The sequence below is a fragment of the Leucopleurus acutus genome (genome assembly GCF_964270905.1).
Source record: "Leucopleurus acutus genome assembly, chromosome: 2".
NCBI lineage: Eukaryota > Metazoa > Chordata > Mammalia > Artiodactyla > Delphinidae > Leucopleurus > Leucopleurus acutus.
Window position 1 is genome coordinate 143,893,418 of NC_139143.1, and position 72,089 is coordinate 143,965,506.

Genomic DNA, 72,089 nt, shown 5'->3' on the forward strand with positions numbered 1-72,089 from the left:
GTATATCAATTATAGCTCAATAAAGCTGGAAAAAATAAAAGAATTCCTATTAGATCTTAAAGCTAAATATAAATAAATAAATAAATAAAATTAGATAGTGGTGATGGTTACATACTCTGTGACTTTGATAAAACACCTTAAAGTGTGAATTTTATGGTATATGAATTATGTCTCAATAAGATTATCATTAAAAAATAGTAAAAATTGGGGAAACAACAACAAAAAATAATAGGGAGAATGTTAATGGTCTAATAGTATTAAGAGAAAGAGCAAGTGTTGTGGACTGAATGCTAGTGTCCCCGCCCCTGCAAATCCTTATGTTGAAACCCTAGCTCCCAGTGTGATGGTATTTGAGTGGAGCATTTGAGAGGTGATTAAGTTTATATTAGATCATGTGGGTGGGGCCCTCATTATGGGATTAGTGCCTGAATCAGAAGAAGAAGAAGATCCATCTCCCTCTCCAGGAGCATGCACTAAGGAAAGGCCATGTGAGGACCCAGAGAGAAGGTGGCTGTCTGCAAGCCAGGAAGTGACTTTGGTCAGGCACCAAATCTACCACATCTTGATCGTAGATTTCCCAGCATCCAGAACTGTGAGAAATAAATGTCTGTTTTTTAAACCACCCAGTTTATGGTGTTTCGTTATAGCATACCAAGCAGACTAATATAGCAGAATACAAAATTCAATACAATCATAACTATATAATACAAATGTACAGAACAAAAAACACATGGAAAAAAGGTTTAAAATGTTTATCTTAAGTGACACTTTTTTCAAGCTTTTCTATAGTTTCTAGGATGTTTGTAAAACAGGTCATTTGAGCACCAAGTGCTCATAGGCTAATGTTTTATGAGCATTTACTCCATGCCAGAATCCATTTCAGTTGGTCCTTACAACAATCCTATGGGGCAAGTACTATAAATTCCTCCACAGTTGACCCTCTGTATCCACGTGTTACACATCTGCAGATTCAGTCAACCTGAAATCAAAAATAATTGAAAAATATTTCAGAAAATTCCAAAAAGTAAAACTTGAATTTGTTGCACTGGCAACAATATACATAGCATTTACATTGTATTTACAACTCTTTATGTAGCATTACATTATATTTGGTATTATAAGTTATCTAGAGGTGATTTAAAGTACACTGGAGGGTGTGTGTAAATTATATGCAATACTGTGCCATTTTATATAAGGAACTGGAGCATCTGCAGATTTTGGTATCCAAGGGGGTCCTGGAAATGATACCCCTGGATACTAAGGAATGACTGTACTTTACATAAGGAAAAAGTGAGGCCCAGAGAGGTTAAGTAATTTATTAATGATCATAGAGCTGGTACATGACAGAGTAGGTTCAAACTTCAGTCTGTCTGGCAATAAACTTTACGTTCTTCCCTGCCCTCACCCTAAATTTAGACTCCAAAAAATGTTATACTATTTCAAAATTGTAACCTCCACTTGTGTATTCCTATTTTGATACTGGGAAGATGGTAAGTCTACAGAGGTGGCTCAAAAGCCCAGGCTGCCCTAAGGGAGTAAATGCCTTACTTTTAAGACATGAATGAGTTCTTAGAAAACACTTATTAACTTGTTTCATCCCAGGGGCCTCCTTCATCCCTTCCAGATTTTGCTATCTGTTACCCTTCTCATTGGCTATCGCACTGAATCACAGAACCCCAAAGTTGGAAGGACCACAAAGACCATCTACTCCAATTTCCCATGCGATGCTAGAGACCTTCTTTAACCTCCCCAGCAGGGGGTGCTCTAACTATTCCTTGAATACACCTCTAAGAACAATCACTGCCCTCAGCACCGCGATCCCCGCATGACACACCTCTTGGCTGGGATCATGTTCTTACTCTGAGGAAATTTACCTCAGCCACATTATTTACAGAGAAAAATAGAGCAAATGTAGTGCTGTCCTTACTTTTCTCTCATGGAAAAGGAATTTTAATGTGCCGCGTTAAATTGATTGTCCAACAAATATATTCAAGATATATCAGTGCCTAACTATGGTAGAAAACATCATCAATACTTGGCCAAGAAGCATTTTGCATCAGGCCCCGTGGACTCTGACTGAGGGCTTCTCCCTCAACCTGCTCCAGCTCCAGTCGTCACATCTCAGCAAACAGCACCTACATCCCTTGCATTGCTCAAGCCAAAAACCTAGGAGTTATTCTTGTTGCCTCCTTCTTCCTCACACCCATAGCCAATCTGTCACCAAATCCTGTTGATTATACGTCCAAAATGTATTTCAATTTCATCTGCTTCTCTCTATTGCCACTACTCACATCCAAACAACTATCATACCTCATCTGGATACCTGATCTCCCCCACTTTCACAATACTCTCTCCAAAATACACACACACACACACACACACACACACACACAAATACATTAACCCCCCAATACCCAAGGTAATCTTTTAGAAAAATATGCTAGATCATGTCACTTTCCTGCTTAAAACCCGTAATGTGTTTTCCGTTGCCCTCAGAATATCATTAAAAATCTTCTCTCGTGCTTCCATGGCCCTCCTACGATCTGGCCTCAGTTCACCTCTTGGTTCCATCTCACACCCTTCTCCAACTCATTCATCATATTTCAGTCTCAACAGACAGCTTTCAATGCCTGCCTGCCTTGGGGCTTCCGTCACCTACCAGCCTGGAATACTCTCCCTGCACTGCTCATCCTCTTCCCTGATCCTGGTTTGATCAGTTGCTGTTCATCCTTCAAGCGTCAGCTTAACTGTTACTTCCTCAGAGAGGTCTTCCATTATTTCCCAGTCTATATCAGCTCTCTCTGGAGGCCAGGGATCTTTTCTTGCAAATAACAAAATCCCAACTCTAATTGATTTAGTTAAATAAACAGTTTTTCATAAATACAATTTTTAAATGAATTTGTTGACCTGCGGAACTTAAAAATCTAGAATTGGTCTTATTTCAGACAAAGTGGATCCAGCACTCAAATTTCAGAACTGGGTTTGACTCCATCTTTTCATTCAATCTTATATTAAACAAATATTTGTTAAGTATCTATTAGGTACCAGGCACTGTACCAGGTGCTGGAATGCATCAGTTTAAAAGAAAGATAAAAATCCTTGTGTTCATGGAGATGTCTTTCTAGCAAAGGAAGATACACAAGAACAGTAAAGATAATAAATAAAGTATACCGAATAATAGAAAATGTACCTAACATGAAAAATATACATAAGGTAGATAGGCAAAGGAAGGAAACGGGGCTTGCCATTTTAAACAGGGTAGTAATGGTAAACCTCTAAGAGAAAGTGACTTTTGAGCATAGTTTTGAAGGAGGTGAGGGAATAAGCCATGTAAATATCTGAGTTGGAGGGTGTTCCAGGCTGAAGCAATGGCCAGTAAAAAGCATCCAACAAGAGTGTGTCTGCCATCCTGAGGACCAGTGAGGAAGCAAGTGTGGCTGGAGTGGGTGAGAGAGGAGGGGAGAAGGTCACAGTAATAGGAATCTCATTCTGAGAGTCTCACCTGCCATTGGAGAGTTTTGAGTAAAGAAGTTAAAAATCGGACTTCTAAAAGATTCATTCTGTGCTGAGTGAAGATTTCAGGTGAGAACACGAGTAGAAGCAGGGAAGCCAGTTAGGCGGCTACTGCCGTCATTCAAAGGAGAAGGATGATGACTTGGACCATAGTCAAAACAGGGTAATGGTGAGAAGGGGTTGGATTCTGGACACATTTGACAGTTTGGATGTGGAGTGGGACAGATGGCCCAGGATAAAGATTTCATCTCCCAGCCTCCCCTGAAAGTAGGTGAGGTCACCTAATTCTAAATTTTGGCTCATGGGACATAAGCAGAAGGAGGTAGGCAACTTCCCAAAGGGAAGGGGTGCTCTCCGTTCTGCCTCTTACCTCTGCCTTGCTGGCTGACATTCAGCTGTAATGCTGGTAGCCACCTTGGATTCTGCCGGATTGGATCATCCCAAGAAGGGCGATACCTTAGGGAGCCACTGAATGACCCAAGGAGGAGCTGCTACCTCAGCCCTGGTCTGCCAATGCATGGCTTGTTACATGAGAAAGAAAGACACTTCTGCAGTATTTAAGCCCTTTTCCTTTAGGTCTCTGCAGGAGACGTCAAATGTCCATCACACCTAACATAATGGCCATGTGTTCTTTATTCCACGAGTTCCAAAAGGACTTGCAATCTGAAAGTCTAGGTCAACCCAAGGAGATATTTTGATGGCAGAAATTAAGCCTTTTAGAAGTTGCTAAAAGGAAGTCAGAAGTGTTAATATTTTACTTTTCATAATGAAGTATTCAGTTCACAAAATACTTTAAACTGCATTATTTTATTTAATTCTTGAGACAGCACTGTGAGTTGAGTATCATTCTCCACTCTAGTGTGATCACCCATCGGGTAGGGACTGTATTTTAATCACCTTTGTATCCACATTCCCCGTATCTTCAGTCCAGGGCCTGGCATCCAAAGGTGTTTAGTAGATATGTGATTAATAAGTTAATTTACAAATGCTTGGATACATGAAAAATATGGTTCCCCTATTTTTCAAGATATTTTTTTAAAAAGATTCCAAGCTGTTAAGTGACTTGCTCCAGGTCACACAGTTCATAAGAGTTGAACACAGAGAGCTTTGCCTTCTGAGTTGACACTTTGCTCTAGATTTTACTCAAAGAGGGAAGGCAGGAGAAGGATGGAGAAAGGGGGAAAGGAAGCAGAGAGAAAATAGAGAAAGAGAGAAGACAAGAGGTATTAAGCAGAGACCCTACCCCTTTGCTGGGATATGTCATCTGAAGGGAAGGAGACAAATGCACAAAGGGATTTCTTCATTTCCAGATCCTTGGGTGGAGCATCGAGATCCAGTAAAGGCCCATTAAAGCCCGCTTCCCTCTGAGGCCAGCACACACCAGGGCAGGCCTTTGAGCCCCCAACCATCTGAACTGCAGAGCATCTGCCACTCACTTTCCCACTGGCAGATTCCCGACCCAGATACCCTCTTTGGGCAATGGATCCTTCTCTAAGTAAAGATCATTTAAGAAAACCAGACTAGCAAAGCATTAGCTGTTTGTGTTTGCCAAGAACAGAAATGAGTGTTTTTTCCCTTAAATCGTTCTCGTGTGAATTTTTTTTTTTTTTTTTTTTTTTTTTTTTTTGCCGTCTGCGGGCTTATCACTGTTGTGGCCTCTCCCGTTGCGGAGCACAGGCTCCGGACGCGCAGGCTCAGCGGCCATGGCTCACTGGCCCAGCAGCTCCGCGGCATGTGGGATGCCCCCGGACCGGGACACAAACCCGCGTCGCCTGCATTGGCAGGTGGACTCTCAACCACTGCGCCACCAGGGAAGCTCCTCGTGTGCTTTTAAAATTTCTGGCTTGCACAACCTGAAGGGGAATTATTAGACCTCAGATTTCGTGTTTAAATCATTCTACAGCTTTAGAGTCTATCTATCCCATTCACTGAACGGGGAGGATGTGGGCAAGGCCGTAGGATCTCAGATTTAATATAGACCATACCAGTCTCAGGCGGCAACTGACAGCAAAGGGCCATGATAACCAGAAATGCAGATCTCTCCTCCCGGGGCAGGCAGCAAATGCCTGGTCCCCAGTGACATTCTCAGCTGCACCTCACAGGCAAGCTAGTGCCCATTTGAAGGAGCGACAGTTTTGAACACAGACCTACAGCAGACATTATGGTCAAAGCCAGACGCATTGTGTTCAGAGCACAGCCACGGCCAAGAACAACTGTCGCCTGAGGCAGTATAACATTTGTTAAGTACCTACCTTGTGTCATACCCTGGGCTAAGCCTTTCCACTTGCATTGTCTTTATTTCATTTTGTTTCATGTCATTTCATCCTCCCAACAGCCCTCCGAGGTAGGGATCCTTCCCCACCATTACAGATGATGAAACAGAGACCCAGTAAGGATGAGTACTTTTCAAATGCATCATGGCAGTAAAGGCAAAGCCAGAATTCCCTCCTGTTCACTTTCCACTCCTCCATTCACTGTTCATTCTGGCAAACAGCATCTTTTCCATTCAGAGAATCCACCTAAGCTCTTAAGTTAGGACAAGCCGCGAGCAGACAAAATAAAAATAAAGATGAAATCCCTGCAGCGGGAGTATGAGGGTGGGCGTGTGTCTGTCTGTACTCTCCCGGGAAGCACGTCAGATGACAGTGCTGTCTTCCGGAGGCGTGGGCAGTCCAGGCCATGGGCCAGGATAGGAAGGTGTAGACCACGAGGGCAAGGGGGAAAAGGAGCCACTGCTCTGGGGCTAATGAGGTGTAACCACTGCACCCCAGGCATCAGAGCCTTCCAAGGTCCCCAGCTCCTTTTATGCCAGATCCAGACTAAGGCTGAAAAATCCTCGTGGTCACAGTATATTTTCAAAGGCTTAGTTGGATCAGTAAGAAGAATGCTCTGGAATCTTCACTAATGCAGGGAGGTCTGTTTCCAAGACATGAAGCTTAGATGCCAAGAATCTTACCAAATATCATCTGGGCTGCTTAGCAGAGGAAAATCACAGGTGTGATTTTCAAGGTGTCAGTGGCTGTGACGGAAATGGGCCTCAGTGAGCATGAAATTAAATCAAATAAAAGCATGGAAAACCGTGAAAAATCCCTTCCTGCCTTAAATGAAAACCACAGAACAATGTATATGAATAACTCCTTGATGTCCAATGTTTTCTTTGTACGTAAATCCTTTCAAAGGCTTAGAAGAGCTACAAACAGTATATGGCCTCCCAAACACACCCTCCCGTGTAAACAATTAACACAATATCTGTACTTTTAAAATTAGTTTTACTACCACTTATAAACAATGATTTTTTAAAAGAGGGCCTTGGTTTTCTTATAAATGTGATAGAATATGATCTGTGGCATGGAGACAAACATACATAAAACACATTATGGAAAATCTTCACACACGTTGACTTCTCAACTGAGTATAAACAAAAAGATGGTAATATGATATTTTTGTTGATGCTGACTAGTAGTAGGTCTATGTGATTACGTTATGCAGGGTTCTGAGATGGGTGATGAAATTCTCATCGCAAGGAATGTCCTAGTCTGTGGTAGGATACCAACCATGGGTAAAGATAGATAGAGATCTGCTTAGTTTAATTCAGCAAACATTTGGTGAACACATATCAACTATACATGTACCAGGAACTGTACCAGTGTAGAAAAATTCAAAGCTGAACAAGTCAAATTCCCATCTCCCCCAGAGCTCACAATCAGACAAGGGAAATGAAATTGCAGACATCTAATTTACGTTGCCTATTTTCTCAAATCTCTGAAATCAGGATGCATCTTACAGTTGACAGCATGTCATCAAAATGTAATTGGCAGTGTTTTTTCATTTTTTAAAATTAATTAATTATTATAATTTTTTTTTTGGTTGCATCAAGTCTTAGGTGCGGCACACAGGATCTTCATTAATGCACACAGAATTTTCATGGTGACACGTGGGCTCTTCACTGTGGCGCAGGCTGCTCTCTAGTTGTGGCATGAGGGTGCTTTTTCATTCTTAATGGCATATAAAATAAGGGAATAACTTACTATCCATTATAATAAAGTTAAGATTTGATGAAATATGGTCATTACTGTATAAATCAGAACATAGTACTAAAATAAAGAGGTCCAAAATTCCTTTTCAAATGTAAATGTACCACCCCTCCCTAAGAGTATTTGTAGTTAAAGAATTTAAGACCTAATGGGTAAATAAAAGTAAATAAGGTGGGAATTATTACACAAAAGCACTTGTAAAACATTTTTGTTCACCATAATAAAACAATGAAATTCACTGTTATTTTACTAATTAATAACAATGTATATTACACAATTCATTTCCATTTACTTTACTTCCTTGAAATTTTTTGGGGTCCCCCTCTTTTGGTCACAGTAAGACAGTTGAGAATTGTTTTATATACCTGTAGATAATATGCACACTAAGAGCAGTTTTATTTTCCAGAAATTGGTCTTTCACCCAAATATTCAACTTTGTCTAAAGTTATTATCCAGTCCATGGGCCATTGCTTTCTCAGAAATGAAGAGCAATGCAGGTGTTTATGATGAAAAACAAACAACAAACAAAACTTTTGAGGGAACCTTTTTTCAATATTCTCAGCTTAGTATATCTGATAAGTATTTCTCAATCAACAAACCTTCCCACTAGGAATTTTCTCCTCACATCTTCCATACATCCCATGCTTCAGCCACAGCTGGTTACTGCAAATCCCTAGATGTGCCTATACTGTTCGTGCCTCCTTGTCTTTGCTCCTGCTTTTTCCTTTTGCCTGGGATGCGCTCTCCCTGTCTCTATACTTGGAAAACTCATGCTCAGCTTTCAAAACCCAGGTCTAACATGACTGTATTAGCTTGGGCTTCCCCAGGAAAAAAGGGTGTGGGACCAGGGCTTGAAGAGAGTCATTTATCTGTGTCCCAAAGATTATGAAGGAGGACTGGAAAGAGTTTAACAGTGAAGAAGACCAAGTCAATAGAAGACTAAGTTATTGCTTTGTTCCTTTTTGTAAGCAATTGGGGCTCCATCCTACAGGGATCATTTGAGGATCTGCACAGGATGCACTTCAGAATTATTACCCGTGGGATAGAAGAGAGGGGCATTTACTCATCAAATCCTGCTCCCCATGGGTCATTATTTGCCTTATGGGATGTTAACATCCTTGCTTTCCCAGATTGTGCATGAGTGAGAGAAGTCCTGGTACAGAAAATGAGAGATGAGTAGTGCTATCAGATTATACCTGTGTGATGCTGGTTGCCATGGCAACAGCTGGAGTAAAAGATGGACTAAGAGGATGGGGCCATGCAGAAGATGTCTCTCTTTCCTAACTTGCACAGAATTAGCCTTGCCCCATCAGACCTCCACGGTGCCAGGCACAGACCTCTGCCTCATGGCATTTGCCTTCTTGCTTTCTGATAAACAGTTCCTATATTAGGTATGAACTTCTTAGCAGTGCTGGCAAGATTTTGTTCAGTAGCTACTGAATCTAGCAGAGTAATCAGCATACACCATATAGACTAAGGCCCCTCTCAGTAGAGTCAAAACGCCCATTCTATTTTTAAAATTTTTTTCTCTTGGGTATTCTTTCTTCTAGTTTTATTGAAATATAATTCACGTACAGCACCTTTTAAGGTGTATAGCATCATGATTTGACTTATACACATCATAAAATTACCACGGTAAGTTTAGTGAACATCCATCATCTCATAGAGATACAAAATTACAGAAAATACATAAAATCTTTTCCTTGTGATGAGAACTCACAGGATTTACTCTCTTAACTTTCATATATAACATACGGCAGTGTTAATTATACTTATCATGTTGTCCATTACATCCCTAGTACTTATTTATCTTATAACTGCAAGTTTATACCTTTTCACTACCTTTACCCAGTTCCCCCCTCCCCCCTCCCCACCCTCTCCCTGCCTCTGGTAACCACAAATCTGATCTCTTCTTCTATGAGTTTAAAACACACATTTTATTTTGTGTGTATGTGTGTTCCAATAAAGCTTTATTTACAAAAAAAGGCAGCAGGTCAGGTTTGGCCCACAGGACATAGTTTGCTAATTCCTGGTATAATCCACAGGTCGGGTACATTTTTTAATGCAAAACAGAGATACCTGTGTTAATGAAAGCTTCCCCCTTGTATCTGTATAACATTTCAGAAAAAATGAAGCTATTTCATATATAATGACTCAAAGTTTAATCCTCATACCAACCCTTTGCAGTGGGTAGGTCTTATTATCCACATTTTATTTTATTATTTTTTAATGAATGTATTTAATGTAAAATTTATTTTTTTAACATCTTTATTGGAGTATAATTGCTTTACAATGTTGTGTTAGTTTCTGCTGTATAACAAAGTGAATCGGCTATACGTATACATATATCCCCATATCCCCTCCCTCTTGCATCTCTCTCCCTCCCACCCTCCCTATCCCACCCCTCTAGATGATCACAAAGCACTGAGCTGATCTCGCTGTGCTATGTGGCTGCTTCCCACTAGCTATCTATTTTACATTTGGTAGTGTATATATGTCAATGCTACTCTCTCACTTCATCCCAGCTTACCCTTCCCCTCCCTGTGTCCTCAAGTCCATTCTCTATGTCTGCATCTTTATTCCTGTCCTGCCCTTAGGTCCATCAGAACCATTTTTTTCTTTTAGGTTCCATATACGTGTGTTACCATACGGTATTTGTTTTTCTCTTTCTGACTTACTTCACTCTGTATGACAGACTCTAGGTCCACCCACCTCACTATAAAAAATTCAAGTTTGTTTCTTTTTATGGCTGAGTAATATTCCATTGTATATATGTGCCACATCTTCTTTATCCATTCATCTGTCCATGGACACTTAGGTTGCTTCCATGTCCTGACTATTGTAAATAATGCTGCAATAAACACTGCGGTACATGTCTCTTTTTGAATTATGGTATTCTCAGGGTGTATGCCCAATAATGGGATTGCTGGGTCATATGATAGTTCTATTTTTAGATTTTTTAGGGAACCTCCATACTTAAAACACACACTTTAAATTAATGGGAAATTTTATGGCAGTCTATTTCTCAAGCAGTTGATATAGCTGTTCAAAAGAGACATTATAATGCAGTGTGAAAAAAGGAGAAATAAGTCAGGTGGATTGAAAACCAAGTCAGCAGAGACAAAAAGGTAATCATACATAATCCTGGAAAAAAGGAATTATTTTGACCGAAGTATCCATTATATTTGATGGGATTTTTTTCTTAAGAAATCTGACATATGTTATATGTTTCTTAAGAAACATTAAATATATTATCAACCACTCAGTATGCAATCTTAAGTAAATTTCATTGAATTCATACTGCTAAAATCTGTCTTTAATCTCTCTAGATCCCTGCAATAACTCCCAGATTCACTAAGCGTGAGAACTAATGTCCTTATAATGACACCTAAAGCTCTACAAAATGCGGTCCTATCACAAGTCTGGCTTCTTCTCCAAATGCTGTCCTCTTTGCTCACTTTCCTTCACACTGGCCTCCACTAGGTACACTCCCACCTGGAGTTTTTTGCACTGGCTGCTTCTCCCACCTGAACCCTTTCTGCTGACATCAGATGGGCAACTCCCTCAGCTTTGCAAGACTGCTCAAATGCCACCTTTCCAATAACACCTACCCTGAGCCCCCTCTTTAATCCTGCAGGCCTCCACCACTCTGAACTCTTGGGCCCCTTATCCTGTTTTACTTTTTTTCTTTTTCCTTAACACTCAACCACTTCTAACAAATATACAATTAATTAATATATGTTCATTGTTTATTTTCTTTTCCCCTCTGCTAGGATGCGAGTTCCACCAAGGTAGGGGACTTTGTCTTTATTATTCATTGGCATATCCCAAGCATTCAGAACAGTGTCAGGAACATAATAGGTGCTCAATAAACACTTACTGGATTGAACTGAATATCTTGGAGCTCTGGAGATAATATGCTTCCTAATATAGAGGACATGTCATTGATGCAATTCTCCAAACATTGACTGAGCACCCACTAAGTGCTAGGCATGGATAACCTATACATGGTCCCCATCCTCAAAAAAGACCCCAGGCTAGTGTGGACATGGGCAGGGTCACAATTACATGCTGGAGTGATGGCACCCTGACACAGCATGCACTATAGCTTTAGGCTCGTGGAAGAGGGGGCGGTTTGTATGTGGATGGTCAGGAAGATGTTAAGTGAGGAGATAACACTAAAGCTGACTTTTTACATGGAAATGGAGCTACCAAGATGATGAAGTGAAGGACACTGGACTGGATTTTGTGCACAAGGATTCTATCACATGTGAGTTATAGAAATGAGAGTCAGCACAGGTGTTGATCTTAAACAGTCCTTTAGGATCAATACACACTGAACTATTTCCCTCAATTTAATTATTTAATTTCTGCCTCCCCTTGGTTCCGCCTGAAAGTATACACGCTAAATAAATAGTCAGGCAGTAGAACTTCATGTGTCTCTCCCTCAGTAATGGAAAGGGACTTTGGGAATCTATTTAGGTTTATAATTTTCCCCTTGTCTATTGGGTTGTGTATTTTTGGTCAGGATCATAATTCAATTGCCATATATATTTCTCATTTAAAATATTCATTGATTATGTGTTTATAAAGTAAGTTTTTTTGTTTTCAATTAAAACAAAACTCTGGCCTTATTCTTTCCACTTGATTCGCTCATCCATTCAACAATTATTAAGTGCATACTGTGTACCAGGCATTGTGCTAGATGTCATGGGTAAGAAGAAGAACAGAAGCATTTTCCCTGCCCTTAAGAAGTCTTTAATAGCAGGACAAGCATATGTGAAAACAAAAACAAAAACAAAAACACTGAAGCGTTACATTTTGTATGAGAGAAGGATTTAGGACACCAGTCACAAACCGCAGGTCAGATAGAGCTCACACAAGTGTTTGTTTGGTTCAACAGCATTTTTAAAAAACCTGAATTGGTTTTCACAAATTAATCTTGATTTCTGGCTGGTCTTAAAAGAAAAATCGGATTTGGCAACTCTGAGCCAGTTTCAAAAGGGCAAAAGAAGACCAGAGTTCAGTCAGGACCAGCCCTTTCAGAGGGAGGGAAGGAGGGAGAGAGGGAGGGAGGGAGAGGGGAGGGATGGAGAGAGGCAGAGTGCCCTTGAGAATGTGGATGGGCTGGGAATGGGGGAAGAGATGCAGATTTAAAGTAGAAGGCAGGGCTTCCTTGGTGGTGCAGTGGTTGAGAGTCTGCCTGCCGATGCAGGGGACACGGGTTCGTACCCCGGTCCGGGGTCCGCGGAGCAGCTGGGCCCGTGAGCCATGGCCGCTGAGCCTGCGCGTCCAGAGCCTGTTGCTCCGCAACGGGAGAGGCCGCAGCAGTGAGTGAGAGGCCTGCGTACCGCAAAAAAAAAAAAAAGCAGGGGGCATATTTTGTTTGTGGTCCAGAGAACTATATATAAACGCATGCACACTTCGACATTCCCATCCCCCTGTTTTGCCCATAACAATGTTCAATAAATGTCTGTGAGATGAATAAGAGCAGGATCAAAGAATTTTAGCCCAGAAGAGATTATTTCATAGGTCATTTTACAAATGAAGAAGCAGGAGACTGGAGAGGCTGAATAATTTGCCTGATAACAATGTTAACATGAGCCTGTAGTGGTTCACCGATTGTATCCAAGGCTTGGGGGAACAGAGGGGACATGCAACATGAAACTGTATAGTGGGCATCTGCTGTCTTACCTACCCAGCACCCATTCCTCCTCTCTCTGGAAATGGTACCCTTATTTTGTTTGGGGAGCCACCATTCCTCTTATTCCATGTGGTGCTGGTGGAACTGAGTCCACCTGGCTTCTGGGATGGCAAGAAACCCAAGCCTGGCCAGCCCCACTCATCCTCCTGGAGCTATTGGGAAAGAGGAATAATCCTTCCACCGGCGGCTGCTGAGAAGAAAAGATGCAATTCTGAATGATGCTATTAGTACCCAACCTGAGATAGCATGATGTAATGAAAAGATGATAAGCTACATTTCCTTGGGTAAATTGCTTAACTAGTCTGAACCTTAGTTACCACATCTGTAAATGGAAATAACAATTCCTTGCCTCAAAGGGCTGTAAGGAAATAATGTATGTAAAATGCATGGCACATAGTAGGAGCTCATTAATGTTGGCATCTTTTCTTCTCCTTCCGAATAATGTCAGATGAATGTAACATTACTGTAATTAAAGTGTAAGAAGTGCATTGGCAGACTTTCCTTACAACATATTGAGAACAGCTTTTTCAGTAGCTACCTTATGTGATTTCAGGGAATTGGGGAGGGAAAATAAAATAAAATGCAGCTTGCTTTCCTGGAACAATTCAATTCATATCCAATGCTTGCCAAGTGTAGCCTATAATTCTATGTCTGCATTCATCTGTTATCTCACCTCTATTTAGATAAAGTGGTTTTCCTCCCCACTAACTGGCCATTTTATTTTTAAAATGGGAACTCTTTTGAATCTCTGGCAATCATTTAGCTGACAGTTTGGATCATAATGTAATAACAACATTAGTGAGCAGTTGTATGACACTTCCCACTTTTAAAGCACGTTACAAATCTGAGCTAATTAGAATGAATATTAACATGCCGGCTTTTATGGAATAATACTGCCATTATACTTTGCTTTTTCAATAAAAATGCAGTGATCTTTTTTCATCAGAAATGGAGAAAAGGGAAATGAGCTCTCCAAAGGATTCAAACACAATGTAGCTGAGATATGAGACAGACAATTAATTGACTGAATGTTCCTCTAACAGCATTCAGGAGGATTTACAGGTATGCCACCTCCTGCTAATTCTACTTTAGGATCAAATAGAGTGTATTAATGGGGGACAGAAAATCTGAAACCCAAGACAGTTTTCCAGCCTTCAGAATACACTTTCTACTCATTTCTAGACCTAAGCACCTCAAAGAAATCAGAGATACCTGACTGTGATTTATTCTTAAACCAAATGTGAAAATATCTCACATAGCATTGCAAAATACCCTATTCTTTCTGTTGTAAATGAAAATATAACAGAGTAAGTGTAGAGTGAGAAAGACTTGAGTTGGAATCCCAGCTCTGGTACTCAGCTGTGTAACTCTATCTGAATCTTGGTTTCCTCACCTCTAAAATGAAAGGGATAGTTCTTTGATTATGTGCTCAAGTCCACTAATCCTTTATTTTGCAATGCCTAATTTACCATTAATCCCACCCAGTGTATTGTTTGTCTCAGGCATTGTAATTTTCATCTCTGGAAGTTCAGTTTCATTATTTTTATATTTTCCACATCTCTACTTAACTTTTTTAACATGCAGACATATAGAATACAGTAATAACAACTATTTTAATGCCTTAGTGTGCTAATTCTAATAACTGTGACAGTATTGGGTGGGTTTCAATTGATTGATTTTTTCTCTGATTATGGGTCATGTTTTCCTACTTCTTTGCATGCCTCATAATTGGATGCCAGACATTTTGAAATTTATTGGGTGCTGGGTATTTCTGTATTTAAAAAAAATTTATTGAAGTATAGTTGATTTACAATGTCGTGTTAGTTTCAGGTGTACAACACAGTGACATATACATATACTTATACATATGTATATATAATCTTTTTCAGATTCTTTTCCCTTACAGGTTATTACAAAATATGGAGTATAGTTCCCTGTGCTATACAGTAGATCTTTGTTGGCTATCTATTTGATATATAGTAGTGTGTATACGTTAATCCCAAACTCCTGATTTATTCCTCCCACCACCCTTTCTCCTTTGGTAGCCATAAGTTTGTTTTCTACGTCTTTGAGTCTTTTTCTGTTTTGTAAATAAGTTTGTATCTTTTTCTTCTTTTTTTTAGATTCTACATATAAGCAATATCATACGATATTTTTCTTTCTCTGTCTGGCTTACCTATTTTTGTATTCTTATAAGTACTTTTGAGCTTTTTGGTGAGGGAGGGGAAATGTAGTTAAGTTTACCTGGAAACAGTTTGAGCCCTTCAGATCTTGTCTTTAAGCTCTGTGTGAGGATCAGACACTATTTCTTCTAATCTTTTTCCATTGTTTTTTTTCTCCAAGTTAGGGACAGGGTCTTCTATTTCATAGTACCCAGAGTCTAGAGCATTACTCTCAAATTTTAACTGATGAATATCATCCTCAAAAATGTGGTATAGGAGAGTATTTATTCTGGGATAAGTGCCCACCACCCCCCGTGATCCCACAGCAGCCTGTAACTCCTCCATCATAGAACTTATTACATCATCTTGAAATTGCATGTTTGATAGATTTTATGAGAGCAGAGACTGAGTGCATCTCGTTCAATGTCATTTCCCTAGTACTGAGTACAGTAGGAATACAAATATTTGTGAATTCTGAACTCTAAATTCTTCAGAAAATGGGTGAGAAAATAGGTCTTTAAACAAGTCACAGAGTTGCAGACCTCTAGAACAAGGAATTATAAATAGTAGACCAGGCCTCAGGAGTCCACCCGACTGTGGGGTTATAGCTGTATCCTTGCAGGTGGGGTTGGGCTAGACCCTTATGGAGCCTGTTTCACATAAAGCCAGCAAACCAAGAGCATAGTGTGGGGTATGTTTGGAGAGGCTTCACACTAGTCCTTCTGTTTAGGGAGGCCTTTATATCAAAGGCCTTGGGACATATCTGAATTCTGTGCAGGACTTCCTTTCCTTCCTTCCACATATATTTTAATGCCTACTGATGCCTGGCACTGGGCCAGAAAGCCTTCAGTTCTGTGTTGCAGGAGATGCTCTTCACACAGTATTCTGTGTCATGGTCTAGAAGGCATTTGATATCATGTGTATCCAAACAGTACGACCAGGCTTCCCATCTTGCCTGCTATGTAAAGATCAATGAAAAGCATCTATCTTCTTTTGACTATCTGGTTATATCCATCTATCTAAACTTGCTGTAGGGGGCTTCCCTGGTGGTGCAGTGGTTGGGAGTCCGCCTGCCGGTGCAGGGGACGCGGGTTCGTGCCCCGGTCCGGGAGGATCCCACGTGCCGCGGAGTGTCTGGGCCCGTGAGCCATGGCCGCTGGGCCTGCGCGTCCGGGGCCTGTGCTCCGCAACGGGAGAGGCCACGGCAGTGAGAGTCCCGCGTGCCACAAAAAAAAAAAAAAAAAAAAAATGTCCTTAAACTTGCTGTAAATTACATCCAACAAATATCTTAGAATGCCTACTCTGTTACAGGCATGCCAGTTACCACTGGGACTGGTCATTGGAAAAGCCCTTTGGCAACAGGAAAAGCACCCTCAGGGTGACCTAAGGATGGAGAATTATTCCGTTTCTGAGCACTGGATCTCCCTCTTTACAAAACTTTCTCTCCATCTTCTGCCATCACATTCATAGTACAGCTCATCTTATGGCTTGAGCACAAAGGTGAGATGGGACAAACTCACAACAGTGCGGGAAGTGAACTCATTCCATTAGCTGATTGGTTCATTCATCAGTTCAATATTTATTGCACACCTTATGTGTGTCAGACACCATGTTGAATGTTGGTAGTATACGAACTAGTGCAAAGACTAGCAGATACGGTCTTTGTCCTTAATGAATTCACCATCCAACGGTGGAAGAAAGTGAATGAACAGCTATAATAATGTGAGTGATAGATGGTAAGGTAGAAGAATACATAGGCCAATATCTAATTTCTTGAGGAGCCATAAATTCTCTGAGAGAAATGGTGTTTGTCTTTCATAGTTCCTAACAACATGATCTGTAGAGGGTGAGTACTCATAAAGAGTCAAAAGGCCTAGATTCTGGTCCCAGTTCTGTCTTTGACTAGCTGTCTATCCTTTATGTTAGTCAGTTCAGCTTTCTGAGCCTCAGTTTCCTCATCTGTAATGTGTGACGGACACTAGTCCTGCTTACCTCAGTGGGTTATTGTGAAGATCAATGGTCATGAGAGTGATTTTTAAATTAATTGTAAAGATCTCTATGAAATAAAATATGCAATCGTAAGTTACATTCTTAAATGTTCTTTTGAATTTTAAAACAGATGTTGTTCAACACTTCAGTAAGTGCTGAATAATACTTCTCTTAAAAGAAAAAAAAGGAAAGGAAGGAAGAAGGAAAGAAAGAAAGAAAGGAAGGAAGGAAGAAGGAAAGAAAGAAAGAAAGAAAACCAGCAGGTAAGGATCACTGTTGCCACCTTCACAGTTCAAGTTGGTCTGATTTGATCTTTTCAGCACACTAGATATTTACTATTATCCCCGTTTTACAAATTAGAGAAGTGAGGCGTCAAAGAATTTATGCAACAGCACGGTCTCTTCAAAACCCAAGCCTGGGTTACTTGCCAAGGTCTTTACAGGTCAACAAAAGTCAAAAGGACCAAGCCACACGGTTGCGCAGCATCTTTTCCACTGAAAGCCCCGCTTCACTGAAAGCCCCTATGAGTATGGGAAGGGCTGGCCGAGGCTTCGACTCCGCCCCGTGACGCATAGGACCCCGCCTTCAGGCCCTCCACCTCTCGCGGGATCTCTCGAGAAGACGGCCGGGGTCAGGTTCCGTCATGGCGGCTGAAGAGGCGGATGTGGATATCGAAGGGGACGTGGTGCCAGCGGCGGCACAGTCTGGGTGAGGCGTAGAGACTGGGTCTTGCAGAGACGAGGAGGGGCGCAGATGTGAGGAGGGTATCCTAGAAAGGCCGCGGTTCCGGCAGGGGCCAGGGGAGCGGAACACCATCCGCTGGGCCAGGGTCTCCTAGCGGCGAGGGAGACGCCTCGCCCATCCCGCTTGCGGGCTCCTCCTGAGCCCAGGGTGCGGGTACCGGAGGCTAGTGACCGACGGCCCTTTAACCTTTTACCGGCATGCCGTGAGGGCGCCGGCCGCGCCTAGCACGTTGTCCACTCTTCAGCAATTAGATTCCTTCTTCCATTACTGCCAGCGCCCAACAATAACTAGAACAAGGGCGGCCCCTGGACAGTACCCGAGCTTAGGAGTCTTGTTCCATCGCTTGCAGGCCGTGTGACCTTGGGCGTGTCGTTTTCTCCCTACCGGCCACCGGTTGCCTTTTCCATGTAGGGATAGTTATGAAAAACTTCCCGAGAAGCAGCGTGACTTGAAGGAAAGGGGCTGGACTTTAGAGTTGGACAGCTCTGGGTTGACCCTGCCAGTTACTAGCAGTGTGACCTTGGGCCTCAGCTCGTGTGTTAGCTGACAATCATGTTATGTACCTCATACGGTTATTGTGAAGATAAAATGAAATAATTATGGGATGTGCTCTGGCATAAGGTAGGTGCTCTGTAAATGTTGTGTTCTGTACCATCCCACCAGGGAAAGTATTTTGAGTACCCAGTGAGGGGGTCATAATTTATTTACCAATTCCTGCAGAGCAGGCCAGTGTGATTTTAAACAGCATCCTCCAGCTTGAGACATCTAGCTGTTTGACTCCTCGCTTGCAGAGAGAGAAGTTGATACATGCCATTTTAAAAATGTGCTTTCAGAATCTCCTTTTAGTAATGGAAGAGGCCTAGACTGGTCAGGAATCAGAAGACCTCAATTCTAAACTCAGCCATCTATGTTGCTTGTAACTACGAACAACTTCATTAGAAGTCTCTAGGTTGAACCATGTAAAGCTGCCAATCTTAGACCATTTTTGACCTATAAAATAGCAATTTCACATGGTCCAACCTGATAATAGCGCCTCTGTAAATTGTGGAGAAGAGTACTAACCCTGCTCATGAGGCACCAAGATAGTGGGTTTAAAGTTCATTTAGTCATTCTCTCGCAAATCTTCAGGCGAAGCAGCCTGAGTCTGTACAAACGAATAGGAAGCCTTTAATAACAATCATTGTTCACATTTGTGTAGATCAAGTTAATCTTGATCAAGTGCTGTTACATGCATGATTTGATTTACTTTTCACAATAAGTCTGTGAAATAAATGGGAGGGATTCTTATCTGCAGTCCAGAGAGAAGTGAGCTGGCCTTGGAAACACTAAAGATCATCTGAGAGCATTGGCTTTACCCCTTTCCATGGGTTCTTCTTTATTTTTCTGATCGTGTTTTATTTCTCTTTTTCCTTTTTCTTTCCTTTCTCATTATTCTGCTGAGCCTTAAGTCTGCTGGTGGCACCTGTAATCATATTAGTCTCAGGCAACCAATAACAGATTACTGGTTCCTGATGGTCAGAGCCATTGCCTTACACAATTCCACAGAGCATCATTAACATTATATTCTGGTGAAAGTTGCTCCTTGGTGTTGGGGGCTCTGATCATATGGTATTTGGTGTGAGCGAACACTTAGTTGCCCCTCTGAATTGTGTAGTTACAGCTGACTATAACATCTGTGGAACCCTTGAGGATTAAGTGAAAACACTTTTAAGTCCTTGCTAAGTGCTGGTTACCAAAGTTAGAAGATGACGTTGAAATGTTTTGGTTTCCCTTCTTTGTCATCCTCCATTTCTTCTGCTTATTCTTTAAATCATAATGTTCCAAGGGATTTTTGTCGTAAGACTTCTCACTAACCACACAGTCCCATCTCTCAAGACTTAAATTTCTGTTAAGTTGGACCATATGAAATTTTCCCAACGTTCCACCATTTTTGACTTACAAAAACAACAGTTTCTTAAGTTCCACCCAATACATGCTGATGTTTCCCAAATCTCTTTCCTGAGCTTCACATCCATTTATCCAGTTCTCTGAATCTTTTTGCCCTTGGACTTTCCACAAGCACCTCAGCTTCACTTTATAGAAACTTTCCTTACCCAACCTGCCTCTCCAAGTTCCCCAGTTCAATGAGTGGCACCATCCACCTAGTCATGCAAGGCACAGACCTAGATTTTATCCCTTTTCCTTACCTCTCTCCTTCTATCAGAGTCTGTTGATTCTGAGTATCCTCTCAAATGTGATCACTTCCTCCTGTTCACAGTTTGTTCTTTAGGTCTGAATTACTGTCACCTCTCTCTAGTATCTATATAATCACTCCGTCTTAACCACTTCTTGTCTCTTTGACCCCCTTCTAGTCTTTTCTGAAGTTAGAGCAGTCTTTTCTTACATCCAGATCTTCTTATGTTATTCCCTTCAGTCCTCAATTAGCTTTATGATAAAATCTTTATTCCTTAACTGCTAGAGACCTGTGTGATCCATGCCCCACCTATCTTGTTCATTCAGTCATTCAGCGAATATTGATTATCTTTTATATGCCAAGCCCTGGGTATATAGCAGTCATCCAAACTAAGTACTTGCTCTCATGGAGCTAACATTCTTATTGGATGAGACAGACAATAAACCTTATATAGATGCCAGATGGAGAGAAACCTGTAGATAGGTTTTTGCAGTCTAAGAGGTACAAATTCTTTACACTAGACTGAGAAAAGTCAGTAACTAGGAAACTTTATAACCTCAAAACGTACAGAAGCAAATATTAAATTTAATTATATCACAGATTGGGCCTCCTCACACTTAACTATTCAGGCTTTTTCCATATGAAGTGAACAGGGTGACTTTAGAAACTTATAATTAGTGAAAAGAGTGAGAATTAAAGTTTAATCCCCCATGAACATAGAAAAGCCCCCAAGTAACCCAAGTTAATTTTTTTTTATGTGAGTTGTTACTAAAGCATCACATTTCCTATCTCTTCACTGTACTGTCCTCCTTTGAGTATTTTCTTTTGGTTCTTCTATCTGTTCTGGCTTTTTCTTCATTTTGAGGGTGGTACTGTTGATGGGTGGCTTCTATGCTTCAGATATAACTAAAAGAATTAATTGTAAAGTTGAATTCCTGTATACACATGCATATTCATCAAAAGAAATCTGAAGTGTTGGTTCATAGCCACAGAATATGTTGTAGTTGCTGTTTGGAGGTATTTTTTCCCTCATGAAGTTGTTTATTGGGAGAAGGAGAAGTCTGATACTTAGCAATTGAAATAGGGTGGCTTAAAACCACTATATATTTCACAGGCCAAAGGTAGAGCAGGCATCTGCAATGTTAAATCTGTTAAGGGGGGAAAGGAACTAAATATTTGCTTAACATCTGAAACCTTCCAGTCACTGTGCTCTGTAAATTATGTTCATTAACTGGTATAATCTCACTTTCATACCCATTTTCTTAATTATTACAGAAGTGATGAAAATACAGCATCTGTTTTACAAGACCACTATCTTGACTCATCGTGGAGAACTGAGAATGGTCTTATTGTAAGTATTTTATGGGAATATCATGTGCATTAAGCCATTACTCAGTACCCAGAGTACCTCTTTTTTTTTTTTTTTTAAACTTGGTGCTAGTTCTCAGCAGTCACAGAGGTAATATATTGAAACCTTTCTCCTTAAAAATAGAAGGAATTTATTCTTTCTTCTTTTGACTTTGAAAAAATGGCCTTTTAGGAATCAACTTAGGAGCCAGTTAGATTTAGGTATGAATCATTGCTCTACCACTTATCAGATTTGTGAACCTTAGTTTCTTCATCTAAAAAATCGGGATCATTGCATGCTTCGTTTCTTCATTTAACAGTTATTTATCAAGTACTTAACTATGTGCCAGACACTAGGCCAAGTTTGGGGGATACACCTGTAATCAAGACAGACATGGTCCTGCTCTCAAGGAGCTTATATTCTAAAGGGGAGTCAGGTGGTAAACAAGTAGACTAATTATAGATCGTGAAGGACATAAGCAAGACGCTGACTGAGAGTTACAAGGTGGGGAATCTACTTTAGATAAAGTTGGTGAGGGAAACTGAGGAGGTGACATTTAAGTTGAAAACAATAGATATGTGAAGAATTGATGAAAAATATTCTAGGCAGAAAGAAAAGCAGCACAAAGGCTCTGGTTGAAACCCAGTGTCTAGAATATAGTGGGAAAGGGGAGGGGATGACAGCTGTGACAAGGTTGGAAAGGCAAATGAGGGGAATCAAAGAGACTAGTTAGGAAACATTTGTAGGAATCTAAGCACGATTTGGTGGTGGCTTGGCCTGAGGTTGTGGTAGAAGTTGACAGATTTGAATTATGTTTTGGAGGTAGAACTGCTTGGTAAATTGGGTGTGGGGATTGAGGAAAAAGGAAAAAATCCAGGATGATTCCTGGGTTTCTAGCTGGAATAGCTTGGTGACTAGTAGTACTGTTTACAAAATTGGGAAGGCAGGGGGAGAAGCAGGTGAATGTATGTTATGGTGAGTTTTATTTTGAATATGTTAAGTTTAAGAAGCCTATTAGAGGGGCTTCCCTGGTGGCACAGTGGTTAAGAATCCGCCTACCAATGCAGGGGACACATGCTGCGGAGCAACTAAGCCCATGCACCAAAACTACTGAGCCTGCGCTCTAGAGCCCACGAGCCACAACTGCTGAGCCCACATGCCACAATCACTGAAGCCCATGCGCCTAGAGCCTGTGTTCTGCAACAAGAGAAGCCACTGCAGTGAGAAGCCCACACACTGCAATGAAGACCCAACACAGCCAAAAATAAAAAAATTAAATAAATTTATTTTTTTAAAAAAGAAGCCTATTAGAAATCCAAGTGGAAATTTTGAGTGAGCAGTTAGTTATAACAGTCTAAATAGAGCTTGGAGAAGAGACCTGGGCTGAAAATATTTAAGTTTTGAGAGTTAAAAAAGAGTATGATTATTTAAGGAGAGATTGTGGCTTAAGGGAAAAAAAGAATTGTGCTGAGTTTTGGGAATAGGTGAAGTATCTAGCAAAATGCCTAATACGTAAAAGTTCCTCATACAGGATAGCCATTATTACTTTATCATGGGTAGGAGCCTGAGCCTTGGAATCCAAGGCTCAAGTCTCTTCTCTCCTGCTTGAAATGTCGGTGAATGCCTTTATGGATGCATCTGTGAAGAAGTAATGCCTATCTCATAGCATTATTGTGGGAATCAAAGATATGTCTGTGTGCTCAGTAAATGGTAGCTTTATTATTTGTAATCATTGTATTGTGTATTTTTATTTAACAAAACAGAAGATAATTTCAAAAAGCAGTAAATAAAGAAATTTATTCTTTCTTTTTTTAATAGCCTTGGACTCTGGATAGCACCATCAGTGAAGAGAACAGAGCTGTCATTGAGAAAATGTTGTTGGAAGAAGAGTATCCTTTAATGATTATGAGGAAAGTAAAGATTTCAGGGTTAAAAATCCATAAATGCAAAACTTACAGAAGAGACCACTGTTACTAGATAGTATATAACTGCTAGTATATAATGTGTTACCTGCCTATTCTGTTTTACCACTAAGTCTGAGTTCTGACTCACTATTTTTGAGTTTCTTTTGTCAACCAACTCTTTATACTATCTTAATATTGAGTAGAAATCATAGAGTGTTTCATGTTTTAACTTTTTTTGGCCACGCCACGCAGCATGTGGGATCTTAGTTCTCTGACCAGGGATCGAACCTGTGCCCCCTGCAGCGGAAGCATGGAGTCCTAACCCCTGGACCGCCAGGGAATTCCCTGTAGAGTGTTTTAAATCAGCTAGAATCTTTAGTCGAAGTCCAAATCATTCAGTCTAAACCTCCATTTTCAGTTATATGAGACGTTAATTTGTCCAAGGACATAGAATTAAAATATGTAAAAGTTCTCACTTCTTACTCTACCGATTTACAGGTGTTAATGGGAGCAATCCAAGTAAAAAGCATAAAACTATAGAATGAAGATTTTTTCCACCAGAAGTTGTAGGTCCTTATTCACAGTTCAGCCACTGGCTTCTTGTCCTTATTTCTTTCATCTATTTGTGACGTTTGCAACTTAACTTTTTTAGGACTCCATTTTTTATATGTAAAATGAAAGGATTGAACAAAAAGATTTCTGATTAATAAAGGTTATTAATACTACTCTAATAGTAGTGAGTGGTTTATTTTCAACTCACCTGTGTTTCATGGATTTTTATCTCCTCTTTAAGCCAGAATATCTATTCTTTTTATTACCAGTTATTGCTACATTGTTTTCGGGGTGTCTTTGTATCTTTAATTATCATAGGTTAGCCCTTTCTAGGCTTTCTTACTCTCTAACTCTCCCCAAACATTACAGTTATAGCCCAGATCATTGCTTTTCAGTAGAAAAATAGTGCAAGTCACATATCATTTACAGTTTCTAGTAGCCACATAATTGTAATAACATTTTATTTAACCCAGTATATTTAAAATATTGTTTCAACATTTAATCACTATATATAAACATTATTGAGATGTTTTGCATTCTTTATTTTATACTCTTTGAAATCCAGTGTGTGTTTTATACTTACAGTACCTCTCAGTTTGTACTAACCACATTTCACGTACTCAGTAGCTACACATGTGACTATTGGCCAATACGTTGAACAGTGCCATTCTAGATTAATGAATATTTAAGTAGTCACTCGTTCATTTCCAGATTTGGAAACAAAATAATGAGAATAAAAGCTATGTGAGCTCTTGGAGGACAGGGTTAATGTTTTCTCTCTTTGTCCTCAGCACCTAGTACCTAGCATAGTGCCTCATGTACACAATACATGTACACAAAATACAATATTTGTTAAGTGAAGAATATCTCAGACTAATCTAAAGTATTGCAGTATAGGCTAGGTTTAAAAAGTCTGAGAGGGAGACTCTGGTAAATTTGACCCAAGTGTTTGTTATTTTTATTAGGATAGAGAGCAACCCTAAACTCTTCTCTGTTACTTTCAGAAATGTGAAAGCAAATACTCGTAAATTACGATTCATCTGTTACATTCTCCATGTGTTTTAGGAAAAAAGATTTAAATAAAACATTGAGGATATATCTTCTCTTAGCCACTAAATAAGGAAGAGAAACTAACTTTTATATAGCACACATTTTGTGCAGGTACTGTGTCATGTGTGACTTCACATGTAATATTTAATCCATATAACAACCCTGTGAGGTATAAACATTTTTGTCATAATTTTTGCAGACCTGGTTTAGCTAGAATTCAAGTGTGACTTTCACAAGTATGTGAGTGCCTGCTTTAAGTTGCATAAAAATTATAGGACTTTATTATTTTTTAAAAAGTTCCTTAATAATTACACTGGTATTATTTATCCAAAAAGTCACTTCCAGGAAAATTCTGGCTTGATCAAAAGGAAGATGATAAAAAATACATGAAGAGGTAAAATCAATTTATAATACTTTTAAAAGTCTGAATTGTATTTTTAAAAACTTCTTCACAAGCTTCCTTATTTTCTTTTTTCATGTGGTGCAGTCTGCAGAAACCAGCAAAAATCATGTATGTACTTATGTTTTATATTTTAAAATCTTTTTGATTAGTTAAAAGTTATGGAAAAATAAAGCAAAAAGTTATAGCTGGCCTGTAGAAAAGCCCTCTTGACCTTGGGTTATACAAAAATATAAAGTCAAAATTTCTTGTACAGATGTTGGAATGTCACAAGATAATTTTATTATTGTTATTTATTTGTCGGAATTTTTTTAGGGCCCTACAAAAAGGTGGTTTTCTAGGGATTTGTGGGGAACATTTTTATAAAGCTGCCCTTTAATATGTTAGGAATTGACTTGATTCCTGTTGCCCTGTCAGTTTTCAGTCGTTTCAAACAAAAATTTAAATTGAATTTGTGGCTTTCAAAAATTATCTAGAGAAATTAAGCATTAACTGTTTTATAAACATCCTTTCCCTACAATTGAAGAAAGTTTGATGTTATTTAGTGTTTCTAAACTTTCATGTTTATAATCCCTTAGAGGGTAGATTTCCAATTACCAACAGTTTGAGCCCTGAGCAGACTTTGGCTTTTGCATTTTGCTGAACAAACAACAGAAACCAAATAAAGTCAATGAAAAGATTAATGGTTTGCTTGAATTAAATTAGTGAGTTTTATCACTTTTTAATTTCTTAATGTCCTGCATTTCAAAAGCAATAAATGTAATGTCATAGTATTTTTACCTGTTTTCTGGCTTGATAGTTACATAGATTTACATAGAAGAATAAGAGAGATGATATTTCTGGAGCCAATTTAAACTCTGACATGCCAGTTGACAAGCCAATTTAAACTCTGGATTTGGAAATATATTAACATCTGCTGCTTTGTGTCCAGTCTGAGGAAGCCTATTTGTTATCACATTGACTTCCTTTGATGTCTTTTAGTATTATCTTCACTCAGACCCAAGGATTATGTTTTTGGGAGCTCCTATCATCCTGAGCTAGAGAAGTATACAAGACAGGGCAAATGTGTTCCCCCAGGTGGAGACTGCAGCCTTCTTCTTCTCTTTTTAATTCTTAGACTCAAAGTATTAAATTTAGCCCATGGCTATGTATAACCTTTGACTGCATAAATATGGAATGTTCCATTTCAGAAATTTTTTTTGCAACTCCTCTTTTTCCCCTCAGGGTACACTCTCCTACAAAACCAGCCAGTTACTCAGTAAAGTGGACGATAGAAGAAAAAGAGCTGTTTGAACAAGGGCTGGTAAATAGAGCAATTTTTAATTTATAGTAAAGTAATTCTAGAAGCAAATATTGATAGAATTATAAGGTTAAATTAATTTATAGAGACTGGAAATTTCTTTCTCATTACAGTGATCATAGTTTTTCTGTAGTTAGAGTGATGTTTGTAGTATAATGTAAGTGAATTCCTTTTAACTCATACCTAAGTAAATAAAATATTAAAATAGATTTGGATCATTGATTTTTACCCCTTTTTTGTATTAATAAAATCCAAGAAATTGTACTGTATCTGCATACATGACACCAACTACCTGGATTAAAAGGCAAAATTATTTGGTTACCTGATCTTTTCTCTAGGGAAAAAACATGTATATTTGGAACCGTCTGGGTGATCAGCTGAGTTTTTTTTTTAATTCAGATATTTGGCATTGTGCACACACTCTAAATATTTTAGTGGATGTAATTAAAGACCAGAAACATTATTTTTGCATGAATGTTTCACTGAGATCTATTTAAACGTCCACAAGTTGCATAATGGAAAAAAATATGTGCTAAGTTTCTGATTATGAGAAAACTCCGTAATATAATGAAGCTTAACAAAACATGCAGGAATTTTTTTTAACTGTCAATAGTAGATTATATCTTTTTCTTACATGTTACCCAGTATTGTACTAATTAATTTTGAAATTATATATATTTATATATTACATATATAGAATATTTATGTAATATGTAGGATTCATGAATGCAAATTGAAACATCATTGTTAATATTTCTGCAGATGACAGGAAATAAAATGTGTTTGTATTTTTATAGTTAACATCACCATGACATCTATGTTCTGTGATGTTTTATATAAATACATAAACTATTTTGAGGGTTTTATCTCCTGAGATTTTTCTCCTGTACTGTTGATGTTTTTTATATTGGTATTTTAGTCTGTTGCATGATTATCATTTATATAATCTAATTAACTAGTCATTTATTTAAGATTGCTGACAACTTTGGTGTTTTGTTCATTACCAAAGATCAGAACACACACACACACCCATACACACACACGGGTTGTGAATTTTTAGGTTATTGTTGACTTTGGTGGTAGTTATAAAGGCTGTATCTGCATGGTTCAAAATTCAAATGGTACGTAAAGTTGTAGGGTGTTAAGTCTCCCTCTGACTCCTGTCTCAACCTTTAGTTCTCTTTGCCTCAGGTAACCATTGTCATCTGTTCTTGTATATCCTTCCAGAGATACTTTGTCCCTGTAAAAGCAAGTGTCTATTTATTTAGGTACATATGTAGATATCTATATCTTTATCTACCTATCTATCTATATACATAGATATTTTAAACCTAGAATATTTTCCCACAAAAATACATGGAACCATTGGTTGTATTCCCAGCTTTTTAACCTGTTAGTATCATTTGTTTATAGACTGAATTCTGTCAGGCTTGAGAGAAGGAAATTATGTGGTACTGAATGATGAAAGATTTTTCCTTCTCTGTCTTGTCCCTTTGCTCTCTTTTTAAATTGGTAAATGTTTTCTTTGCTCCTCTGGTTAGTGTCCCCTCTCCAATTTTCATAGTGTCCAAGCCCCTGCAATCCTAACTAGTCAAACTTTATCCAAATCCTTCCTGTTTCCAAAAGTGATCCATGCTACCAAGTTACCTATTTGCCTTCATCACACAATACAGATAACTAAATCTTCAGTAAGTTGATCTCAGTTAGGTATTAGTTAAGAACAATCTTAAATAATTAATTTATACTTAGTAATCATTTTCTCAGAAGTACTTTCAGTTTTAAGAAATTGTCCATATGTCAGATTTTCTAATGAATACCAGAAATAAGTGTATAAATTAAGGTTTATCATTTAGGTCAGAACTTTGAAGATGATTTATTGCCATAAGTCATGACTGTCTGACCTGTAAATCTGGCCCTGGAATCAGCTTCTCTGAATTGTTGTGGGGTTTTTTTTTTTTTTCTTTAAATAGTTTTAAGAATTCTAAGAAAGGATTGTTGAGCTACTTTAAGAAGTAGAGAATATCTTGTGTTGGAGATAATGTAAAGGAGATTTATGTATCAAATGATAGGCTTGATACCTAAAAATCCTGTCTCGCTTTAAAATTATAATGCGTTCCTGTCCGTACTGCAGAACACACCAGAGCTCCCTCAAGTTCTCAGTTTTTCCCTGCACAGCTTCAGTATAAGTAGGTATACAGCCTTTGACAGTGGAGGGGTGTAGGGAGATGTTGGTTGCAGGTCGCTTCATTTGTGATTCACTCTCGTAAGTCAGTTTACTGTGATATCTGTATAGTGTAAAAGTATCTGCTATGGAACATGTAATAGTTACTGTAACAGATGGAATCTGGGTAAAAAAAAATATATTTTGAAATTAGTGTCAGAACATATTCAGTTGATTCTACAATTGGAAAATATAACCTGCCTCCCTTTTAGGCACTTTTTTTTAAGTTATCTTAAATTTGGAACATCATAATGTACACTACTAATACATAATGTTAGGAATACATAGAAGTGATGGGTCTTCATTTAGGTAGCTATAAAAAGAAAACAAATTTCTAAATCATTTTGGTCTGTTTTCAGATGTCAAGATTTGAAAAGAAGAATGTGGGCTTTGATTTTAGGAGTCTTAACTGTATTGTACGTGAGGCTTCATTGTGTGCTTTAGAAAATAAATAAAGATAGGGTTTTTTTTTTTAATACGGCAGTAGTTTGGAATATTAAGTAAGCTAATCAAAAGCTATTTCTTTTCCATTTTGATAACATAGGCTAAATTTGGCCGAAGGTGGACCAAAATTGCAAAGCTAGTTGGAAGTCGCAGTGTTTTACAAGTGAAGAGTTATGCCAGACAGTACTTTAAAAATAAGGTAAGCAGAATATAAATACCCTAGTGATAATATTTTAAATAAATAAAATTAATAAGCAGAAATACTTCTTTAATTCAAGCATTAAAGTCTTAATGTTCAAAGTTTTTATAGTGAAAGTAGTTATACCCATAAAGTACCCTATAAATGTTTGTCTTCAAAAATCTCAAAGCATGTATTCAATGTATTGAGTATTGCTATTAAATAGGCATTATTATTTTACTCCACTTAATTTCATGCAGTTAAATAGGACAAAATATTAATTGCTCAAAAACATCCTATAAAGCAAATAATATTCCAAAGAGAAAACCTTAGAAGTCATTGTTTCCTGGAAATTTAAATTTCTTTTCAAATATTTGCATTAAACTTTTAAGAATGATTAGAACTTAGGGGCCAAAAATGCTAACATGATTTTAAAATCTTTTTAATAGCAATGAAACTTGTACAATTATTATGAAGAATTGTCTGAAAACTTTAATAAATTGCAGTGTTCAGAAATGTACAGTTATGGTCTAGTTCCTTAGTCTTTCAAGTAATTTGTGCTATATTCAACCATGTAGTTTTGATACTTAGAATTTTTCTAATATGTTCTGCTTGAGTTCTCGAAACATAATTATATAGAATTTGAAAGTATCTTAAGTGAAATTTGGTGTTTTAATGTAAATAGGGTTGGCCCTTAAGTGAAATTTGGTGTTTTCTTTTAATGTAAATAGATAAGGTTGACTCTGTTTACATTTTTTTTTTTTTTTTTTTTTGCGGTATGCGGGCCTCTCACTGCTGTGGCCTCTTCTGTTGCGGAGCACAGGCTCCGGACGCGCAGGCTCAGCGGCCATGGCTCACAGGCCCAGCCACTCCGCGGCATGTGGGATCCTCCCAGACCGGGGCACGAACCCGTGTCCCCTGCATCTGCAGGCAGACTCTCAACCACTGCGCCACCAGGGAAGCCCTACATTTTCTTTTAATGTAAATAGGATTTGAACTGAGCAGGTCCACTTCTATGTGGATTTTTTTCAATAGTAAATACTATAGCACTGCACAGTCTGCTGGTGCGGAATTGCAGATGTGGAAGAACTGGAGATGGTGAGGAACCACGTATACGGAGGGCCAACTATAAGTTATATGCAGATTTTCAACTGTGTGGACGGTTGGCACCCCTAACCCCCTTGTTGTTCAAGGGTCAGCTGTAATGGGGTTTACCCTGTATACAAGATTTATCTAACTTAGTGTCATTTGGGCATAGGAAGTAAGTAATGGAATGGATTCATTGTAAATCAGTCATCTACTACCTCTTTTAATCAGCAAAAGTATTTTCAAGACAGCCTGCTAAGGTTAAGGTATTATGGAACAGAATAAGCCTAATTTAGTTATTCTTTTTTTTTTTTTTAAATAAATTTATTTATTTATTTTTGGCTGTGTTGGGTCTTCGTTTCTGTGCGAGGGCTTTCTCCAGTTGCGGCGAGCGGGGGCCACTCTTCATCGCAGTGCGCAGGCCTCTCACTGTCGCGGCCTCTTGTTGCGGAGCACAGGCTCCAGACATGCATGCTCAGTAGTTGTGGCTCACGGGCCTAGTTGCTCCGCGGCATGTGGGATCCTCCCAGACCAGGGCTCGAACCCGTGTCCCCTGCATTGGCAGGCAGATTCTCAACCACTGCCACCAGGGAAGCCCCTAATTTAGTTATTCTTACTCCTGTGCTCCTCAGACTAGAATGTGCGGGGCATCTTGTAGTGTCAGTTTTACTCAAAGGCTTGAGGTGAAAGGGTACATTTTAATATTAAAAGAAACAATATATAATGAAATATAATGCAAAATTTTATCTAAATTCTTAAGCTAAAAACTGGAGACTTCAAATAAATAGCAAGGTTGTTAAAGGCTATTTCAGACTAAATGTCCAAATCTCCTTTTCCCTCCTGCTACCTTTTCCTTCTCCTCTACATAGTAAGCCAGTTAACCTCAAATATGACATCCTGGGAGTCTGTTGTGATAAAGGATCTAGAAATAATCTCTCTTTGGAAGCTGTCATCCCTTGGGTATATCAGTCGTACAAGATTTTTCAAAAACTCTATATGTAACAAAGGTTTTATTTCAAATCATATGTACTCATTGACATTTATTTTCTTTTCCTTATTGCATTACAAGATATTTATGTTTACAATAGCAGATATGATAGATAATTTCATGCCTTAAATTATAAGTTCTATAATATTGGAGCTACATTAAATGAACCTGCAAAAACCAGTTTGTTTCTATTGTCTTTGTATTTAAATAAAAGATGATTTTAATTTACTAAGTGAAGATATGTGAGATAGACTCCTTTAACTAAAGGATTTTTTAGCATTATAAAAAATGATCAGCTGAGGTATCAGACATTCTGAGAAATAAACCTTTACAAATATCTTAGAGAATACCTTGTATGATGGTTGTTTGGTTCATTCTTTATGGCTGATCTGAACCAGATTCCTGTTTTAAACTTAATATTGAAAATTAAATATTGAATAGTAGGTCATGATTATTTGATTAATAAAAATCACCAGACCATGAATGAGTCAAATATATTTATGGAAATTTGAAATGATGATCTTTCACATTTAAAATGCAGTTGTAAACCCTTCAAAGAAAAGAATAGTAAAGGTATAATATACCATTGACGTGTACTCAGTTTAATAATTTTGTATCTATCCTATTTTTTTGTGCCAGTGATTACATTTTAAAATGCTAATATTATGGAGGTTTTATCTTGATTTTTAATAAGGTAAAATCAGATGGTCCAGAGAAGGAAACAGCAAATCAGAAAAACAGCAGTGGTTTTCAGATGAAAAATGAAGCTGAAGGCACAAAGGCATGGACACCATCAGGTTTAAGGGGTCGTGCTGATCCCAACTGGAATGCTGTAAAAATTGAAAAGTTATCTGATGATGAAGAAGTAGACATCACAGATGAGGCAGATGAGTTGACTTCTCAAGCTCCCCAAAAGAATCTTAGCAGTGATCTCTTATTAGATATCTCTAAAAATAAAAGTCATGAAACCAGTAAAGGAGAATTCATTGCTTCTGACAGCCAGGAAGATCCCATTTCTAAATCTTCCAAGGAGTATCTTCAGAATATAAAGCAAGGTGAGATGGAAACACTTTCAAGCTCAGGAAATACATTTTGGACTGAAAATCACAACACCAGTGACCAAAAATCAGTTGAATTATATGATCAGAAATGGAATAAACTGATGAAAAACTGTAATAAGCATGATGGAAATGGAATAATAGATGATGCCAGGCAGTTACCTTCTCCAGAGCCTTGTGAAGTTCAGAAAGACTTGAGTGATAATGAATTGCTTTTTCATACTTCCTGCCAAATGGAGGAGGAGAGCCATGAGGAAGAAGAGCTTAAGCCACCAGAACAAGAAATAGAAATTGATAGAAATATCATCCAAGAGGAAGAAAAACAAGCAACTCCTGAGTTTTTTGAGGGACGCCAAGCTAAAACACCAGAACGCTATTTGAAAATTCGGAATTATATTTTGGACCAGTGGTAAGGAAAAATTGTATTTTTGGTGCTGGTTTAAAACTTATGATACTCTAGAGTATTTACTTAGGCCTATGCAGAATTTAGTATTTTATATTCCTAGTGTTCCAGAGAGCTTTAACATATTATATATTTCAATAGGCAAAACTTAAAATTTCTCATAATGAAATCTTTCGAAAGTTTTGGTAAATATTGTCATCTATAGCTATCTTAACCCATCTGTCTGTTCTTTAAGAGTCTGTGGTCCTAGAAGAAAAGGGATAGATGATTGCCTTAAGAAGCGGTTTCTTAGGACAATGTTAGGAAGATATAGAAAACACTAACTGCATGGGAATAGGGGGAGAATGTCTTAGTTTATGATGTACTTTGAGGTACAAAGAGAGGAAACCTTGGTGACAGGATAGTATCATTAAATGTGGCTAGATTTCAGAAACCATTCTAAATAGCTACCTTAAATGCTTTCAACTTTGAACTTGTGACATAATGGGTTAATAATTCCTTCATCAGGATATAGGAATTTTTTGATATATTAAGTTTACACTCTAAATTTTCAGTGCCTTTTATTTGAATTATTTACTCAGGGATGGGGAACAAACCAAAAACTTCCCACCTTATTAGCTTAAGTGCTCTGAAAGTGATTTGCATTTTTCATAATAGTTTAATTAAGACATCATCAAACATGCATAATTTTTATTGCTTTAGGAGCTACAGAATTGTGTAGAGCCATCTTTACAGAGGGCTTCTGCTGTAACCTAGGAAGATTACCAAAGGAAAACAACCAGGCTTACTAAATTAGTAACTTTGATTTTACCCACACAATATTGAGTATTTTGAAATCTAAAGATAGCCCTATTCTAAAAGAAAGAATTTTTTCTTGTTCTTGACTCTCGATTATCTTGCAAATGGTTGAGGTTAGGAAAATTCTAGGTAAGAGTGGTATCAAAGTAAAGAAGACCTATGAGGAACCACTCCTGACATTTGTATAGTGTTTTATAGTTTACAGAAAGCTTTTCTCTGTCATCTGATTCCTCACAACAATCTTGTAAAATAGGCAGGTGGTATTTTCTCTATTTGATAGAATGATCTTGAGGTCAGGAGAGGTTTAGGGAGCCGCCTTGAATTATACAGACCAGCTGCTGACAAAAGAAGGACTTCAGTGCAAGTCTCAACTCTGTAAATCACTCTTTCCATTATTCCACATTGCCTAATTCACACTATTAAAAAAGACAAATTAAATTAAATCTCTGTTGGTATCTAATTTTTTTTTTTGGAAATAAGAGCATGAATGGCCAAAATAAAAGTGCTTCAAAATAATGACTAACTCAAAAGTGTCTATAAATTATCAGTGACTACTTAATGTTACTGTAATCAAATTTCATTTGTTACTTTGAATTTTGGATTTATGAGGCAGAATAATTTATATGGATAGCATAAATTATATGGCAGTAGTTTCCTAACGTCATTTGCCTTAGTTCATGAAACCAGTTAAATATTGCTGTTTCAGTATGATGATTTAGCCAAACATTGTGAAAGCAAAAAGAAATGTTTTGAACAGGAACTCAAACCTGTTCTCTTCAGAAATAGAAGAGAGTGTTTAGAGACTAGAGGCAGTATTAAAAAAAATAGAAGAGTTAAAGTTTTAAAGATAAAAAAAGTCCTGCTAGATTTGTTTGTTGCTAAAAGATCCTTTGCAGTTAACTCCCTGTTTAGGGGAATATTTTATTAGAATAGTAATCAGTATCATTATTGAATACTTACCAAATGCAATGCATTGTATTTAAGTCATCTCTAGTCCTCTTGACAGCCTTGTCCTCATTTTACAGATGAGCAAAATGAGGTTCAGAGAGGAAAAGGAACTTGTTCCAGGTCACATTAGGTGAAGGTGATTCCAGAGACTGCAGTCTTGACCCATTATTTTCACACTTTCAACTCTGGGCCTTGACTGACTTTTCATGCTGCCTTGCATGTTTTCCCCCCCGCCAGATCTTGGTGAATCTTGCTTCCTCTTCTCTTTCAGTTCTGCTCAAGGGAAATTAGAGGCTTTCTCTGACCACCCTGTGTCTATAGTAACTCACATATCTCCTCCCTCTCATTCTCTAACCCTGCATTTTATGTATCTTATAGAACTTATTACCACTGAAAATATTATATTTTTATTTGTGTGTTGTCTCCTCTCTCCCCAACCCCCCATGATAATGTAGGCTCCATGTTCATTGTTCATTGTTACGTCCCTAGTGCTTAGAACAATGCTTGGAATACAGAGGCAGATTGAAAGAGTGAATCATCCTTATATCATAAACAGATATTTGTAGAGGCCTTACTATTTGTTCAGTGCTGTACTAGTAATAAGCTCTTTGTTTAAAGCCTTTCAATTTGGATAATCTTTAATTAGACCAATACAGTTTATGGATTCGTATAGTTTTTTGATAGCTGGGTATACCATGCCCATTCCAGCTTTCTTGCCTTCATTTGCACAGTTTGTTTACTTTTCTTTCAAGATACACTGAAATCTCACCTTTCTAATGGAACTTCCGATACCCTCCCACATCACAGATTACTTTTTACCCTCCCTGAAATTCTATAGAATTTATGATTTTCAATTTGGTTTCTGCTTAGGCCTTCCCTAAACACCCTATCTAAAATAGTCTGTACATATTTCTATCCCCTTATCCTTCTTACTGTGTCTTCCTAGCACATACTGCTACCTGACAACATAGTATATATTATTCATTAATTTATTGACTATTAGAATGTAAGGTCTGTAAGTTCAGGAACTTCAGATTCATCTCTGTATCCTTAGTGCCTAGAACAGTGCCTGGTGTATAGGACACAAAATAAATATTTGTAGAATAAAGATTGATTAAGAAATACCGATGTTATATGATATATCTGAATACTTGGTTTATAAAGTCTGTGTTTGAATCTTGTCAGTTTCTTAAGTTAGTGCTTTAATCCCTCTCACCTACTTGTTTCCTTTCCTCTAAAATAAGAATGATAAAATCTGCTTTGTAGAGTTGTATATAACCCTTAGTACAGCATCTGTTATAAGCACTCAGTAATTGTTACTGTTATTAAGTTCTCTGTTACTTAAACTTTATGTTGTACCATTTAACATGGTACATTAAGTATATTTAGTAAATACGTGTTTTGTTATGGAAACCTCTTATTTCTTTCATAGTCTTTGTGCGTTTCTTGATTCCTTTAGAATGCCCTGTAGTATCTGTTTCTGTTTTCCACTGAGAGCACTTAATATTTACTAGCATAATGATTAAAAACTAATATAAAACTTTTAAGCATTTACAAGGTAGCTTGTAATTAAAAGATGTTGTCCAGCAAAGTAAAAGAACCTAAGCAATTTATTAAAAATTAGAGTGTCTAATACTAAATATTTTCAATATATTATGAATATACCCTTTTTATTCAAAGATTCAGGCTTGCATTTGGATCTGTAGATAAATAACGCTCTAACTTCAGAGTCCTGGGATAACTGAAATCTATTGAATTTAATATTGGGGAAGAAATGATACTTGTAAAACTCACACTATACCTGTAAGTTACTGTATCATTGAAAGATTTTATTTCAGAAAAGAAAGTACACTTGGGTATTATGTATTAACGTTGTCTGTACACATTACATATTGAGAGGGGGTACATTTTTAAAATATTTCAAATATTAAAAGTTTCCCCCAGAAATCTTCTTTTATGTTTTTATTTATCCAAAATAATTGTACTTCCATCTCTTAGGGAGATATGCAAACCGAAATACTTAAATAAGACCTCAGTACGTCCTGGCCTGAAGAACTGTGGGGATGTTAATTGTATTGGACGGATTCATACATACCTCGAGTTGATAGGAGCAATCAATTTTGGATGTGGTAAAAATAAAAACCCAACAACATCTTTTACTCGACATTTTTTATCCTTATAGCACCCATTAATTTCTTTGATAGTTAGAATTCAAGTTAGACTTATTATAGATATAGAATACAGAAAGATGCTATAACGTTATAGAATAAATGTATTATTGAGATTTTGTTTTGAAACAGATTTCTGTTGATAAACTATATTTCCTTTTAACCTACATTGAAAATTGGTGGTATGATTTTAAAGGAAGAATATTCAGTCTAACTGGTAGAAATGATTTAAGGATGCAGTTCTTTGTCAAGTAAAAGTAATTTTATGAAAAGTCCAATCAAAGCCCATTTGATTTGGAAATACTGTGTTAATGCTAGAAATACTGTCTAGCAGTGTTTAAATAAAGAAAATAATTTATGAACCTCTACACTTAAATGTAATAAAAGTGCCAAAATATTTTTCGTGGTAGAAAGTTTCTTTCACCCTAGTTTTTCTCAAATTTAAGCATATTTTTAAATGTATTCCTCCCTTTTATTGAATTAACATGACAATTTTGAAGAAAGATAATAACTATAGTTGCAAAGTGATAAGTTAATTAGAAGCTTGTAACCCATAGTTTGAGAGGAGTATATTCTGTATTCTGTGTCTATGGAAAGACAACCAGAAAACTTCCTGTCAGAGATTATTTCATTTCATGTAGAGAGAGAATTTATAGTCTGCCCTGGGATCTGTCCTCCATTTCAGCATCCTTGTTTGCCCAAAGCACGGTGTTAGGACTGGCTTTACAGGAAAACTAAGGTGTCATACCTTCCTTAGCCACTAAAAGAAAAATGAAATCATGTTTACTGTATTAGACTTGCAAAGTTAACAAAGTGGGCTTAGCACTCATTTAATCAGAAATTAAACAAATGACCCATTTCCTAAATGTTTCATTTTATTGCGATTGCCTTATAATAACAGCATACTTTTATGTGAGAACTACCAAGTAGCACATCAAATGTGTATTGTGGAAATAAGCTCATATTTTTTTAAAAAACTTAGATATTGGCTTATAATTAATAGTATAGATGTGCCTTCCTATTTAACAAATGAGTTCCACAAAATAATAGATTGTTTTGTTTTTCTTGGATTCCAATAGAACAGGCTGTATATAACAGGCCACAACCAGTTGATAAAGTACGAATCAGAGACAGAAAAGACACAGTAGAAGCGTACCAACTTGCCCAGCGTCTGCAATCTATGGTAAGCAGTCCCTTCTCAACTAAATGATCTTTCCTAATTGCTCCTTACCCTGTTAAGAAAGATGTGCCTACTTCTCTTCCCCTGTTTAACAAATGGCAATCTAGTAGAAGAACATGTTTTCGCTTTTATTTCACCCAAGCCATTCACTTTTTTGGTTTCCATTCAGTTTCATGTTGATTTATGAGGCAAAAAACAAACCCCCAAAATTTAAAAATTCACACACAAACTTCACACAGAAGCATGATGTTTCGCTAAAGTGGTCTTAGACTGCTTTGTTTTGATTTCTGTATCTAATATAGCTTTTTTTTTAAATATATCTTTTAAAACTGTACAGTTTAGCTCTTTTTTCTCTTTCATTTGTTTTTTGTTTGCTGAAAATTCTTACCGTAAGATTTAGCTTTGTAGAAGTGCCATTCAAAATATTTTAGCCTTTATTTTTTAATTCTTGACGTTAGTGAGTTTTATAGTATCTTAAAATGCATGCATCTTATTTTGAAAATAAGTGATCAACAAGTCTCCTAAAAGGCAGAGTCATATTGTGGTCTTGTTGACTTTACTGATAAAATAGGTTAAATTGGTAATAGGTAAGAGAAATGGAAAAAGTATAGATGATAGAGTAGGTATTTTTCTCAGTGTTTAGGCTGTAAACCATTTCTACCTAGTTTATTTTTTTAAGAAAGGGTGTTTTCTTACTGGAGGTGGTGCTAGTCATACACTGGCTTCTGGCAGCCAGTCCATTTTAAAGGCTTCAGTACTGATGTTTGCAAAACTGGATATTACTAATCCAGTCAACCAACTTTATAATTTTTTACTATTTGTATTAACTAGGCAATCTTTTCCTAAGCCTGAGATATAATTATTTTGCTTCTAGTTTTCAATATTATACCTCTGGCTGTGTGTTCTTGCAAGTTTTCTACCACAAAGTCATTTTCATGGTGATTCTTTTTGGTCCTAAAAAATATTCTTGTCCTAGAGTTGTAACTCCCAAATGGTGAAAGGAAATGAAAACTAAAGAGAAATTGAAATAAAATTTAGAAAATCATCACTGATTTATTTCTGAGCAGAGTGCTAACTATTCAATGTAAATTAATAAAATACAGTCAGGCATTGCTGATCAGGTATTACAGTATTTTAATGGAGAAATTGAATTTTAGAAAATTATCATTTTGGTTTTGTGTATTAATGTGCTGTGATTTGTCCAAGCTAATTTTGTGACCTTTTGCTTTATTTTTAATTTCATCACAGCGCACAAGGAGACGTAGGGTCCGAGACCCGTGGGGAAATTGGTGTGATGCAAAAGACTTAGAAGGACAAACGTTTGAGGTAACTTTGATCCCTTCAGGTGACTCAAAAGTGAAAGTTGTTTTGTCAGTATACATTTGTATATCTTAATGTCACATATATTACCCTTGTTTTGTGTGTGTGTGTGTATATATATGTCTCTTTCCCATGTTAATTTGTTTGTCTAGAAGTCATCAGTAAACAACAAAGAAGGCACTGATGGTACAGTTAACTAGGAGTTTGACTAATTTTCAGAACTTTGATTATCGGTCTCTATATTCTGGTCTCTAGCTCCAGAATATCTGCCAAGGTGCCAGGGAGTTGTGCCCTGTTCATTTCAGTAAAGTCATTGAATGATGTTCTGATATACCAGTTAAAATATCATCCCATGCATTAGATGTAAATTGAATTACAAACGTTAAAGTATTATTTCTACTAACAAAAATTATGCTCCTAAAAAGAAACATAGGCAGTGAGTATATGTGTGTATGTGTGCGCGTTTGTTCTGTGCATATATAATTTGTTTGTGAACAACCAGTGCAGTCAAATGGAAATAATATGTGAATGTGTACTTACTGGCTTTGTTACCTTGGGTAACTGTACCGAATCTCAGGGCTTTATTTATGAAGTGTGGATAATAACATCTCCCTCAAAGATTGTTGTGAGAATTAAGTGAAATAAAATGTATGAAGGTCCTAATACTCGGTACTCAGTAAGCCTTTGCATACACTAGGTACTCAGTAAATGTTAGTTCTCTTCCTTCTCTTCCCCATTCCCTGCACCCAGCCTCACATCTGAGCATTATTCTAGGCAAAACAATTAGTAACACATGGTTCCTGCCTACCAGGAACTTATATTTCTAGTAGGAAAGGTAAAACCTATGGTAAATTCCATGAGATTGGTCCCAAGAAATATAAGGTCCTCCCAAAGGGTGTGATCAGGGAAGTTTTCACAGAAGATGTGATTTTTCATCTGTGACTTGAAGGATGAGCAGGAGAATCTCAAAATGTGGAAATGTGGATGAGGCAACCCCAAGCTGAAGGAGAGGCATAAGCAAAGGTACAGACATAGGAAAATACCAGATATATTCTGGAAAAGGTACATAGTTCATAAGGGCTGGAATATAAGATTGGTAATAGAAATGAAATGAAAGAGAATTATTTTATTTTATATTTATAAAGGACTTACTGTGTCAGACATTATTGTCAATATTTTGGAAACATTAACTCATTTAATCTTCACAATAACATCATGACATTGTTATTATTACTATTATGGTTCTCATTTTAAAGGTGAGGAAAACTGAAACACAGAAAGCTTCAGTAACTTGGCCAGGGTGCTGCCGAATCTGTGCTCTTTAGCTTTATGCTGTTTTGTCTCTTTATTAACTTTCCCTCTCAGTGGTTGGTGGACTCTTTGATCAAATGGTATTTTTTTTTTTTTTTTAGCATCTCTCTGCTGAGGAGTTGGCAAGAAGAAGAGAAGAGGAAAAATGCAAACCTGGTAAATCTTCAAAAGTGCCAAGGCCAACAAAAAGGTATAGTGTGACATTATATAAGTGTGATTTTTTGTTTTTTTTAAACTTACCACAAATGATTAGAAAATGTATGGAAGGGATATCTGATATTGCAACATTACATTGTCCACATTAAGTTTAAAAATACTGCTGGGGCTTCCCTGGTGGCGCAGTGGTTGAGAGTCCGCCTGCCGATGCAAGGAACGCAGGTTCGTGCCCTGGTCCGGGAAGATCCCACATGCCGCAGAGTGGCTGGGCCTGTGAGCCATGGCCGCTGAGCCTGCACGTCCGGAGCCTGTGCTCCGCAAAGGGAGAGGCCACAACAGTGAGAGGCCCGCGTACCGCCAAAAAAAAAAAAAAAAAAGATACTGCTGAAGGGGCTTCCCTGGTGGTGCAGTGGTTGAGAATCCGGAATCTGCCTGCCAGTGCAAGGGACATGGGTTCGATCCCTGGTCCGGGAAGATCCCGCATGCCACGGAGCAGCTAAACCTGTGTGCCACAACTACTGAGCCTGCACTCTAGAACCCACGAGCCACAACTGCTGAGCCTGCGTGCCACAACTACTGAAGCCCGCGCACCTAGAGCCCGTGCTCTGCAACAAGAGAAGCCACCACAATGAGAAGCCTGTGCACCGCAACGAAGAGTAGCCCCTGCTCGCTGCAACCAGAGAAAAGCCTGCGCATAGCAGCGAAGACCCAACACAGCCAGAAACAATAAATAAATAAAATAAAATAATAAAATAAATAAATTTAAAAAAAAAACTACTGAAATTTTTAATTTCACTGATTATTAATTTGGGAGACCTTGAGCAAAAGTGTTAATTTGTTCATGTTCAGTGAATATAGGATCCAACGTATGTTGTAAGGGGGCGTTGTTTGTGACAGGTGGTCATTTAACTTCTAGACATTATGAACAGGTAACCTCATGAAATGACTAATTGTCTCTTTGATTGATGCTGAATGTTAGGTTTTTTCTTTAATAATTTAAAATATTTAACTTGTAACATTAAGGGTCACCAAATAAGTTAAATGCCTTGATTTTGTAGACCCTCACTTCCTGCAGATGATGCATGAAATACACTGTAGTTTTTTGGGGGGTTTTTTGTTTGTTTGGTTGGTTGGTTTTTTTTGTGGTACCCGGGCCTCGCACTGCTGCGGCCTCTCCGTTGTGGAGCACAGGCTCCGGACACGCAGGCTCAGCGGCCATGGCTCATGGGCCCAGCCGCTCCGCGGCATGTGGGATCTTCCCGGACCGGGGCATGAACCCGTGTGCCCTGCATTGGCAGGCGGACTCTCAACTACTGCGCCACCAGGGAAGCCCTAGACTATAGTTTTGTCAGCGTCCCTTTAAAACAAGACATCCAGGAATGCCACTTGGTTATTTTCAATGGAAAGAGCCCTAATACTCAACCAGTTGTATGTCCCTGGGCAAGTTACACAAAGCCTTTATAAGCCTTGGGTCCTCATTTATAAAATAATATCTATAATAGCTAACACTGTTGGCTATGTTTTAAGCACTTCATATATATTAACTCATTTAATTCTCATAACAACCCTATGAAGTAGTTAATGTAATCATTCCCATTTTATAGATGAGGAAACTGAGAGGCACAAAGAGGTTGTGTGACTTGCCCATGCTTGTTAATGGTGGTGTTGTGATTTAACCCAGGCATTAAGGCTTAAGAATCCATACTCCTAACCATTACATTATATATCACCTCTCTAAAATTAAAATCAAAACTTAGAGTTGTGAGAATAAATTAAATGAGATTAACTATGTAAGAAAATACAGTTGTCCATAAGCTAGGACTCCTCATCTAGTGTCCACACATTTGATTTTCTGGATCTAAATGTGAGACATACTTATTGTAATTTCAAGTCATTCTTCCAGTTTGTGAGGACCGTTTTGAATCCAGATCCACTTTTCTTCGTAGCTTTGAATCAACATTTCAATAAGCTTGCCTTTTCTATCATTGATCACTGATTAAAATGTTTAACTGAGATAAATGTAAACCTCAGACATCATTGTTCAATGAGCTATATATTACCACAATTAACTCTATTTCTTCATCTTATGCAGAAGAATGATCATAGCAGATGTCTTGCTTACATTTAGTAACAGTATATTTGAGTCTTTATGAGTCTGCTAGTTTCTAGCAGATCATTCCTATCAAAAATGAAATTTAGGCGTACCTGTCATGACATATTTTCATGAACCCATTATTGTTCTTAGTAGTCACCTCTTCACTTGCTAAAGGCTCACAAATCAGCTGTTTAATAACCTTTTCTAGAATTTTCCTGATACTCAACATTTAATTCCTCTCCTTCTTTTTTTGTGTTTTGAAAACAGACCCAATAATTGCCTATTCCTAGTCCTCCAATAATTTTTTCATTCTCTGTGGTTCCTCAAAAAGGGTTGATGGTGGTTTCACATGATGGTTCTTCAAAGTGCTCTGGGATGCATATGCTTTCTTTCTATTTTCTCATCTATCTTGACCTTTCATTTCTTTTTATTTGCATTGACTAAGCACTTTCTAACTTGAAGATCTTCCTCATTCAGCAAACACTTTTTGAATGCCTACTGTGTGTCAAGCACTGTTCTAGGTACTTGCAATACAGTATTCAGCAAAATAAAGTGTCTGATCTCCTAGCACTAAGTGTCTGGTAGAATAGGAACTAAATAGTTCTGCTCTTTTCCAGTTGTTAAAATGAACATATTCGCTGTTTGTTTTCTCTGACTGTAGCCTAAAAACACTTTAAATATTTTTCTCAAACCTCAATTCTTTATTGGCCAAAGCCTTTCTAATATTTCTCTCAAATTTGCACATGCTTTTGTATCTAGCCTTGCTTAGGCGTCCCTCTTTCCATCTTTTATACTTTTTCATTTTAAACGATGAGTTTATCGTAGAACTTTTGATATCCATTAATTTCTTTAACAGAACTGTTTGTCATTTATTCATTCAACAAATACTTACTGAGTCCCTACTCTGCTGAACACATTGTACTGACAGAGGTGTTTCTGAGAAACTTCCATCTTTCTTGAACTTTGTTTCCTATCTTATGTCAGGTTTAGGTTTTCATTGAACTTTTGAAACCTACTTTCAGTGTAGGACACATGTCTGGCCATTTAGAATGTTCTCCTCTTTGGGTGTTAAAAGAAATTAAGACAACAAAATTACTTTTTCCCAAAGGTTATGTTGTTCCCCAAATATTTAATCAAGTCAGAAAGAAAAGTGCTTCTTTCAAAAGGGTTGTATCACAAGAAGTTCTCCTAGTTTAATATTTTTTTCACTTAGACAGAATTTAGGTTTAGATTATTGGTATACATTTTCAAATTTGTAAATGAATGTTATTTTCCTGATTATGTTATTGAAATTATATTAGGAATGATTTTTTTTTCTTTTTCCTTTTCCAGCTCATTCGATCCCTTCCAACTGATACCTTGTAATTTTTTCAGTGAAGAAAAGCAGGTACTACTTATTCATCACTGAATGACCGTAAATAATACCCTCCTCTCAGACATGAAATATTTCTTCTTTCTCTGTGTGTGCAAGGCATGTGTATAAGAAAGGTTGGATAAGGCAGGGTACACTGAAGGTCAGATGAGTGATACAGATGGAAAATGAGAAAAGAATTTCTGCATGCTAGGGCTTTGAATTGTACATGTATTTCTTTAAAAGTCTGATTTGTGCTGAGCCTTGGTTGGTGGTGAGAACTTGGTGTGATAGATAAAGGAGAAAAGGGTGGGCATTCCGATAGGAAGAACAAAATCTCTATTTTTATGCTCCCCCTTTTTTTTTTTTTTTTTTTTTATATTTCAGGAGCCATTTCAGGTGAAAGTGGCTTCAGAAGCACTTTTAATAATGGATTTGGTAAGGATATTATATTGTGTTTACTTAGTTATTCTGATTTCTATTCTTGTGTATTTTTATTGCAGGCATAAGAGAGAGTATGGAAGACGTGTATTTTGGATCTTAACTATCCTCCTTTACAAGGAATCTAAAAAATAAGTCTTTTCTTTTGGAGAAAAGCCAAACAATTGCATGTTTCCATATTTTAGAGAAAATAAATTAATGTGAGTTTTTGCAGACTGTTTATCATCATTAACCCGATTTTAATTTCCTAGTATTCTTGTCTGCTGCCTTCTAGATAACTGCAACAAAGCACAACTCTTATAATTTGGAGACTCCTTGTTTTGCACTAAACTACAGAGATCTCCAATGGTTGTGTGTGTTTATGGTGTTTTCTATAGGAGGACCCAGAGTGATTTTTACTTTGTATCCTTATGATACCTTTCCCAGTAGGCGGAGCAAATGGTATCTTCATTTTGTAAATGAAAAAAATGGCATCTTGGAGTGTTTCAATGTTTGGTTCAAAGCCTCTCAGCTGGCAGTACAGATAGGTCTAAAATCTTAAGTCTCTGTGTGCTGAGCCTAGCATCTGGTTCCTCTACTATGCTATTTCATTTTAGAGAAGCATAATTACCGTACTTGTAAATGACTCTTCTATGATAAGTGAGATTTATTCTGATTTTTTGGTCAGGTGGGTTTGGTTTGTATGTTTGGGCTAAGTCTTATCTTGTATTTCTTTTAGCATGCTCATGTTTCTATGGCAGAAGTGATTGGTCTGTTAGGAGGAAGATACTCAGAAGTTGATAAGATAGTTGAGGTAAGTTTTCTCTTAAAATTTTTAAAATTATTTAGCCCTGCTGCCATACCAAATATTTTTATAGATTTCAGTGTGTATAATTAACATATAAACCTTATCTATGATATAAATGAGAATATGCAAATGTGGACAGTTATATATTCCCAGAGGTGACTGAACATTCCATGTATTGAGCACCTGTTTCCTTTTACCACTGAGAAAGAGGGAACATTACCAGGCCTCAGTTCTTCATTGCCTTTGCCAATTAAAAGCTTCAACTCCTAAGAGGCCAGAGACCAGGAAACATGCGCTAACCTTATAATTGAAACTTGGTATACATCATTTTGCTAGAAATTATTATCATAAGTAATAGGGGTCATCAAAAGACTGTGTTTAAACAGATACTATACAGGCCGACCTGGAAGACTAACCCGTAACTTGTCTTGAGTAGGAAAATGGATTTTGAGTTCCTTGCATACAATCACACTTTTGGAGAGTAATTCGTTTGCAAGTTAAAGGCTGCCTATTATATAGGCAGATAAAAGGCTTGGCTTTTAAAAGTTTCTGTATCTGTGTATGAAAGGACTGAAACAGTAGAATTAACAAGATTTCAATATAATCATTTAAGGATTAATCCTTCATAGGTCTGTGCAGCAGAACCGTGTAACAGTCTGAGTACAGGACTACAGTGTGAGATGGATCCCGTCTCACAAACACAAGCCTCGGAAACCTTGGCTGTCAGGGGCTATAGTGTTATTGGATGGTATCATTCTCATCCTGCCTTTGATCCTAATCCTTCCTTACGAGATATTGACACTCAAGCCAAATACCAGGTGTGTTTATAGGTCTTTTTGTATGTAGTCTGTAAATGATTGCATATTTTCTCCCCTCTCGTTGTTTTCTGTTAAATAAATACACTTTTAACATTTCTAGCAAAGTGATTACAAGAGTAATACATGTTTATTTAAACACTTAGAAAATTAGCTATTCTGTTTAATATAAACAAGACATCAAAGTAACAGTGATAATTCCCCCCAGAGCCTTTAAAAATGAAGGAGATAACTAAGACAGGGACTGGGTACAATTGAAATAATTGGAAATATAATATATTTTGCACCTCTGGAAAAAACAGAGTTTTGTTTTATTCTGCAATTTTATGTTTGATATCTGGATGTTTCTGCTGTAGGCAGCTGTTTGTAAATTATTACCATATAGATAAAGATTACAGCTGAGGGGCTAGTGAATATAATTTGTAAATGCATTCATGGCAAATATAGACTTTGCAGGCCAGGTGATCTTTTTAAGGGTGATCTTTAAAAAACGGATCTGTTCAGGTTGGGTTGGACATGTTTTGGCCTGAAGATTTTAGGGTATGGGATAAATTTAGTTGCTGTTTGGAAGTGAAGTACTTTTGCATTCCATTTTCCTCTGTTGGATGTTTAAAATGTTGGTATGGGTAAATACTGAGTTTTAAATTTATGTGGTTGAAACTAATTATACTTTTTTTTAAATTGTAGAGTTACTTCTCCAGAGGCGGTGCAAAGTTCATTGGAATGATTGTTAGTCCTTATAATAGAAATAATCCTTTACCTTATTCTCAGATTACCTGCCTGGTTATAAGTGATGAAATTAGCCCAGATGGCTCTTATCGTAAGTTTTCAACAAAAACAATCCTACTTCTACTTTCATTTTTTTTTTGAATCTTACAAATCACAGAATTTATACCTGTTGAAAGCAATTTGATGGAAAAGTTTTTGTCCTCAACTAGGGAATCACTGTTTGCATACCATGTAGTGCAGCCACCCTCTTTCCTTTTATGATTTCCTTCTGCATTAAAGTTCCCACTGTGTTACCATGGCCACTGGGCAAAAACATTACAATGTAGAGAAAGCTTATGGCCAAGCAGTGTGTGTGTATTAGGTCCTGGAGACATTGCAGTAAGCAAAACAGACAAAGTCTCTTCTGTTCTCTTGAAAATTCTTGATAAATGCAGATTGGCTTTCTCTGCAATGACATTCAAATGAAAAAATAATAATAATGAAGAATAATGACCACCCTACCACTAGCTATCCATGATCTCCCAGTTTAGGCTCAACAGTGCCTAACTATTTTTATATCTGTCTCTCTCAAGAAAGAATTTGGTTGGTTTAGCCCATCATATGACTTGGTTCCTTTGGGATTTATGTCCACTGCTGTTCAGTCAACTGGCTGGATAGAGAATTAGTGTAGCAGACTAGGAAAAGTAGGGGAGTGTAAGAAGTGAGTGTGGATGGAAGGAAAAGATTAGAGGAAACAATTACGTCTCTAGGATACTCTCTTTTCATCCTTAATACCACTGCTCTAGTTGACTGTCCTCTCTGGATACTGTCACTCTACATTTTACTCTTCCCCATTAGCTCATGAGCCCCTTGAAGGTAGATATGATATTGTACTCATTTTTCTATTCTCAGTTTCTAGCACAGGGCCCAGCATAAAGTAGGTACTAAATGAATGTTTAACAAATTAATTTCTTCATTCTTAATAATGTCACTCAGATACCCTCTCTTAATAATGTCACAAAAATACCCTCTTTGGTAAAGACCCCAGCACTACCACCCCTCATGTCATTTACTATTAGTTGCTCTATTCTTTGTGCACCTGCAACATTTGTTTCCTGCCTTCGTGGTTGCTTTCGTGTTTTAATATAATTTATTTATTTAGCCTGTCTCACTAAATTGTGAGCCCCAAAGAGCAGGAACTATGTCTTCTTTGTATCTCCTGTAGTACCTAATCAGTTGCCTTACACCTAAGGAGTGGTCAGTGCTCTATAGGTTTTTGTTGAATGAATAGTATTGACATTAACTTTAGTCCAAAATGCCCATTTTGAACATATCACATGTATACATCATTCTTTACGCCAGTATAATTTTACAAAAAGTTAACAAGGAAGAATCACAATGAACTTGTTCTCAATTTAAACTGTGTCTTACTGTCACATTCTGCTAGATTTGGGGAGTGAGCCTCTACTCTGATGCTGTCTAATACAGTCACATGTGGCTATGTGTGACTGTTTAAATTAATTAGAATTAAATGAAGTTTAAAATTCAGTTCCTAGAATCCTACTGCTGGCCAAAATGAAGTAACAAGGACCTGTCTGAAACAACCAAAAAACTGCACAAAATATAGAGAACAGTGGTATTTAGGATATAACATCAGACAGTGAAAGAATATGATTCCTGAGAGATGGGAAACAAAGTGAGCCCAAGTTAACCTAGCTTATTGACTTAAAAGAACTTCCAGATGTGGCACAAGGCGGAAACCCATCCAGAGCCTAGCAGACCCTGAGTTGAGGTGATGGAGGTAAGAGCAAGGAGACCAGGGCAACTAAATTTGCAAGACATTGTACCAGAGAGCAGAAAGCTGCCTAGAGAGCAGACTCCAAAGATTTGTAGAAGGTTCAAATTTATTATTTAGCAAGATAAAGACCGATGCCTGTGTGTGAACAGACTACCCCAAATGGGAAAGAATCACCTGAAAGATTAGCGGGCACAGTGCTGGATTCTCACATAAGCTACTGTCACAACACACAAGTATTCCACGTTATCATCATTGCAGAAAGTTCTCTTGGGCAGAGCTGCCTCTTACATGACTTGACCATTGTTAACACTGCTTGTTAGGTCTTAATCCTCGGTTCTTCTCTTTGTTCTTCTTGGAAACCTTCTGGTTCAAGAATTTAAATTTCCTAGAAGCCCTGGGATACCTTGTGTTACAGTACTTTGAACTGGATCCTTTACTTATTTATTTGTTCATTCATTGATTCATTCTTTTTTTTTCCCGCTCTAGTAGGTGTGTACCCAAGTCCTATCTTTACAGTATGTCTAATGGTTAATCATTTTCTCTATTTGTAATAGGCCAGAAATATACTTAGTGATTCGTTTTATTCTGACACTTTAGTGAATAAAAACAATCAGTACATATATGTATAATTGAATCACTTTGCTATACACTTGAAAATAACACAACATTGTAAATTAACTATACCTCAATTAAAAAAATAATAAGCATATCAAAAAATAATCAGTACAAAAAGAAATTTTTTACTGGTTTTAGTGCCATTTTTTTAACTTAGAAGATATTCTTAATACCAAATAGAGATGTATGACGTGTTGTGTGTGTGTGTGTATTTTCATGTTTTTTTTATGAGCACAGACTGAAAATGTATTTGTTTATTTACCTCTCTTTTAGTCTCATTTTTTACTTTCATTAAGAGTAGGAGTTGCTTACCTGGATTCAGATCCCAGCTCTGATATTTATTAGTTATTTTACCTTGGGCAGGTTACTTAATCCCTCTCATTCTCATTTGCCAAATCTGTAAAATGAGAAAAAATTATTAACTTGCTTACAGGAGGTTGTAGAGGCTGTCGGTAATGTATGTGAAGTGCTTAGTAAATAATAAGTCTAAAATAGGTAGTTATGATCATAGCTATTGTCTGTGCTTAGTAGGTAATCAAAACATATCAAGTAAATGATTGTTATCACAGAAGGAGTTTGTGTAATAGCTTATGTACTATAATGTGTCACTCTTCTTAAGTTCCTGGAGGGGGAAAATGAAATGGAAGAGAATTGAGAAATGAGAAAAGGTCAGTTATCATCAGGCTTTCTGTTCCTTTCTCTCCTTCCATACACCTGAAAAAAAAATGGGGAGAAAAAAGCCTTTTTAGGGCACATTGACAAGTTATGCTTGTATTGTGTGGAAGTAGAATTATGATTTTTTTCTTAATACCTTCCCTAATACCTTCTGATTTGCTGACATTTTGTTTACTCGAAAAGCCTACGATGGCAAAAATGCAAGTTGATAGGCAGTATAATGTAAACATTAAGAACATAAACTCGGGCCAGACTGCCTGGGTTCAAATCCTGGCTCTACCTCTTACTAATTAGATGTGTCCAAGAACAGGTTATTTAATAACTAACCTTTCTATGGCTCAGTATCCTCGTCAAAAAAAAAAAAAAACATTGGGGACAACACTGGTAGCTAGTTTATGTAACTGGCCTTACATCTATATAAAAAGCATAAAGCCTGGCACATAGTAAGCATTATGTAAGTGTTATTATTATTATGGTATTGGCCTTTGGTAATGAATCAGCTGAGCCTTTAATATACTGCAAATACAATTACATGGAGATTTTGAAAGATATGTGAGAAATGTCTAAGTAGGCTCATCTTTTGGTATTTTTTCCTTTCTGACTTACGTACGTGATATCTACCCCTTGGACTTGTTTCCTCCAGAGTTTAGCATGACTCAAGTGCAGTTACTGCCTCTCCAGAATTAAACCTAGCCCCTGTCTAGTCTTAGATCAGCGTGTAGAGGGAGGTGGCATGAATGTGGGCTCAGAAGTCGGGCAAGCCTGGTGGGATTTGAAATCCAAACTCTTTGCTTTACTAGTGGAAAGAGCTTATTCAACCTGTCTCAGCCTCAGTTTTATCTGTTAAATAGGAATAATGCTACCTACCTTATAGCAGTGCTGTAAGCTTGATAACATGTGTTTAAAAACAAAAATCACTGGGATGGACTATATCTTGGTTTGCCTAGGTCAATCCCAGTTTAAGCCTGTGGTTCTGGCACAATTATCAATAGTGCCAGCTTTCACTCCGAAAGTGTCTTGGTTTGGATGATAAATTATGTGATCATCTTACCTGTCACAGTTCCTTGCATAGAATTGTCATGCAAATGGCACTTTTACTTTTCTTTATTAATTGCTTGGCATTAATATACTTGATGAACCAAGTTCAGCCAGGCAGTGCATATTTAATGAATGCCCACTATGTTTAACGTGCTGTTTAGCTCGTCTGCCAAGCTGCGGTTATGAAAACACGGAAGGGAATTTTAAGTAATTAAAAGGAGATTGGAGATTTAAGAAAATGTAAAATGTAAAAATGTGCTGCTTTATGCTTTTCTAGGTTTACCTTATAAATTTGAAGTACAACAGATGTTAGAAGAACCTCGGTGGGGATTAGTGCTTGAAAAGACAAAATGGATAATAGAAAAATACAGGCTATCCCGGAGGTATGTACTGTGGTTTGAGATGGTTGCACATCTGCAGTGTTTCTCATTAAATCACATTTTGGGGGAAACCCAAGTTAAATATAAAATTGTGATGTATGGCATCAGTGATAGTTTATTACAAAACTGATTCGTTTATAGTATTTGTTTCATTGGTTTGTTTTCATATTTCTTCCAACAGCAGTGTCCCCATGGATAAAATCTTTCGCCGGGATTCTGACCTGACTTGTTTGCAGAAAGTAAGCTGCCTTCACTTTAATTGGTTTCATTGCTCACAGATTCTAAAGCTATTCATCTTGATGTGTTTTCCCATGATGCCTAATGCTTTGTGGATACGCTTTTCTGTGTATTTCCTTTATTGCTTTTTCCTTTCTAAAATTAATTTCTAGGAGATAGTTAGTAATATGTTTTGGCACCCATGCTTGCATATAGAAATAATGCTGTTTTAGAAAAAATTTGTCCATGTTGGCTGATAAATTTCTTAGCACATTATTATTGTACACAATGGAGAACATTTTTCTTATTTTATTAAATTCAAAAGTGCCATGTTTCCATTTAGCTTTAACAATTGATCATTTTTAAAAACAGTAGTATAAATCTAACAATTAAATTTAAATGGTCATTTTACTTAACTTTCTGGTAGGAAAAAAGAGTCTTGAATTATTTTATTTCACTTCTAGTTTTGTTTCTGTGAGTATAATGAATTTCAGTAAGATTGGCAACATTGGTCTTCTTTTCCTTTGGTAACAGTTTGGGAATAGAAAATTTTTAAATTTCTTTTTAATTTTTTTTTTTGGCTGCGTTGGGTCTTCATTGCTGCACGTGGGCTTTCTCTGGTTGCAGCGAGCCGGGGCTACTCTTACTGCAGTGCACGGGCTTCTTATTGCAGTGGCTTCTCTCGTCGTGGAGCACGGGCTCTAGGTGGGCAGGCTTCAGTGGTTGCAGCATGCGGGCCCTAGAGCATGCAGCCTTCAGTAGTGTGGCACGCGGGCTCAGTAGTTGTGGCTCTCAGGCTTAGTTGTTCGTGGGATCTCCTGGGACCAGGGATTGAACCCATGTCCCCTGCATTGGCAGGCGGATTCTTAACCACTGTGCCAGGGAAGTCCCTCTTTTTAATATTTTTTACCCCCTCCTATTATAGCCACTTTTTCTTTGCTCTGTTGGAAGATTAATATGCACATTTCCCAGGAAATAGACTCCATCATCCTATTTTTGAAATGGTAGAATCCTGTATTTTTATGTCCATAGATTTTTATCCCATAGGATTCATGGCTTTGTAAATAAAACTACTAAAAAAAGAAGCAAAGTCACAAGTTTGTCCAAAGTAGAAAGCATCATACATGCAATTTCAGTTTTATCTCCTTATATAAAATCAGAAAGGAACTGCACCTCACCTCCTCTGGCCTCTACTGCGAGGCCCTGGCGCTCTGGGCCAACGCCTGGCAGCTGCAGGCCCAGCTGGTGTCCCCTCGGGCCCAGACCTCCCTCTGCTGACCCTGGTGGGGCTGGCTGTGTGCCACCAGGAGCTGGAGGACCCCGGGGAGTCCTGGGCACGCTGTGAGAAGGCCCTACAGCTGCTGGGGGACAAGAGCCCTCACCCTTTTCTAGTACCCTTTCTGGAGGCCACAGCTCTCCTGGCACCTGGGCCTGGACAAATGCCAGTCAGAGGCCCGGCTCCAGGCCCTGCAAGAGGCAGGCCTGACGCCCACACACCCCCCAAGGAGATGCTGGACTAACATACCTAGATTTAAGGCCGCTGTGGGGAGAGGCGCTGCCCCAGGATGGGGGTGGGGTGAGGGCAGATGAGGACATGGACAGCAGTTGGGAGGCGCCTGGGGTCCTGGGAACCCATAGAAGTTCCACAAACAATTTGTAGCAGACTGAAGAATGTGCTGCTTCTGTTGAGCTGGACTCAGGACAAGCTTTGCTAAGCATTCCTCAGCAATGGCTTCCTGCACTTCAGCTGTACAGTTATTAAACACATGTCTATCCTCAATCACCTTTAAGGAGAATGTTTCTCGTTTAAGCATTAGAAAATGGGAGATTTGGAAAGGGATAAAATAGTGATAGTGATGCACACCCTCTTCTCACCACTTTTTGTGTTTAAATATAAAACTTTTCTTTTCAACTAGCTTTTGGAGTGTCTGAGGAAAACTCTGAGCAAAGTGGCCAATTGCTTCATTGCTGAAGAATTCTTGACTCAAATAGAAAATTTATTCCTTTCCAATTACAAAAGCCAGCCAGAGAATGGAGTGGCCGAAGAGAAGTGTGCTGTGGAGCCAAAGGCGCTGTTAACGTGACTATTTTAAAGTAAGACGTCTTAACCGCGACACAGTAGACCGTACTTTCAGAGTTATAGCCTTGAAATTATTGTAATTTAGTTAATAGTGGTACAGCTTTGATTTTTTTTGTGTGTGTGCTAGTTCACGAAATCCAAATTTTGCCACATAAACCATGTGACAAGAAAGAGACATGGACTTGGACTTGTTTTCATATGTGGCTCTTAGTCCTCCTCGGCCTGGTCAGCAGGGTGTGGACTGAAGGGCAGCCTCCCTGCTGTCTTCAGATTGATAAGTGCACTGTCTCAGATTTCTATTTCCCCCTGAACTAGTCATTCCAGTTTGCTGTCTCCTGTCTGGTGAGGAGCACTTCCATTCTTTTCATGTGTTTTGGTGAGGCTTGTTTATGGTTCCAAATGAGATACGGGTGGGTGGTCACAGCGTAATTAACATGGTTGAGAACTGCTGGTTTAATGAATCTAAGGACATGCTGTGGGAGGACAGGGGAGGCATCAGAAGAAAATCTTCAAAACAGACAGGAGATCTAAAGGAGAGAATCAAATTACCAGTTTTTTAATTACAGATATTTGTTTCCATTTTATTGTATAACAACACTACTATAGGATATGCCATTTTCTCAGCTGAAACATTTTGTATGGATTTCAGGTACATAACATAATAAGCTTCAACTATAGGTCCACTTATGTTCATTTGTGTGATGAAGGCTCGGTTAACTAGAACACAGGTAATCATAACTCTTAAACTAGACTTTTTTTTTTTCCTACTACCTGCTATGAGGAAAAGAGGCAGATTACAATAAAGCTTAAATAAATCAGACTTAATTTTAAAAACAAAAAATCCTTCCAGGACATATTATGTATTCTGCCCCGTTTCATATACTTGCTGAATCCAGAACAGGGATCAGTGGACTTTTTATGAAAAGGGGCAATTAGTCAGTAACTTAGGCTTTGCAGGCTACACACCATCTCTATCAGACATTCTTCTTTATGTTTTTTAACAGCGCTTTAAAAACATAAAACCATTCTTAGCTCATGAGCCTCACAGAAAACAGGTTGCTGGCCATTATCTTCCAAACCCTGCTCCAGAGAATTGCAAACATTTAGAATTTATTTTCAAATGCATGAGCCTGAGACATTGAAAGGTCTTGCATCATCTTCAAACAACAATAAAACTAAAAATTGTGATTTACATTTAAATTTGTTTTCAAATGAAAGTTAGTAGTGATGCTGCCTGATTTATTCTGATAGATTTTAGTGTACTTCTGTTAACTAAAGAATTGACTTACGTCCTTTTCCCAAGCATTCTTATTAATATCAGTTTTATTACTTCTAATCTGCATATGATTCTGTATTTTTACCTTTTTTGGTTTAATGAATATCCAAGGAAAATAAGTCAATATTGGAAGGAGCAGTGAGCCAGTTTTAGATGACCTGGGTCTTGACTCAACCTTGTGATTTGAGGGATATAGTTTACCTTCTCTGGGCCTAAATTCATGTGTAACCGAGGTCTAAATTATCTGCCCTGCATCCTTTCAGGTCTAGAATCTTATGATTCACTCTGATTGTTGGACTTACCCACCTGGAGCTTGTATTTTGAGATGTTACAGTTTCCAAATTAATGAATGTTTTTAAAGAAAAATGGTAGTATTTTCCATTTTTCCATATGTATTTAGGATAAACGGTGAAACATAACTTACAAAGCAGTTACTTTTGGGACTGGGCTTATTAGAGCTATAGACCAAGAATCAGGAAACCTGAGTTCTTACCCTAATTCTTTTACCAGCTTTGTTGTGTGGCAGTGTTAAGATCACATAAACTTCTGGACCTCAGAATCTTCACCTATAATTCAAGGGCAGAAAGTCTGTGATTCTGTAAAAGGGTAGTGATTTGTTCCTTTCTACCCCTCCTTTTGACATACTTTCTTCGTTGTATCAGGAACAGATCCTAGAAAGTGGTATTAGTTAGCTTTCTTGATTGACATTTCCCAGTAATATTGATGAATTGGGGTTGGAAAATAGTGGAAATTGTTAAAAGTTCTGTTCTCAGTCTGGGTCCTCTGCATGCTAGTGGTTCACCACATTTAGTAACCTAAGCCATACTGTGAGGAGCTCTCAAAGGTGGTAATATTCAGAGTTTAGAGCTTTGAGAGAACAATTTTTAAAATAATACTTTTTTTTCTCATGATAGAGTACATTTATGAGAAAATATTTTTTAAAAAGCAGAGAGCACAGTTAACATTTTGGTATAAATCTTTCCCCATTTTTTTTTTGCATCATGTAATTTCATATTAAAATCTGATATCTTCCTCCCCTCCTCCCTCATTCATTGTTTTTTTTTTTTTTCTCATCATATTCTTAAAACATTTTTGTAACTACAGGTGCCCACATTCATGTCACTGCCAACCTTGGCCTGCTGAGGGCAGTAGGAGCCAGGCCTTGAGAAGCACAGAGGAAGTCTAGGGCTGAGGGTGGCAGTGTAATGCAGGAAGTTTAGGAGGCAGGGTCTCAGAGGGAAACCTACCTCTAGTAATGTTTACAGAGTGAAGATGGGGCTTGAAAACATCCAAGTCTCTTCATCCTGATTTGGTTCTTTCTTTTGCACAGTGACAATAAAATAATGAGCTTAATTTATCTTCCTTTTCCAGCTTGCCTGGTGGAAATTGACACAAATACTTCACTCGTATTTGACCTAGCACTCTTAAAAATCTAATCCCAAAGTAACATTCAAAAAAAGAAAAATCAGTGGAATAAGACCCACAAGATCAGACTCTCCTTACCCCTCTGTAATTTTAGCCTTCAACCATTGGCCCTCAAAGCAGCTTTATGATTTTCATAGGCCTTAGACACTTTTGCCTTCTTAGGCCTCTTCTTGCATAAAAAATTAGAAATTAATGTTACAGTTGCATTTGTATAAAATGAATTTTATATATAAACACATCCTTAAATCTAAAAGTTTAGTTTTTTTCTTATGAATTTAAAAGAAATTAAAACATTTTGGGGGGCCTCTAAATGTATTATGGGCCTGAGACCTGGTGCCTAATAGATAAGTTGGCCCTGCCTATACTATGAAGGGTGCTATTGGGAAAATGGCAGCCACTACCCTCTCCCCTATAAGCCCACCTCACAAACCCTAGAGGAGCTTTGCCACACAGCCAAGAACATTGCGGTACCTGCAGCTTTAGATCCATAGACTTGAACTTTGTTCTTTACTGATGTGACCAAAATTCAAGAGTGTTACTTGGGACCATTCATCCCCCAAAGAACGATAGGCCGCTGTGGCTAACTTCAGTTTTCAGGTAGATATTTTATTCTATTCTTAATCAATAGTTTTGAAACTCATGCCACATGTCCCGCCGTCTTTTCTTCCTGCATTTCCCTCAAGCCCTTTATTTTCATCCTCACTCCCTCACTTCTTACCTGACAGTGTATAGGTACAAGATCCTTCATTGTCATGTGTTGAAAGCAGGGCCTGAAGAATAGAGTTGAACAAACCCATTCATGTTTCTCAGAAGCTGACTAATGCTGCCCCAGCCCTCTCTCCATAACTTTCCTCCCCCAAAGGACTGGGGCAAGGGCTGTGACATGCAGACCATCTGGGCAGCAGAGGAGGCTGTGGTCTCAGCATGCCAACCTGAGTGGGCTTCCTGCTCTTCAGTTTACCTTCTTCTTTGTCTTGCTGGGTCCTAATGAAGTGAGCTGGAGGACCTGGAGGAACTGATGCAGTCAGGAGGCCCTAGAACTGATGCTTTGTTCTGTCCCTACAAAAGAGCCATAGGACACCTGGCCACCCGGAAGGTAGCTACCATCCTCAGGTCATCAACAAGCATCCAGTTGGTGGGTTTCTCAGTAGAAATTAAGTCAGGGTACCCAAATGTTGTGGGGTTTTTTTTTTTTTTTTACCTACACTCTTCTCTACCCAGAGCTAGGCACTAAATCTATAGAGTCACAGATTATGACATTTAGGAAAACTTTTTTCTCACAAGCACGAAGAAAAAAGCACATACATTTGTAACATCATCTGTTTCATCAGGGTTAATACAAAATTTAACAAAGAAATTTGATCTGCATCTCCAATTTACCAGTGGTTTAATAGTTTTCTTACAAATTAATACCACATTTTGCAATATTTCCAGAAAATCACTGTGGAGAATAATGTAATATACTTTAGCTTGATTCCTGACCTTTTCTTAAATGGTTTTATGTGTGCTGTTCCCCCAAACTCTTGTTTTTTCATTTAACCTATAATTTGTGCTTTCTGGTATTTTCTAAATCTTATCTTTTAAGCTACCTTAAATCCTTTCTGGAACAAGGCAAAGAATAAATATGTCATCCCCCCTAAGTCAGGAGAAAGTCAGAATATCCCAGAGAAGCTGTGATTATGCCAGGGGCTCTATACCAAACTAAATTTGAACAGGTAAAATGAACTCATGGTATCTGGGTTGTTTTATTTTTATACCTTTGACTATATTTATGAATATATTCATAAGAACTTTAATTTCAGCAAAAAATGCCTGATCTGCCGTCTTTGAGGTTTCCTGGGGTACTCTCTTAGGAATTAAGAAGTATGTTAATTATGATTTTATAGTTTGTATTCCTGTTTCATAGGTTACCACAGAACATTTGTTTCAACCTATGGATTATAAAATAGTATTTAGATTGTAGCATGATTTAAATAGATAGGTCATATATATCTTTAAATTTGTGGATTTGATGTGTAAATTGTGTATTATGTATAAGTTTACTATGATTATTGGTAAACCTGTTGCTCTTGTTTTCCCCAAATGTTATCAGTGTTTATGGATTTCTTTATTAGTTTGAATTTTGGAATGTTCTGTAATAAGATATAATGATTTCAACTATTTTGTGCTTTTAAATATGCCATGTTGTCTATATCTGTAATAAAGAATATTGTAAATATTAATGTTTGTACAATTATTAAAGCTTTTCTTCAAAATGATTGAACTCTCCTCCTTGTACTTATTTTATGTACTGTGACATAAAACATATCATTTTGAGCTTTGGGGTTTTAGCTTGTAAAATTTAAAGGGAAACATTCTGAAGATTCTATATAAATAAAATTTTGAAAGTAAAGTGGTGAATCATTTGGTTGCTTTCTAAATCATTAGCAGCATGGACACTGAATTACAAACAATGCCCCATTAATTCAGCAGACATTTGTTGAGCATTGTAGGGGCACAAAGATGAATGTCTTGCTTTCTTTCCACAAGAATCCTACTACCTACTACCTAATAAGTGGGCAACATAAAACCTAACATAGGTAGCTAAGACACTAGGATACAAACTGAACTGATTATAAATGCCTGTAAGACTTCAAGGGTAAGAGGTGTTTAGATAAATGAGAATTCTCTAGAATGTAAGCAGTGAGATTAATTGCTTGGAAGAGATCGCCTTTAAACCAAAATGACATTTGGGGAAGATGTTCTGTAGGGAAGTGATCTTAGAGCATAGGCATGGAGGTAAGAAATGAAAAAAGATTTAGAGTGGTGAGTCTTTGGCCAGAGGGTAGGGTACATGAAGATGTTAATTATGAAGGTAATTCACATTCAGTCAACTAAGGATACGAAAGGTATAAATTAACAGAAAATTCTCACCTTAGAATTAACTCATTAACTGGTCTTTAACTTCCCAGTCCTTATTTTCTGCAAAACCTATCAATTTCAAAAACAGAACAGGATCAGACTTGTGTATATTCAGTACATATGTATCTTCAATGTCTGTCCTTTTATTGAGGACTTCTTTCCATCTCAGCACATAAACATCTGTTCGTTCTTTGCAAGAGGTACATAGCATTCTGTAGTATAGATTTGCCATAATTAATTTGATCAGTTTTCAACTGATGAACTTTAGATGTTCCCATTTTTCTATGAAAAATAACTTTTGTTTGCACACTTCTAAAATTTCTCTGAATAGATTCCTAGGTGCTTAATTGCTAGATAAAGATCTATGTACCCCTTACATTTTGTTAGTATCTACAAAAAAAATTTTCAATTTCCACAAGCTAATTTTTCTCATAGTTGTACAGCCACGTTCATCATCTTGTTTACAGAACCAATTTGAATTCAGGCTCCTAAATGAAAGTAATGTAGGTGGCAAAGTATAATAAAATCCTAGGAGTGCTAATTCCACGAGGCTGTACAGCTGTTATGGATTCCTGCTAATTAAGCATTTGCTATAATTTTCTGATTGGCCAGCGTCATAGCCTGTAGCTCCAGACCAGCATTGTCCCACAATCCAATTTGTACTGTAATAATGGTTTTTCTTACTGTTGCTGATGTGTTTCTACATCAATGATTCTCAATTATCTTCCTATAGAATGCTAGCTTAAATACAATATTGTCAATATTTGCAAAGAGATATAGCTAAATAAAAAACTTGCTTTTGTCTTCCATATTTTCCCTGCTATCAAAAACAAACCTTATCAGTTAATAACTCTGATAGCTGTTACTGGGTATAACCCATGATTCCTCTCCCACCTTCCCCCATTAACAAGTTCACCTCAAAATGCAGAAGAATTGGACAGTTTCTGAAAGCGAGTTCACTGCTTAGTTCATTTTACCTAGATTAGTGATCACTGAACATTCTTTTGTTCCAAAACACCTCATAATTAGGACTCAGCAGTAACTGTGGCATCTTGAACCATCAATAACCAGAAGATTGTCCACATCAGACTCCCTTTGTGTAACAAAATAAAGGAAATCTTGATAAGACCTTTTTCAGAACCATCTTCCTAATCACAAAACAATGAGTAGACTAATCCTCTCTGTCACAACCCCCGCCCCCACCCCCAACCCCCCCACCCCCCACCCCCACCCCGCACTGCCAGACAGAGAGAGACAGGGAGATTCCTTTCAGGCAAAACCTCTAATTAGATTGCAACATCACAGATTTGGAGAGTATGTTAGGATAATTAAAGCTAGCTGCTAGAACAAACCACCCCTAATTTTCAGTGTCTTAACACTGTAGGTTTATTTCTCACACAAAGTGCACTGCAGCTGTTCTGATTGGGTGGCTCCCCTAAGCAGCTCAACTCCCACAGGTAATTCGGGTACCCAGATTCCTTTCACATGTAGCTCTGGCATCTTGGGACTCTAAGTAGCACAGGTGTAATCCATTTGAGGACATGTCGAGAAAAAACAGAATCACACATGATAATTGACCTTGGCTTGGAGTACACACATCGGTTTTGCTCACATTTCTTTAAGAACTAGTCATACGGTCCTACGTTGATGCCAAGAGGGGCTGCTCAATGGAGTCCTGATTGCACAGCTGCTTCACAAGATTCTACACTGTGGAAGGAGAACACGAATCTTTGAGTGACTAGCCATCTCTGTTACAGATGGCTAAGGTTGGTTTTATAAAATGTTATGAATTCATCTTCAAATGGACTTTAAATTACTGTGCCAGAGCTCTAGTATTAAAAGAAAATGGATAACGTATCCGCCTAAAATCAAAGAATCTTAAAAGTTGGAAAGGACCTTGGAAATGTTTAGGCTTAGAGTTCTATCTTCTAATATGAAGAAACCGAGGTCCATGGAAATGAAGCAAGGCATCGCCCAGTCATACAGTCAAGTTTGTAGAAAGGCTACGTCTAGGAAAACCACAGTTTTGCTATTGCACCATTCTTTTGAGTGATTCCAAATTATTTTTAATTTCATGGCATAAAGAACTACTCTGAAGATTTTATGTGCAATTCAAATCTTCAATATAATTTATGTTTTAATTTAAAATGTAATTTTGTCTTTCAGAACTGCAAGATCTAATAAATGCCCAGAACATGACTTTTATGGAAAAGTTGACTAAAGAATTACTATTAGAAGTGATATAATTAATGGCCCTTTATTAGCTTTAATCTAAGATTAGCTTTATTAGCTTTATCTAAGATTAACGAACCCCAAATCTTTGCTGTTAGCTTATAAATCCACAAAGCTACATTTGTTCAATCTTTTTAATGAAAATGTTAATATCTAAAGCCATTAGAGGGCCCTACATCACAGTCTATGAGCACGATGATCTCAGCCCTGCAGTGTTGATTGGCTTTACAAAGTCAGAGAAGGTTGTACATCAGGCTGAATATGTAAACACTGTAAATCATTTGGTTGCCTAGTGCCTTGACATTGTGTGATCTTGGGGTGAGCATCCTTGTTTCATGGTATCTACAGTGTAGCCATTTTCATTTCTCAAGGTTTCATTTTGAAGGTATTATAATAATAGCATCATCCATTTATAGTTACAGTTCTAAATGCTATACATAACAGTATAACATTTAATCCCCACAACAACGCTGAAAGAAGTTTCATTATACCCATTTTAAACTTAGCTTTAGGAGACTGGTACAAGATGTTGGAGTAGAAGGATGTGCGCTCACTCTCTCTCGCAAGAGCACCAGAATCACAAGTAACTGCTGAACAATCATCGACAGGAAGACACTGGAACTCACCAAAAAAAGACACCCACATCCAAAGAAAAAGGAGAATCCTCAGTGAGACAGTAGGAGGGGCACAATCACAATAATATCAAATCCCCTAACTGCTGGGTGGGTGACTCACAAATTGGAGAACAATTATATCACAGAAGTCCACCCACTGGATTGAAGGTTCTGAGCACCATGTTAGGCTTCCCAACCTGGGGGTCTGGCAACAGGAGGAGGAATTCCCAGAGAATCAGACTTTGAAGGCTAGACGAATTTGATTGCAGGACTTTGACAGGACTTGGGGGAAACAGAGACTCCACTCTTGGAAGGCACACACAAAGTAGTGTGTGCATCAGGACCCAGGGGAAGGAGTAGTGACACCATAGGAGACTGAAGCAGACCTACCTGCTTGTGTTGGAGGATCTCCTGCAGAGGCAGGGGAAGGCTATGTCTCACAATGGGGACACGGACACTGGCAGCAGAAGTTCTGGAAAGTGCTACTTGGCAGGAGCCCTCCCAGAGTCTATTGGCCCCTCCAAAGAGCCTGCAGGCTCCAGTGTTGGGTCACCTCAGGCCAAACAACCAACAGAGAGGGAACTCAGCCCCACCCATCAGCAGACAAGTGGATTAAAGTTTTACTGAGCTCTGCCCACCAGAGCAATACCCAGCTCTACCCACCACAAGTCCCTTCCATCAGGAAGCTTGCACAAGCCTCTTAGATAGCCTCACCCACCAGAGGGCAGACAGCAGAAGCAAGAAGAACTATAATCCTTCAGCCTGTGAAAGAAAACCACATTCACAGAAAGATAGACAAAATGAAAAGGCAGAGGAATATGTACCAGATGAAGGAACAAGATAAAACCCAGGAATATCAACTAAACGAAGTGGAACTAGGCAACATTCCAGAAAAAAAAACTCAGAATAATGATGGTGAAGATGATCCAGGATCTTGAAAAAGAATGGAGGCATAGATCGAGAAGATGCAAGGAATGTTTAACAAAGATCTAGAAGAATTAAAGAACAAACACCTATAAGAATAAAAGAACAAACAAACAGAGATGAACAATACAATAACTGAAATGAAAAACTCACTAGAAGGATTCAATAGCGGAATAACTGAGGCAGAAGAACAGATAAATGACCTGAAGGACAGAATGGTGGAGATCACTGCCACAGAACAGAAGAAAAAAGAAAGAAAAGAAATGAAGACAGTCTAAGAGACCTCTGGGACAACATTAAACACACCAACATCAACATTATAGGGGTCCCAGAAGGAGAAAAGAGAAAGAAAGGACCTCAGAAAATATTTTAAAAGATTATAGTCGAAAACTTCCCTAACATGAGAAAGAAAATAGCTACCCAAGTCCAGGAAGCACAGAGAGTCCCAGGAAAGATAAACCCAAGGTTAAACATGCCGAGACACATAGTAATCAAACTGACAAAAATTAAAGACAAAGAAAAATTATTAAAAGCAACAGGGAAAAATGACAAATAACATACAAGGGAACTCCCATAAGGTTAACTGCTGATTTCTCAGCAGAAACTCTACAAGCCAGAAGGGAGTGGCATGATATATTTAAAGTGATGAAAGGGAAGAACCTACAGCCAAGATTACTCCACCCAGCAAAGATCTCATTCAGATTCGATGGAGATTGAAAGCTTTACAGACAAGCAAAAGCTAAGAGAATTCAGCACCACCAAACCAGCTCTACCACAAATGCTAAAGGAAATTCTCTAAGTAGGAAACACAAGAGAAGAAAATGACCTACAAAAACAAACCCAAAACAATTAAGAAAATGGTAATAGGAACATACATATTGATAATTACCTTAAACGTGAGTGGATCAAATGCTCCAACCAAAAGACACAGGCTCGCTGAATGGATACAAAAACAAGACCCCTATATATGCTGTCTACAAGAGACCCACTTCAGACCTAGGGACACATACAGACTGAAACTGAGGGGAGGGAAAAGGTATTCCATGTAAATGGAAATCAAAAGAAAGCTGCAGTAGCAATACTCATATCAGATAAAATAGACTCTAAAATAAAGAATGTTACAAGAGACAAGGAAGGACACTACATAATGATCAAGGGATCAATCCAAGAAGAAGATATAACAATTATAAATATATATGCACCCAACACAGGAGCACCTCAATACATAAGGCAAATGCTAACAGCTGTAAAAGAGGAAATTGACAGTAACACAATAATAGTGGGGGACTTTAATACCTCACTGACACCAATGGACAGATCATCCAGACAGAAAATTAATAAGGAAACACAAGCTTTAAATGACACAATAGACCAGACAGGTTTAATTGATACTTATAAGACATTCCATCCAAAAACAGCAGATATCACAGTTTCTTCTCAAGTGCGCACAGAACGTTCTCCAGGATAGATCACATCTTGGGTCACAAAACAAGCCTCAGTAAGTTTAAGAAAATTGAAATCATATCAAGCATCTTTTCTAACCACAATGCTATGAGATTAGAAATCAATTACAGGGAAAAAATGTAAAAACCCCAAACACATGGAGGTTGAACAATACGTTACTAAATAACCAAGAGATCACTGAAGAAATCAAAGAGGAATTCAAAAATTACCTGGAGACAAATGACAACAAAAACACGATGATCCAAAACCTATGGGATGCAGCAAAAGCAGTTCTAAGAGGGAAGTTTAGAGCAATGCAATCCTACCTCAAGAAACAAGAAAAACCACACTCGAACCTTACACCTAAAGGAACTAGAGAAAGAAGAACAAACAAAACCCAAAGTTAGTAGAAGGAAAGAAATCATAAAGATCAGAGCAGAAATAAATGAAATAGAAACAAAGAAAGCAATAGCAAAGATCAATAAAGTGAAAAGCTGGTTCTTTGAGAAGAGAAACAAAATTGATAAAACTTTAGCCAGACTCATCAAGAAGAAGAGGTAGAGGACTCAAATCAATAAAATTAGAAATGAAAAAGAAGTTACAATGGACATTGCAGAAATACAAAGCATCCTGAGAGACTACTACAAGCAACTCTATGCCAATAGAATGGACAACCTGGAAGAAATGGACAAATTGTTAGAAAGGTATAACCTTCCAAGACTGAAGGAGGAAGAAATATAAAATATGAACAGACCAATCACAAGTAATTGAAATTGTGATAAAAATTCTTCCAACAAACAAAAGTCCAGGACCAGATGGCTTCACAGGTGAATTCTATCAAACATTTAGAGAAGAGCTAACACCCATCCTTCTCAAACTCTTCTAAAAAATTACAGAGGAAGAATCACTCCCAAACTCATTCTACGAGGCCACCATCACCCTGGTACCAAAACCAGACAAAGATACTACAAAAAAAATTACAGACCAATATCACTGATGAATATAGATGCAAACGTCCTCAACCAAATACTAGCAAACAGAATCCAACAACACATTAAAAGGATCATACACCATGACCAAGTGGGATTTATCCCAGGGATACAACGATTCTTCACTATATGCAAATTAATCAATGTGATACATCATATTAACCAATTGAAGAATAAAAACCATATGATCATCTCAATAGATGCAGAAAAAGCTTTTGACAAAATTCAACACCCAGTTATGATAAAAGCTCTCCAGAAAGAGGGCATAGAGGGAACCTACCTCAACATCATAAAAGCCACATACAACAAACTCACAACCAGCATCATTCTCAATGGTGAAAAACTGAAAGCATTTCCTCTAAGATCAGGAACAAGACAAGGATGTTCATTTTCACTACTCTTATTCAACATAATTTTGGAAGTCCTAGCCACAGCAGTCAGAGAAGAAAAAGAAATAAAAGTAATACAAATTGGAAAAGAAGAAGTAAATCTGTCACTGTTTGCAGATGACATGATACTATACATAGAAAATCCTAAAGATGGCACCAGAAAACTACTAGAGCTAATCAATGAATTTGGTAAAGTTGTAGGATACAAAATTAATGCACAGAAAGCTCTTCCATTCCTATACACTAATAACAAAAGATCAGAAAGAGAAATTAAGGATACAGTCCCATTCACCATTACAACAAAAAGAATAAAATACCAAGGAATAATCCTACCTAAGGAGGTAAAAGACCTTACTCAGAAAACGATAAGACACTGATGAAAGAAATCAAAGATGACACAAACAGATGGAGAGATATAACATGTTCTTGGATTGGAAGGATCAATATTTTGAAAATGACTATACTACACAAAGCAATCTGCAGATTCAATGCAATCACTATCAAATTACCAATGGCATTTTTTACAGAACTAGAACAAAACAATCTTAAAATTTGTATGGAGACACAAAAGACTCCAAATAGCCGAAACAATCTTGAGGGTGAAAACAGAGCTGAAGTAATCAGTCTCTCTGATTTCAGATTATACTACAAAGCTACAGTAATCAAGACAATATGGTACTGGCACAAAAACAGAAATATAGATCAATGGAACAGGATAGAAAGCCCAGAGATAAACCCACGTACCTATGGTCAATTAATCTATGACAAAAGAGGAAAGAATATACAATGTAGAAAAGACAGTCTCTTCAATAATTGATGCTGGGAAAACTGGACAGCTACGTGTAAATAATTAAATTAGAACACTCCCTAACACCATACACAAAAATAAACTCATAATGGATTAGAGACTTAAATGTAAGACCGGACACTATAAAACTATTAGAGGAAAACATAGGAAGAATACTCTTTGACATAAGTCACAGCAAGATCTCTTTTGACCCACCTCCTAGAGTAATGGAAATAAAACCAAAAATAAACAAATGGGACCTAATGAAACTTAAAAGCTTTTGCACAGCAAAGGAAACTATAAATAAGACGAAAAAACAACCCTCAGAATGGTAGAAAATATTTGCAAATGAAGCAGAAGACAAAGGATTAACCTCCAAAATATATAAACAGCTCATGTAGCTCAATATTAAAAAAACAAACAACCCAATCAAAAAATGGGCAGAAGACCTAAATAGACATTTCTCCAAAGAAGACATACAGATGGCACATGAAAAGCTGCTCAACATCACTAATTATTAGAGAAATGCAAATCAAAACTACAATGAGGTATCACCTCACACCAGTTAGAATGGGCATCATCAGAAAATCTACAAATAACAAATGTTGGAGGAGGTGTGGAGAAAAGGGAACCCTCTTTCAGTGTTGGTAGGAATGTAAATTAATACAGCCACTATGGAGAACAGTATGGAGGTTCCTTAAAAAAACAAAAATTGAATTACCATATGACCCAGCAATCTCACTACTGGGCATATACCCAGAGAAAACCATAATTCAAAAAGACACATGCACCCCAATGTTCATTGCAGCACTATTTACAATAGCCAGGTCATGGAAACAACCTAAATGCCCATCAACAGATGAATGGATAAAGAAGTTGTGGTACATATATACAATGGAATATTACTCATCCATAAAAAAGAACAAAATTGTGTCATTTGTAGAGACGTCGATGGATCTAGAGACTGTTATACAGAGTGAAGTAAGTCAGAAAGAGAAAAACAAATATCGTATATTAATGCATATATGTGGAACCTAGAAAAATGGTACAGATGAATCGGTTTGCAAGGCAGAAATAAAGACACAGATGTAGAGAATGAACGTATGGGTACAAGGGGGGAAAGTGGGGGCATGTTCTGGCGGTGCTAGGATGAATTGCGAGATTGGGATTGACATATATACACTAATATGTATAAAATAGATAACTAATAAGAATCTGCTGCTATAAAAAAATTAAATTAAATAAAATAATATAAAATAAACTTAGCTTTAGGGAATTCCCTGGAGGTCCAGTGGTTAGGACTTGGAGCTTTCACTGCCAAGGGCTTGGGTTCAATCGCTGGTTGGGGAACTAAGATCCCGCAAGCTGCATGGCACAGCCAAAGATAGATAGATAGATAGATAGATAGATAGATAGATAGATAGATATAGATAGGTAGATGATAGATAGATAGATATAGATAGGTAGATGATAGATAGATAGATAGATATAGATAGGTAGATGATAGATAGATATAGATAGGTAGATGATAGATAGATAGATAGATAGATAGATAGATAGATAGATAGATAGATAGATAGATTATAAACTTAGCTTTAGAATGTTTAGGTAACTTACCCAAGGTCTTGCAGTGAGAAGTAGCAAAAACAGAATTCAAACTGGGATCCATATGATTCTACAGTCAGCTCTCCAAAGAGCTGCAAGAAACCTAAGGAACAATTTAGTTTAATCTCTTCATTTTTGGATGAGAGAACTAATTCCCAAAGATGAGAAGTGACTTGTCCAAGTCACAAACCCAGTCAAGGCCAGATTGGGAAGTCAAGGTCTTCCCATTGCCAGGGCTCCTGGATCACACCTCATGGGAATCCCTGACTTCTCTGCATAACCAAAGAAATCCTGTGCTCATAGACTCTGCACCACATTGTACTCTAACACAGCTGATTAAGCCATGGGATTATTAGTCTGTTACCTAAGAACAGAAGAAATGGGCCTCATGGATAGAAATTTGCTCCAACATGGTTCCCTGTCTTTTCCATTACAGCCAAGCCTGGGAGAAGTGAATTCATAAAAACACCTTGCATTTTTAAAAGTAATTAATCTCTCTGCCTCCAGTAGGTCCCCCTGCCTCCTCCATACTGCAGCCAGAAGGATTTTTTTTATGAAGCACAAATCTGAGCATGTCATTTCTTGGCTTAAAATTCTCCAATGGCTCACCAAGCTTTCTGCACCAAGTCCAACATGGAAGCTGAGAAGACCATTATGATGTGCCCTTAACCATTCTCCACCTCACCTCTTACGAGCCCGCCAGCCCTTCCAATCCAACACACACACACACACACACACACACACACACACACACATTTGCACGCTTTGCTCTAGTCATACTGAACAACTGGGTGAATCCAAACACGTGCAGCTCCACCCTGCAGCCTATCCATGCCTTTCCCCTACATGGGACACCTCCCCTTGTCCCACCGTTGTCTTACTTCTTTGTGAACTTCAAACTCAAACACCACCTCTGCCCTAGAAGCCTGCTCTTCATTATTCTACTCTTCCACTCTTCCCTCCAGACTGGGTTGATCCTTTCAGCTGAGCCCCTCTGACACCCTCTTCTTACCTCAGTCATGGCCCCAAGCACGCTGGCTTTCACTTGTCTCTGCTTTTCTGCCTGTGAGCTTCTGAATAGCATGGACCCTAACTTTTTAAACTTTGTATCTGCAGTGCCTACTATGATACCTAGCATGAATTAATAAGGCACCGAATGGCAGTTTGATGAATGAATAAAGGATTGAATGAATGAAAGAAAACAATAAGAAAAAATGGAAGGCAGATCTTTTGGCGGGGGGCAGGGGCGAATCAGTTTTTTCACACTCAGATGCCAGGTGTTTTTGTTTCCTATTATAAGGAGGAAAAAAGAATGGAGGCAGGAATGTTTGTTCAGAAAATGAGCCCCAGAGTGGGGCGGAGGGCAGGTGGAGCAGAGGGCCTGGGAGAAGCAGCATCTCTTCATTAGCGTAAGTGCGTTGAGAGCTTCTGGAGACATGAATCAACCGATTAGCAAGGGTCGCTTGCTCCAGAAGACACATCCTCCTGCAGTTTCCTCAGAAACACAAAGACAGGTGAGATCATAACACTATAAACGTAACTGCATTTTCTCATCAAAAGTACAACAGAACTTGGATAATCATGAGACTTCAGTAACTTTACCATTTTACATCCTGTGTATTTTCATCACTGAAAGCTGGTGGAGGGGGAGGGGTGGTGCTCAATCACTCTGATCCATCACGTTGTGTTCTTTTCCATGGCACCTACACATGAGAAAACAACTCGGAGTGGTAGAGCAGGCAATGAGATAGCCTCCATTTCAAGACGACAAAGATGCCTTGGTAATTTGAGGTCAGGCAGCGAAGTGGGCTCCCTATTCTGTGGGCAAGTGGTATTTCTCTGTCAGGCAAATGGGGACCACAGGGCATCATCCTTAGACCTGGCTGAGTGGTGCAGGTGAGGCAGCGGCAGCTCACATCCAAGCCCTTTCTCCACTTTGATGGATGCCCTTGAACAGCACTATCTTTTCATCCAGGGAGCCAGCATAGCCCCAGGCGAAAGGGAGGGTGACCTAAGTGTCCACCGACAGATGAACGGATAAAGAAGAGGTGGCATATATATACAATGGAATATTACTCAGCCATAAAAAAAAACGAAATTGAGTCATTTGTAGTGAGGTGGATGGACCTAGAGAGTCTGTCATACAGAGTGAAGTAAGTCAGAAAGAGAAAAACAAATACCGTATGCTAACACATATATATGGAATCTTAAAAAAAAAAAGGTTCTGAAGAACTTAGGAGCAGGATAGGAATAAAGACGCAGACATAGAGAATGGACTTGAGGACACAGAGAGGGGGAAGGGTAAGCTGGGACAGAGTGGGAGGTTGGCATGGACATGTGTACACTACCCGGTGTGAAGCCGATGGCTGGTGGGAAGCGGCTGCGTGATGCGGGGAGATCAGCTCGGTGCTTTGTGACCACCTAGAGGGGTGGGATAGGGAGGGTGGGAGGGAGATGCAAGAGGGAAGGGATATGGGGATGTATGTATATGTATAGCTGATTCACTTTGTTATACAGCAAAAACTAATACACCATTGTAAAGCAATTATACTCCAATAAAGATGTTAAAAAAATAATTTAAAAAAATAAAAGAAATTATGATTCAAAAGAAAAAAGGGAGGGCAGAGTATTCTCCAGGCTGACTGGGATCTCTGGACCCAGAACTGACTGAACTCTCCTCTGTAGGAGAGAGAACATCTACAGTAAAAAACAGAAAAACAAGAAAAAACAGGACTTTGTGGGACTGGAGGGCTTTCTAATGGCTGCAGAAGGAAAAGAAAGGATCCTGTCAAGCCCAACCCCCTCCCCAAGATTTAGGTGTGCAACAGTCCTTCCTCCTGGCCCTCAGACAGAGGACCCAGCTGTGCATTTTGCAAAGTTCCGCATAGCAGGTATTTTTTTTTTATTTTGAAGAGAGGGCCACTTGGAGGGAGCCCTGGATTTCTAGACAAAAGATAGCTCTGTAAAATGGAGAGCAGAATTTGGACACTCAGAGAAAGGCATTCTGGGTAGAAGGTACTGGGGCAGCAGTGGCACAGTGACAAGAGAAGACAGTGCTGCATGGGGTGACATGAAGATTCCATGAGGCTGGTACACACTGCATGGGGTGCCACATAGATGTGGAAATCGGGTCAGACCTTGAGGGTGTCAGGAGCCATCCTAGAGAGAGGTGTATTCATAATCCTCATGAAAAGATTCAGGCAATCAACAGCCACCATCTTCAAATCCTAAAATGAAGAGATTCCACTAAGTCAGTAATGTTCAGGCTTTTATTTAGCTAGAGATCTCTGTTTAAAGAAAAGCTTACATAAAGACCAAGCTGTTATGACAGATGATAAACCAAGTATTATCTGTAAAACAGATAATAGCCCCA

The 72,089-nt window shown here is 38.0% G+C and overlaps 1 protein-coding gene across 2 annotated transcripts; it reads left to right on the forward strand.

Moving 5' to 3' along the window:
• The first annotated feature begins 18,032 nt into the window (after positions 1-18,032).
• On the forward strand, positions 18,033-59,095 carry MYSM1 (Myb like, SWIRM and MPN domains 1). Of its 2 annotated transcripts, XM_082833285.1 has the most exons (20): positions 18,033-18,110; positions 21,595-21,670; positions 23,486-23,556; positions 25,490-25,567; positions 25,661-25,684; positions 26,798-26,876; positions 29,639-29,737; positions 32,485-33,257; positions 36,996-37,126; positions 38,245-38,348; positions 39,594-39,671; positions 41,078-41,166; positions 44,560-44,614; positions 44,966-45,016; positions 45,738-45,812; positions 46,436-46,624; positions 47,309-47,441; positions 51,733-51,838; positions 52,017-52,074; positions 53,968-59,095. In XM_082833285.1, exons 1-20 carry the CDS (start codon positions 18,046-18,048, stop codon positions 54,133-54,135), a joined length of 2,502 nt encoding a protein of 833 aa, XP_082689411.1. In that variant the 5' UTR covers positions 18,033-18,045; the 3' UTR covers positions 54,136-59,095. The 2 variants fall into 2 exon arrangements, with proteins under 2 accessions (XP_082689411.1, XP_082689412.1); XM_082833286.1 differs by lacking the exon at positions 25,661-25,684.
• Positions 59,096-72,089: the final 12,994 nt, after the last annotated feature.

Excerpts from the sequence above, each read along its gene's own strand:
- MYSM1 (XM_082833285.1), top strand. The coding sequence starts at position 18,046 with ATGGCGGCTGAAGAGGCGGATGTGGATATCGAAGGGGACGTGGTGCCA. Across the intron at positions 41,167-44,559 it reads GTGCCAAGGCCAACAAAAAG|CTCATTCGATCCCTTCCAAC; the intron begins GTATAGTGTGAC and ends TTCCTTTTCCAG. Across the intron at positions 45,813-46,435 it reads AAGTTGATAAGATAGTTGAG|GTCTGTGCAGCAGAACCGTG; the intron begins GTAAGTTTTCTC and ends AATCCTTCATAG.